We start from the raw sequence: 72,089 nt of genomic DNA on the forward strand, positions 1-72,089 counted from the left end.
GTGCCCTGCAAGATGAATTATAGTACATAAAAATGAACTAATACAGGAAAACACATACAGATATACATTACGATTTAGATTGCAAAGATCAGAAAATACCACAGAGCTTGCAGCCCTTTGGTCTTTTTGTTAGGTTGAGTATCTATACTCGCGTCCAGTTCACTTGAACTACTGACCTCTTTAATTCATTGTTTTTTTATAAGCTCTCTTTTGGATGTTTGGTCAATGTCTGCCATTTCTATATGCACTATCAGTATTTGAACTAGTTGATCATACATTTGAGTGGTTAAGTATATCTAGTGATCCATATTATAAACCGTTTTTTCGACTTTAATTTCTTATGAAGTTTGTGTATTCACAAATTATATATAAAAATGGCGCCGCCCTTTATGATCTCCATTCGATTTTACTGTTTACATAATCAAGTTTGAAGTTAATACATGTCATGGTAAAAATGTTCATAAATAGTGAGAGAAAAACTCAAAAGATGAAATAGTTAAAAGGATAATGCAGCCCTATAACTGTTTGCTTTAAATCGGGCAGGGTGAAATGTTGCCAGGGAGTGATGTGTGGAAGAAGGAGGGCTTATATTGGTAGTCAGAGAAGTTGGCGTAATGATAAGGGTTGCATAACTCTCGTTAACCTATGGTACTAGGGCCTTGGACATATGATAAGAGATAAATTTCAACTAGGTTTATGGTATATCTTATAAAACATAATTAGCCAACAGTTTAGTTTGTGACGTTCAAGGGAACGCATGTCCAGTTCTTCAAGTTTTCCGTGACTCTCGAATAAGGGGACCTTCCCCTTTCCACCATCGTATTGTACGCATTTTCACCATCTCTTCTTGTTTTATATTGCCATTAATATACACAGAGACCAGGTAGTTGATGCACATACCACATGTGGCCAACCAGGGACTTAATTGTATGCTAGTGCTTTAATTTTCTCATTTTTTTGTAATTACATCCCGTTTGAAAAAGCCATGGAATCTTTTTGCATCGAAGTTATTCTAGATACATGTGTATTAAATTTATGATCAGCAGACAGATGTAGGCGTAAGAGTCCGATGGCCTTGGAGCACATATTTGTGTTTTATTATAGTTTTTTTGGTATATCACAGAGATATTTTCTTATCGAGATATATGAATATATGAAAAACTTAATATGATTACCCAGACTTTTCACCATTTTGGGAATTCCACCAACACCGTTAGAACTTTCGAAAGTACGTCATAAAATGTTCTGAGCAGAGAGTCATAAATAGAAACTACTGAACACGCTATGAACAATACAATGTAGTTTCTATTTATTGTCCTTGCTACCATATTTTCTTGTAAAAGTAACATCACAGCTAGGATTCTTTTTTGAAAAGAAAATAAACAAAATGCAAGCTAAGGGATTGAAAAGTGTCTGTTTCTCAATTGGAAAAACGCCAGATTTTATGCACTAGCAATGGCTCCGTTTACCGATTAGAAAAATACCTGTAGTGAACATGTCAAGCATCTCTTATAACTGCAAGGTGTTGAAAAAGTATGCTTGATTAATTATTATAGATGACATGAAATCGTATTTGAAATTGTGAAGGCATATCCATATTGGGGTAGAGGTTGAGCATATGACTCTTAATTAAAAAGGCTATGAGTTTTGCTTTTACAGTCACCACTTATGCGCAAATACTGGTTGCAGCAGTCAGTAAAAAGTCATTCGGCGTGATATCAATATTGGTTTGCAACAGTGTATGTGTAAATAACGACAAATACATCCAATGTCTGTATAAGAAACGACAAATGAACTAAATTTCTGTGTGAGTAGCAACTTATGCATCAAATGTTTGTGAGTAACGATAAATGAACCAAAAGTATTGTGAGCAATGAAAAATGAACTAAATGTATTGTGAGTAACGGCAAATGAACTAAATGTCTGTGTGAATAACAGCGAATGAACCAACTGTTTAAATGAGTAACGTCAAATGAACCAAAGGTAGATATGCGTAATGGCAAATGAACCAAATGTATTTATGTATTGTCCAGGTCAAGCAAATAAAACTGGCAAGACGAACTTGTTTGGTATGAGATAAAACACAACACTTAGGTTGAATGAAATAGGGCATTTATTAAATGCCATAAATGACAAATGTTACATAATAACAAACATGGCATATACATATTTGTATTGAAATAACCAAACTGGGAGGTTAAAACCGCCACAAAGGGAACCTTCCGCCAATCATTCCTCGCCGAAATTATTTCTTTGTGATAGATCTAATGTAATCATTGGTTAATTAAGATCACATGATTTAGGACTTGATATCGATTGGCTAAGACGTATTTGGCTAAGACCCGACCCGTAACGGGTAATCTTCTATACAGTAATGAGAATAGGGACGGACCAATGACATAAATTATTTCATGTGGGCATAAAATCTTATATATATATATATATATATATAAGTTACGGCAAATGGATCAATTGTCTGTTTGAGTAACGGCAAATGAATAAAATGTCTGTGTGAGAAACGGCAAATGGATCAAATGTATATATAAGTAACTGCAAATGAACCAAGTGTCTGTGTGAGTAACAGTAAATGAACCAAATGTATATATAAGTAACAGCAAATAAATCAAATGTCTGTGTGAGTAACAATGAACCAAATGTATATATGAGTAACGGCAAATGAATCAAATTTCTGTGCGAGTAACGCCAAATGAATCAAATATCTGTGTGAGTAACGGCTTATGAAATAAATGTATATATGAGTAACTGCAAATGAATCATATGTCTGTGTGAGTAACAACAAATGAGCCAAATGTCTGTTATTTTGTTCCCCTAATGATATCTCTGCGTGTGTGTAGATACGAACATGTCATTTTTTGTTTTTGTTTGAAAACATAGTCGGTACCTGTTTAATAGTTCTAATCAGTATTTAAATTAAAAAAAAAAACAAAAAAAAAACAACAACAACAACAAAAACTTTATTTACCTGTCTGACAATTAAGTAAAAATCCAGCATGAGTTGTCAGTACTTGCATTTATGACCTACTTTTGTTGTTTGTTTTTTTCTTCCTCTAAGCAGTGAAGAACTACTTTCGTTAAAATCACAATGACTGACTAGAAAATTCATTGTAACACTGCGTTATAGTGCGAATGCACGATTTTCACGAGCTCTTACTTTTATTTTAGATTTACTACTCAGAATGCAGCGGCGTACCTTGTTTTGTTTTTACTCTACCAGTGATGGTAAACAATATAATTATATGCATGTGAGAATGTTTTAAAAAGGAATGCTGGTAAGGAGCTATAAAATACTCATCAGTTGTTAAAATTAAACCTTAATATATTTGAAGGGGACTATCACCCTTTATTTGAGCTAAACTCTGATGATACACCATTTAATTGCTTTCATAATTCCATATAACCGGATATTTTTATTATCGCTTTTCTTGTCAACGGTTTAAGCACAAGTCGGAACTTAGCACTTTATTACAATACCGGTATGTTATAATCATATGGCTCGTGGTCAGTCACAATCAAAACTTATGTGCATTTCACTTTTTTTATTGCTTTTTTTTCTCTCGAGGGGTAAATTTTGATTTTGTTGTGTTGAATGTTATGATAGTTTGCACCTACCAGTACCGTCCACGAACAAGCTCAATCAAACCCAGCCTGCAACATTTTGTCGCTCTGGACGTTCTTTAAGGATTTTGGTTTTCTCTATTTTACATATTCGCGTGTAGCTACTAATGTTACTTTCAGTTGCCTTATGTACATTATTAAAAACATGTGAAAGTTGAATTGTAGTACATGTATATACTTCAAACATTGTAAATTTATAGCTAAGGGGTGATATTTTATTGCATTCGAAATATAGGCACGGTAAGGCACTGATAAACTGTTGCAGCCGATATAAATTACATGTAAATCATAACAAGGTTTTATAAGAATTGTTGTTGCCTAAAAAGTTCTTTAGGATATGACCTTAATGATGCATGTTTAATCACAAATAGTTGTTAATTATTTGGGCGAAAAACCTATCTCGAGTTATGTCACAAAATTTATATTACCCAAAGAAAAATAACTCACAATTTAGACATGTTAAAAAATATTTATTCATCTGCGCTTTCCAAAAGACATTGTACCATTCGTTTGACCAAAGTTATTCAAAGTATTTGGATTGAAACTTCCAGATGTACCGCCTCCATTAATGAACTGGTTTGGATCGAAAGTGCCACTTCCACTGGTCCCAGTACTTCCTGTGCCAGTACTTCCCGTGCCAGTACTTCCTGTGCCTGTACTGCCTGTTCCCGTGCCCCCTGTGCCGAATCCCCTAAAATCATTAAAGATTCAACTTACATAAATATTCTTATGTAAATTGATTAATATTTTGATCAATTTTTATTCAATGTCAAACCGAGGGAGTTAATAAAATCGCCTAGTGCAAATAATAAACCCCAACTTACCCTGTACCACCAGTTCCAAAGCCAGATCCTGTTCCGAAACCTGACCCAAAGTTACTAGTAGTGTTCGATCCAGTGTTCATCATACCGAATCCGGAGTTAGCACCATTAGGATCAAAATGCCCAGTTGAGTTTGCTGTACCAGTACCCGTGTTACCAAATCCCCCGCTGCCAAAGTTTTGATTCAATGCATTTGGATCGACTGTCGCACAAAATATGAAAACATGACGTAGAACGTTTTAAAATTGTTTACTCATTATCATCAATTTATGTATCTAAATAAAAAATGCTCTTTGAAATCAATTACACTTTCAATTACGATATTGCTGTTTACTTTAGTATTTCTTTTTAATTGTGCTGATATTTGAATATGGAATGAAATTAGATATATATTGGTTTCAAAATTTCTTTAAATATTGACAAGAATGCAATACCATAAATTTATGTGTCCAAAAATTGCATTCTGATCAGTTTTAAAAGAAGTATTTATATTCATACAATGAAAATAAAATGTAATAATAACACGGCATACATTATGAATACAACTAAACTTACTTAAAATACTTACATTGTGCTAAACAGATCGGCAGCCAGAACAGTAGCGCAAGTTTCGACGTCATTGTATACAAATATCCGGCCTAAGGACAGGATTTATACTCGCTGACATGGCCTTATATACCGAGAGACATATCGCTATCATTCCGGTCAGCAATATCTTACGGTTTAACCGGACAGTTAGATATTGTATCTGACTTTTGTCAAAGGCCATACACAGGTGGTGATACCATGGAACTAAATATAGCTGTATACGTGGTGAAACTGTATCTAAATTAATACACTTCGTCATTAAAGCTGCATGCCTCCAGATGACCCAAAATATTTCAAGAACATTAAACTTGGAAAAACCATACTAAAATTTTGAGAAAAGTGATCAAATTAAAGATTCAAGTGATAATTTATATCTTATGTGCAATTAATGACTGTATTTTGTCGTATTTATCACCATATTTCTACTACGTTACTAACGCAGTAAGGGCTATTTATGCATATTTTGACTTCTTTTTTGGTAATTTACGTGGATTTAAAGTGCCGATTGTAATGTGTCAAGTACTGTCTTTGTTCATTTCACAATATTTACATTTAAATACATTTCAAAATTTTCATGCAAATTAGGATAAATCCGGAGGCGTGCTGCTTTAATAATAAAAGTTGAAGGTGAAATTGTAGAATAAACATGTACACACATTTCTCAGAGTGATATTTCCAAGTTTCCTATATCATCATATTAAAAAAGCATTAAGTAAACGAAAGAGTAAATACAGTACCTGTTACAAGTACATTATGCATATAGTGTAGCTGGAATGCATATATATCATTACATTTTTTTTTCTGATTGAATCTCTTTTCAGTATAATATACACTTAACAAGTTTTATAAGTGTGCATGTGTTGCAGGGTAAATTATTTTTACACTGGAAAGAAACAAACTTTGGGCGTAGGTTTGATGTATTTATCATTTTAAGTAAAAATGGTTTCTAAAAATATAATAAAATAATTATAATAAAATAATTATACATTTTACAAATACAATACATATAAAATATGATAAACAAGATCGACAAGGAAAGGCGGCATTCAATGAACGCAGCCCCCACCCGACCCAGCAACAAGCGCCAGCGACAAGGAGCCCAGGAGGACCCCAAAGAAAAACAGGACAGGGCAAACAAAATACAATTAAATAACAATATATACACAATTGACGCAAAATAAGAAAATACAAAAAGATATACAATTAATACTTTAATATTAATGATATTATTTTTTACCACAGCGTTTGTATGAAGATATTTACTTATATAAACTATTTTAATATAAATTGAAATAAAGTATATGTAGATTTATTGAATGATAGCAAACGAATTAACTATACGTTTGACTTGTGAGAGATGACTGTAAAAAGTGAGCGGGACAGAAAAAGCAAACAGTGCGCAGAAAGTAAGAATATTTAGAAGAACCAATGGATATTTTTTACATAGAAACATATACAACAAACAAAACAATTGGACAAGTACACCAAAGAACGAGTGGCCAGTGTTTACGATATTGCACGGGTGAGATTGACAATGTACATTCTCCAATTTAGATTTTTTTTAGACTTTTGATATGTTATACAATATAGGTCTGGGGTGTCAAAACACTCGAAATGTTTTCTGTTGCAATTTGTTTGAGGTTTGGCTCTATTTTGAGCTAGAATGACTGGACTAATTATTGACGGAAATTGTTGAGTTTTACCGATTTAATACCGGAAGTTAAACATATACAGTAAAACCTAAACGCAACCGAATAAAAACGCGCGTGCACGATGTTTTTGCTTAAATATATGTATGGAAAGCCACAACTGGCATTAACATATAATTTTAATTTGTGACACATGTATAAATGGTCTAATGTGTGTATCAATATTTGCCCGATCATGTTGAAATTTTCAATAATAAAGAAAAGTGACACATTCTCATTTTTATTTGTTTTGCTTTTCATTCAAGATACAAGTTAAAGTTTTTTTTTCTAAATGATGGGAGTGCCTGTCGAAAGTCGATGAACAGAATGATGTCCTAATACCGCGTGTGCCCACCCTGACTGTTTATTACAGCCTGGCAGCGTCGTCGTATCGGTGTTACATACCGTCGTTGATAATTTGGGGTATATTTGCCTACTCTTAAATGACTTTTGCACGTAACTCGGCGATAGTTTGTGGCACTGCACTGGTCCTTCGTACGCGGCGATTCAGTTCATCACATACATTTTCTATTACATTTGGAGACTATGGTGGTATCTCCATCACGTTGATTTTTGTTTGCATTTAGAAAGACTGTTGTTGCTCTTGTCGTGTAGGCTGGTGTGCTATCTTGCAACATCTGTAACCATCTGTTGTTTCTAAACAGGGGCAATACGTCAGTTTGGAGAACTTCGTGTTGATACCGAGCGGCGGTAAGATTGCCGTTAATGAACACCATATTAGTTTTTTGTGATGTAGAGAGAAACTTCCCGAAACTACTACAGACCCACCCCCACATCTATCAGATTCGATGATGCAGTTGTCGGTTAATCGTTCTCTCGTTGTAGATATACCCTTGAACGACAGCCATTTTCTCGTAGGCAGAATTTCTTAACATCTGTAAAGAGAACATGTATTCATTCTGCTTGTGTGGTTCTAATATGACGTCGAGCCCATCGATATCGCTGTCTTCGATGCCTCTGAGTCAATACAAGACCGTTAAAGGACCGTCTTCATCGCATATCGGCAAGCGATCGAAGGCGCTTTCTAACGGTATGTGCAGAGATGTTTTGTCCGTGTGTCCCGAGGGTTTGTTTGACCGTAATGACAGCTGTACGTCTTCTCTGCTGATGATGTAGTTGTACGATGTGATTATCTTGCGCTGTGATTATCTTGTGCGGCTGTTGTACATCGTTCAGGTGGTCGGCGAAAGGTCATCAACGCAGCCAGTTGCTCTGTACTTAATGATTAACTTTCTTATGTTATTGCGGTGTACACCCATGCGTTGAGCAACCTACAAATGATACAGATATGTAATTAGTAAATAAATATATGCATTTATGTTCGTTTTTGATAGAAATTGGTCTTAAAGGATTTTCTGCTTTTACAATTAAAAGGAATTAAAAGAAATATTTAAACAAATTAATTTTGTTACCAACCTCTGTTTGTTGTACTTTAGCGTTGACCAATCCCAGGGCTGTATAGATAATCAACCCATATTATGTTTTTCTGATATGTGGATCTCTGTCGTATCCAAGAATATCATGTGTAATTTTATTTCACCCATTCTCACATTTTTTTCGTGCATTGAATGAATTTCGTTTGTTCATAGTTGAAGGCGCGCCGCATAATTAAAACTGACAAGCTTCAGCACGGGAAAGTGTGGAAATGCAATAGCCAGAGCACAAAATTTTGTAAAAAATATTGATGAACAAAAAGATATAAAGACATAAAAGGTGCACATTTTGAAAATTTAATATGAAAAAGGCAAAGCCTCAAAGCGAGCTCGATGTACTTTTTAAGTGAAATAGAATGAAATAATCGCTCATTTTTATTTCAAATGCAGTAACATGGCTCCGCCCCTGTCGTGAAATGAATAACGAGTTTTGAAAACGTTGATAAAACTTTGTTTATTTTATTTCACTCTATAATTTTTCAAGCGAAATAGAGATCTAAAGATTATTTAAAGTGAAATAAAATGTAAAACGTTTGCGACATTAAAATAGCGTACTTGATTTGTTTGTTTTGCACGTGCTGTTTGGCGCTACATTGTGACGTCACGTAAACAATACTTTAAACGTCTGTACAGCGTTAACGACTGAATAAAAGATATTGGTGTTCGGATTCATTTTCTTAGTTAGACCATTTTCTTTCATTCTAGATAGTTTTCACAACAAAATTCGACAAAAAATTGTTTTTATTTATCAGATTTCAAACAAAATGGCGCCTTCGATTTTCATTTTTTATACACAGCTTCCGTTATTCTGGTTCCCTGTCTAATTATGGTTCCCATAAACGTGCGCGGGTGACCAGTCTACACATCCGTTTTCAGTCAGAATTCCTCAGTTTTTATCGTTATCTTTAAATTCGAAAGGTTGCGATGTGTCCAATTCGGTACTTTGGACGAAAGTTTTCAAAACCATCACTTAGCAGGTATTCGCGTTACCGTAAAGCTCGCTTTGCGAGCAGGCCCTTCGGGCCAGCTCGTCGAGCTCGCTAATATGAAAAAGGCAAAGCCTCAAAGCGAGCTCGATGTACTTTTAACGTGAAATAGTATGAAATAATATGAAATTAGGCAAAGCCTATGAACGGGGAAGTCGTTAGAAATTCCTTTCATTCTTTCCGTCTTAAAGGCGTTATTCGTGCACCGCTTCTGTTTTCACTCGGAACACTCGACGATTATCATTTATCCGAAAAGTTGAGATTTGTTCCGTAATCGGAATACCCCGCCTATTATCATTGAGTTACATTGTAAATGGCGGCGCCCGACTAGAACTGACACTGAAAATTTCGTTGATAGGTATAGAATTTTATATATTTTTTAATTGTTTTTTATTTGATTTTCTTTTAAATATACACGTGTAGTCTATAGCCGGGCAAGCCAAAGCCTTTGACTTCCCCGTAATAGCTCATTTTTATTTCAAATGCAGTGACGAGTGCGTGTGACGTCACACGTACTGTGTTAAAAATGGCTCCGCCCATGTCGTTAGATAAATAACGAGTTTTGAAAACGTTTATAAAACTTTGTTTATTTTATTTCTCTCTTTAATTTTTCAAGCGAAATAAAGATTAATATGAAAAAGGCAAAGCCTAAAAGCGAGCTCGATGTACTTATTTATGTGAAATAGTATGAAATAATCTCAAATGCAGTGACGATCGAGTGCGTGTGACGTCACACGTACTGTGTTAAATATGGCCCCGTCCCTGTCGTGAAATGAATAACGAGTTTTGAAAACGTTGATAAAACTTTGTTTATTTTATTTCACTCTATAATTTTTCAAGCGAAATAGAGATCTAAAGATTATTTAAAGTGAAATAAATGTAAAACGTTTGCGACATTAAAATAGCGTACTTGATTTGTTTGTTTTGCACGTGCTGTTTGGCGCTACATTGTGACGTCACGTAAACAATACTTTAAACGTCTGTACAGCGTTAACGACTGAATAAAAGATATTGGTGTTCGGATTCATTTTCTTAGTTAGACCATTTTCTTTCATTCTAGATAGTTTTCACAACAAAATTCGACAAAAAATTGTTTTTATTTATCAGATTTCAAACAAAATGGCGCCTTCTATTTTCATTTTTTATACACAGCTTCCGTTATTCTGGTTCCTTGTCCAATTATGGTTCCCATATACGTGCGCAGGTGACCAGTCTACACATCCGTTTTCAGTCAGAATTCCTCAGTTTTTACCGTTATCTTTAAATTCGAAAGGTTGCGATGTGTCCAATTTGGTACTTTGGACGAAAGTTTTCAAAACCATCACTTAGCAGGTACTCGCGTTACCGTAAAGCTCGCTTTGCGAGCAGGCCCTTCGGGCCAGCTCGTCGAGCTCGCTATTAAAAGTGAAATAAAACGTTTGCGACATTAAAATAGCGTAATTGATTTGTTTGTTTTGCACGTGCTGTTTGGCGCTACATTGTGACGTCACGTAAACAATGCTTTAAACGTCTGTACAGCGTTAACGACTGAATAAAAGATATTGGTGTTCGGATTCATTTTCTTAGTTAGACCATTTACTTTCATTCTAGATAGTTTTCACAACAAAATTCGACAAAAAATTGTTTATTTTTTATCAGATTTTTCAAACAAAATGGCGCCTTCAATTTACAATTTTATACACAGCTTCCGTTATTCTGGTTCCCTGTCCAATTATGGTTCCCATAGACGTGCGCGGTGACCAGTCTACACATCCGTTTTCAGTCAGAATTCCTCAGTTTTTATCGTTATCTTTAAATTCGAAAGGTTGCGATGTGTCCAATTCGGTACTTTGGACGAAAGTTTTCAAAACCATCACTTAGCTGGTACTCGCGTTACCGTAAAGCTCGCTTTGCGAGCAGGCCCTTCGGGCCAGCTCGACGAGCTCGCTATTAAGTGTATATACCGTGATAATTTGACATTTGAACTTTTTTACAGTACTATTTGTTGTTGTTGTTGTATGATGAAATAGGTCCCCGGAATAGCATGAAGCAAAACCAACACAATTTATCAGAATATGTCTTACGTATAAGTAATAAGTTAATCAATAAAATACAATTTTAAGCAGAAAAATAATAAATCAACCAATGAAATTTTGAAAATGTATCTTAAGGTAAATTTATCGCCATAAATAAACAATTAAAAATATATAATTTTGAAAGTGCCAAAACCATGCGACATGTATATCTTTTTATAGTTTAGTGAGATATGTGAAAGGTAGGCGGATATCTAAGGGGTCATGATAGAATGACCTCATGTACACACTGCTGATATATTCAGACATATTCAACAAACTACATATTCAGTTCTTTGTATGTTTACTGTGTCAAAAGTTTGCATTACTTATAAAATACCTTCAGCAAAGAGTAAAAGTGGCACAAATCAAAGGACTCTTGATTTCTAAAACAGTTGTTTTAAGACCTAGATATCTCTAAATATATTACTTTTGATGTTAAAATATTGACCAGTGTTGGCTATTTGTTTTTCCAAGTAAATGAATCGCCTATGAATGACCTATTTCTATATTATATACTATTTATCAATGAATTTCCCGATATTTACGCATTTCAGAGCTTATTTCATTTTTTACAGATCTTCAGTTCAGTTATTATTCATAACAAGTCTGAAACGTTTCATTTCATTAGTCTCAATGAATGTAGGGGCTTTCAAATTTGAAAGACACCGCTAATGGATATTACTTTTTCAAAACAGAGCGTTTTACATTTCTAAACCTGCTGACACATATTTTTCTGTAACGAAACATGTACATATTTGTTGCATATATAATGTATTTTAATTAGTACATTTTATTGAAAGTTTGCAAGCACGTTGATTGTTGTGTGTGAAATGTATTGACCACTGAAACACATTGAATTTTGGGTTCGGTAGTTCCTAATCTTTGGGTTTAAAAAATCTGCACTATTTTATTTGCACGTCGTAATATTTGTTAAATTGTTGGATTTTTTCCGGATTAAGAGTTTGTCATAAGGTTACATGTGGGAAAACAATATGTAGATAGTTGGTAAGTCGATTACTTGTTTTAAATATGAGTATATCATTGTAAATCAGACCCAACATTAGGAAGATATATATGTCACCAAATTTATATAACATGCCGTACTTTTTCCGTTGGAGATGTTTAAAAACTGTATCTCCCGTAACTAATGGGGAGGCATATATCGACTAAGGAGTTAATTTAATATCAAAATGTACATATTTTTAGGCAGTATCTGTTTTAGTGAAGAAAATGATGTGAATAATCCATAGCTCGCTTTAACATGTTTAAATACAACCGTAGATAGCAAATGGACAAACTATTTTATTCGTCTTTCATGCCAGTATAGTCCCAACTAATTGTACTGCGCGATATTGTGCTGTTTTTGTGTCTGGGCAATTCTTGCCTCTACAAAGCGAAATTCTGCCCCAGAACGAAAATATCTCAGAATCAAGCTGTGGCACGTCAATATATTTTGACTAAATGCCAGTATATCTATCCACTTTAATTTAAGATTATGTGCTGATTTCCTAATTTTTTATGTAGTGTAGAGCTGTTTCAGTTTACTATTAGTTAAGATGTCTAAATATTTTTCAACGCAAAAATCAACTTTAAATTTTTTGTAGTATTCAACAACGTAAACTGACACTAAAACTACCGAGTAACGTTTTAATTTCATTTAACCAAGAACTAGCGTTTTGAAAATTACATTGCTCTCTATATATTCTATTCATAGGGGCATTGTGTTGATTACTCATTAATTTTATCAGGGTCTTTCAAATAGAATGGTCTGGAGTCGGACCAATTCTACGAAAAAGATGTCTCGGTTGAGTCACGTAATTATGTTACTTACCGACTGCGTGATCTGGCAAAGTACGTCACCATTAAAAAGTCAAATAAGGTAATGCTTTGTTAAATCGATCAAACAATTACTGGAAACTAATCCTGGCAACATTGCATAATTAGTTTTTACTTTAAAAAGTAACAATTTTATAGATTTTCAATGAAATTAGGAATTTTTCGTTCCGGACCATTCTATTTGAAAGACCCTGATTTTATCAATCAAGACTCTTTCATTAAGACTGACATTACTACATGTAGATTAATCCAGATTCTTTGTCCATGTGGCTATTTTCTGTACGAAATCTGCTGTGGTCATAATATTATTTTTACAATAGCTTTAGCTCTTACATTTGGTTTGCTATTGCTGATCATGGTCATGCAACTACATAGTTAGATAAAGAAGCAGACGCTTGTTTTGGTTGAGTCTATTATGTTTTGTTTAGGGGGTGAGTTGTCATACACAAATTTACAATTTATATGCATTTATTTTTTTCTAATGATTGTTATTATCTTAAATGCTTCTGGGATTGTTGTTTTATCTATTCATTTGTAAATATGATTGTTATATGTTTATTAACGGAATAATTTTAATGAACACGACATTAGTTCACACCTTTATCTGTGACTATGACTTACAATGAAATTCTACCTTTAGTGTATTAAAAAGGTTTTTCATTTCCTGTAATTTTATTCTGTGATTTTGCTTCAAAGCAGTCAATTGACCGTGAATTTTCTTTTCATATTTTGATTTCTTTGAAATCATTTTTCTCATCTGAAAGCATGCAACTTTAATATGATGATACATTAATTACTTTCCATGAAAATGTTTAAAGATATAAAATATCTCATGACATGTTTGTTCATTTTACATTACACCTTTAATGCAGCAAACATAAAAAGTCGTCACAAAAAGTAGTATGCAATCGTACCTATATTACATACGAATGTATGTAATATTTTTCTTGTTAGAACAGGTCTCTATCAGTTACGTCTCAGATCGTTGGCTATTCGCCGAATACCGCCAAATTTGAAGATTGAAATCGAATCCCAAGAATATGTATATAAAATGTTAGATGTAGTTTATCAATTATATTAAATTCATAAACGCTCCAAAAGGTCAGTGCAAGTTAGAGCACTCAGCAATGCACACTACTTGTTTCTATTATCTTTGCCGATGTATAGCACTAAACAATGTGGTTAAGGTGTCATTCCTTTTTTAAAGATCTCTGTATAGTTACTAGAATTTTTATCAGACAATGCTACAACTTAGTTTTAGGAGTAAGGTATGTATTCAATCAAGTGTTGTGTTTGGTGTTTATAAATGTATTTTATGAAACATATATATTTCAGGGCTGTTTGTCGATAGATAGGAAGTTTGAAAATCTGAAGGTTGTGTCTCATTTTCAACTTGGTGCCTAATCAGAACGGAAAAGCTGCAATATTAGTACTTATTTATAAAGGCCAGGTAAAATTACATTTATTTGATAATCTTGACTGAATTTGAAATAGTACAATTAAAAAATGTTTTTAGCATGTGTTTTGTATTTCATGAGTGTACCTAGTGCATACATTGCCGGTTGTTACAAACTCATAATCATAGATAAAATACAGATAATTATGGTTAAATGAGTGCATCTCATATTTTTATCTAAACATTGCATAAAACATGTAACAAGAATGATTATGTTAAATTGAAATATAATGTAAACAAACAAAATATAGTTGCACTTGACCGTATTACTTACAAATGCACTAGAAATGCCCAACATATTTTTTATTCAGATGTCTGAAGCGCTTGAAAATTTGCAGAAAGGAGACGAGATTCCTGCATTTGATGATGATGATGAATATGAAAAAGAGCTTTGGTTACAACATCCAGAAGACCTTGACATTGACAAATTTAACAGAGGGCGAAATTTTTTCAAGAAGAATATCAGCAAGTGTCTAATCGCAATGATGATGTCATTAATTTGCGGACTAAGCATAAATAGGTTTTTGAAAGTTCTTGTGTGCACTGGAATGACATCATCACCATTTTCCTCCTTTAAACGCTACATGGGTACAACGATGCACGTCTTGAAATGGCATTATGGGAATGTATGGGATCCGCTATCCTCTGCTTCTAAGTCCATCCGCTCGGTGCGGAAACTGCACTCAGACGCGAGAACTCTTATGCAAGAAAATGACCATTCTTCAGATGAAGTAAATAATTGTACCTTTGCTAGAAAGGAAGATAAAAGTGATCATCATATTTACATTTCACAATATGAGATGGGGTTAGTCCAAAGTGGTTTCATGGGTAGTATTATAATGTATCCGGATAAGTTTGGAATCCGTTGTTCTAACGGCGATCTTGACGATTATGTTTACTTTTGGCGATGGATTGGATATCTGTTAGGGATAGACAATAAGTATAATATATGCATTGATGGTTATGAGAAAGCCAACATGATATGTCACGCTATTGAACAGAATATTCTTATTCCTTCCCTTTACAATCCACCAGTGCACTTTTATCCAATGGCTGATGCGTTTGTAAGTGGATTTAAATTCTACCCGTTGGCGAGTACTAAAAGTATTATTGCTACAGGGTTTCGCTTAGTCAATTATAAATGTCCTTTTCCAATTAATTATGCAGATACATTAAGAATTTATTTCGCGCGAAGTATTTTAGTACTCCTGTACTATTTTCCGTCATTTACTCGCTGTCTTAATAGAGGTATAGAAAAGATGTATAAATGTGATCGAATCACGTAGGTGTTTCCTTCACATATCATATGGTTTATTCTCTTCTAATTTTATTTATTTAATTAAAACAGATGTGATATGCGAATTTTTGTTCTTAAATATCCAACATACTGTCCCACATGAGAATACTTAAAAAAGTACTAAGGTAAACACTGAAGTTTGAACACAAAATGTCTTCAAGAAGTTGTTGATAAAATAAAATTAAAACTCTTTAAAAGACATTTGATCACGTAAAGAAAGGAAATCATAAACTTACTCAAGCATGATTGTCTATAAGCAGATGTAATAGTAAGTTTTAGATCTATACCCATATGTAGATCTATCAAGTTCTGAAAAAGTCATCTTTAAGGAGGAACTTACACTTAAAAAGGGTGATGACACCTTATCATTGTCATGACAACCGGGCTGACCATAAAAAATCAGATTATGTGGACCTTATATACAAATGAGTGAACATTACCATTATGTACTAAAATTTGAAATGTTTATTTATTACTGTAACATAGTGACTAAAATTATTGTAATTGTGTTGTTTCTAGAATATTTGTAATTGAGTTGTTTCTAGAATATTTGGAAATGCGTTGTTTCTAGAGTAATTATAAATGCGTTGTTTCTAGAATATTTGTAATTGCGTTGTTTCTAGAGTAAATATAAATGCGTTGTTTCCAGAATATTTGTAAATGAGTTGTTTGTTGTGTTGCCCCTGATGGTACTTTTTGTTTCTCACCAAAAGTTAACGTGAAAACATTTTTCATAAGGATAATATTGTAGAATAATTAAAGGTTCCTTATTTCTGAAAAAGGGCCTTTATAACATCCCAGAAAAGTGGCCATAACTCTATTTCCGTACGGTAAAGTTTGTTTAATTTTTGCATACATGTGTCCTTTAAGATATATATCTGACCTATGTGGTCAATTTTCCAGTTCCTTATAGTGCCCGTTAGGGTGATCATACCTTTATTTGTATCAATCATATGTCTGAATATTGTATGTGAACCAAACTTACGCTGCTTTTAGCCTGTGCAGAGCTTTGAACAAGATTAAAAGTGCCTTTTTAGTTTTATATGCTGATAAAACATTTGCGCGCCATTTTTAATTTTCTGAAATGAAATATACATTTGAATTAAGACTGGAGTTTAAACTATTCAAGATGAAACTATCGATAGCTTCTTTAGTCTATAATCGAGCGAACAACTTGCTCGAGTGTGACATTTCTTGCATATGCCGGTTAATAAAGTTAATACATATAGTGTAGTTTAATACTTTTTACTGTTAGTAATTATCTTAATTTTAGAAACGATGGTTTTCAAATATGGATAACAAAAAAGAAAATGTTGAAATTCTGGTGGTTTTGTGCTTGACTGATCTATATTTGAGCAAATGACGAGTGATTTCCGGTTAACATATAATAATCACATGAAGTTTGATTATACGACCTATTACATAACAATGTATATTGGAAACTTAACATCGTGTAAGATGTATATATTAACTCGTGCTGAATAGCGTGTACATTATACATGGCACGTGTCGGATATGCACATAAAATTTTGCATGGTGACCTCGTGCGTGACCTTTTCTATTTATTGACACAATGATCGTTTTCATCGAAGTCATGGCATTGTCTGCAAACCCTTGTATCTTATCACGAATCTTTAAACGTTCCCTAATTGATGAACTTATATGCTTATCTTCAATTAAGTTTTATCATTCAACGAGGACATATGTAACGAGGGCAGGAGTATCTCTAACAATGCCAAAAAAGCTCGGTAATGTAGGTCCATTCTGGTACTGTATAAATACAGTTCACAAGAACAAGAAAAGTAAGTACGCAATTTGATCAGCATCAGAAAATAATGAAATAAGCTTCTAGTTTAATACATTTTAAATATTTGGTTATGGTGACACGGTATGTCATTTGTATTCCTATACTAACAAGCATCACAATATAAAGTGAAGTCGAACAAGAAATGTATGATTTTAATGGTTTAATTGACTGAACAATCAAACAGAAGTGATCTAATTATTGTCACAAATTCTCTGATATGAATTAATATGCAATGCAGTGAAAAGGGTTTTAAGATAAGTCACAATAGACAATTATACACTATATAATTAAACAATTCAATTTGTAACAAAAGCACATAGCTACGGAAGCACAGAGTGGTCTTCTTTTATATTATCTCTTAGCTAAGAGAAAAACTCGAAACACATTTTGCTATCTCGCCATTTTGAATATCTATGGTTATACCGGTATTTAAAGGACATCTATTTATACAGAAAACGTATAGTGCGCCAAGTTTTGTTCGAGAGTACTGAAGCATGTGTTTATAACTGCATTTTGTAAATCATAACCATATAGAATCTCTATCTCTGTCAAACCGCCATCATCAAATAGTTCTTCTTCGATGCCGAATTGGACACACTAAAATTACCCACTCTTAATATCTCCACACGAATGACAATGCTCCTTTCTGTGTAGCTTGTAATGAAAATTTTACTGTCAAACATTTTTTTCTTTTTCACAGGCCCGTAATAGATTTTATCATGTAAACTCATTCAAAGAATTCTTTAACACAATTCCATCAAAAACATCATTGATTATTTAAAAGAGATAAACTTGTACTCTAAGATCTAATTGGCTTATTTTTATTGTCATTTACAAAACATTACATAACATTGTAAGCATATTATAGCATTCGGCACGATATGGCCAGTTATATGTTGACATGCCGTAAAAATCCAAACAAACAAAACCAAAGAGGAATATATCATTTATATATAGATAGAGCTAAGCATTATCGCGGTCTGTTGTAAGAAACTGAATAGAACATTTCCACATCGGATCAGGTTACGAGAAAAAACATTTTTCATTCATTTTTATGGTATCAAAAATGTTATCTATTTAAAGAAATTGTAAAAGAATTGTAAAACAACAGATTGTACAATGCTTCAAGATGTATGCTTTTGTAAAAATGCTTTGATTCTTGTTCCGTTAGTATATAATTTTACTGCTCCAGTTCCATTTAAACGAAACGTACTGTACATAATCAAATACTTCTTTTTAAAAGAGACAAGCAAAATATGTACTTGCATTTAAATAAGAACATGTCGGTGACAATTTAAAAAGAAATAAAAGCTATGTGTAAGATAAACAATTAATTCACCTGCTGTGGCTGAGGGATTGCCTTTTAAGCAGCACGCCTCCAGATTAAGCTTATTTTTTCAGAACTATTTGAAAATGAAAATAAATGTATCAATTATTGCCAGAGTAAAACCACAAAAAAGGAATTTACCACCATTATCAATGGATGTTACAACCCACCCGTTTAATTACCATAAAAGATCAAAATGTTGCCAAGTAAATTAAGTTCTTTACTGCGTATTTAGAAAACGCTGTACAGTAAAATATTATGTTTACATCCCATTAAAGTTGAAAACTCACTATTAATCGCTCATAACATGTAAATTATTAGTTGACTCTTGAATCTTGTTACTTTTCCTAAAATCTTAGTACATTTTTCTCAAGTTTAATTTATTGAAATAATTTCGCTCAACTGGAGGCATGCTGCTTTAAGGATTGATCTGAGGCATAAGAATAACAGTCACCGTTTATCCCTGTGTGATTGTAGTGAGACTAATGGGTGTCAAGTGCTGTGTGGCAGCTGTAAAAAGTTGCCCCATACTTCACTTCAGTGTTGTTATATTTTTCTGGTCCTTCGGGATCATTGATGCCAGCACTATTAAGTGTTGAGAATTGAGTACCGCTCAAGCCGGTGCTAGGGGGCGTGAGGGATGTTGCACTTATTCATTATCCCTCATGTACAGACTCAATCAAACCGAGTCTGCAATTCTCTTGTAATTTTGTTGTGATTAATGCTTCCGAAGGATCACTTTGTTTCCAGATTTTTTTTCCTCCAATAACTGGAGTCTATATACATCTCTTAGCTCCAGCAGGAGGGGTTGGTGTTGCTTTGAAATTTGTAACACCCGAGGTTAGCCGAAATCATCTTTCCTATATGACCTACCAGTATACTGTGTTTGATCGCACTAAGTGTATTGTTTGTTTTATTTTCTTGTTTTTTTTTTATTCAAAAGTTTGATATGGCAATGTTAAAGTGAAAAATTACATCTGACAGTTCACTGTGAATTGAAGCAATAAAAAGTCATAGATTTACATGTCGCTGTTCGCTATCAGTTTCTCTACTTGTAATAGGGTTTGTAAGCGAACAGCATGGATCCTGATCAGACTGCGCGGATGCGCAGGCTGGTCTGGACCCATGCTGGTCGCAAACGCATTATGTTGGTTTTGTCGTGACGCGGCTCATATATGTGGTTATACGACACCTTTCACGAACATGTGCCTAGAAAACTGTTTGAAGTTCCTCCATAAAGAACTATTTAAGATTATTCTGTTAAAATGTTGAGAGACCCTTACATTTAAAATCTCAAAAATGTTGTAGGTAGATTCAATTAAACGTTTTTTTTATAATAAACAAAACGTTATTTGGTTTTAGATGCAGTCGTTTCGTCTTCAATCATCATCGTCAGTTTAATTGTTACATATGGAACACATGATCTAGTTCATCACGAACCACTCAGTACATTTCCCAGGCTGATATTCTCACCCAGCGTCCAACTGGAAGAACGCGAAACAAATACGTCATATCTGTGCTACACAAATGACGTCAACATATCTCAACGACTTGGACGACGCTTGAACATTTTCAAAGGTAAAATATCGGACAATGAATTCGTTTTCTTATCCGTTGGGATTGATATTAGACACATTTTAAATATAAACCATTTAAAGGAAGATTCGTGTTTTTCTGTGGAAAATACATTCCTTTATCATTGCTGCGGATATTCGCCATATCTTAAAGATTCGGAGAAGAACTTTCGTTTGCAAGAGACAAACTTTGAGTTTGAAAGACGTGTCGTAACAGACAACTATTTTCGCGTTGAAGACATTTTCACTGGTAAACCAGTAGTGGTAGACTTAACGATAAAGTTTCGTTCAGGAATGTTAAACCATAGAATAGCTGAAGTCATTTCCAGACATCGATGTCGCGGAGACGTCAAAGTTGATCACTACCCAGAAGTACACATTGAAGTTAATATAAATGACCATAATAAGCTTTCAAACCAAGAATTTCATTGGTATTTGTAATGCAAGTCAGTATAACTTTTGGCAGCAATGTTGAAATTAGTTTGTGCACTTCATGGTGTCCCGTTATCTTTTACGCTTCTAAAACACCAAGGTTTATTATATGAACTAAATGTGACGTGACGTTTGTTACCACGTAGGCTGATTATGATGTTACGTTGTAAAACACAATGTGGTGTTACGTTTCAAACGTATATAAACTCAATGTGATATTACGTTTGTTTAACACTAAGGTAAACCATGATGCAATGTTGTAAAGCACCAATATCGTTTATATGAACTTAATGTGATGTTACGTTGTGAGCACTATAAGGTTGTTGTAAAACGCCAAGGATAGGCTATGAAACGCAATGACTTGTTATATGAATTAAATGTGATGTTACGTTTCTAAAGCACCAATTAAAGATGATTATATGAACTGATTGTGGTGTTACGTTGTAAAACATCAAGGTTGATAATGACACCGTGGTTGGTTATGTTATTCTAGTTCAAATGTTGAAAGTACACGTGTTAACTGGTGACATATGTAGCTGGCCATGAATATGCTAAACAGATGGGGGCATAATTATCTGCCCTTGAGGTTGTTTTTTTTACTTTCGCTGTGAATTTAAGGTCATATCAAAGACTGAATGAAAATCTGAATGGATAAGGCTTTTTGCTAGATTGTGAATAATTTGCCCTAGAAAGAAGGGGGAAAAATCCTTGAGCAGAGAACTTGAAAACGAGATAATGACCTCCAATATCTTTTAAGTTAAAAATGTTTCTGTTTCCATATTCTCAGATCATGCAAAGTTTAAATAATTTCTAATATACAGTTTTAAATTTGCCTATATTTTTATATAACAGTAACTGTAATATACACCTTTAAATAATGCCGACCTCAAGGACATCTGAAAATTGTCACAAACGAGACATAGGGAAATAACAAGTATCTTATCATGTAGGCACTGATAGGCTGTGATAGCGATGGTCGCTATTTGATTGTATTTAATATATGTACAAAGTAAAGCTGACTTTGTGGAGGAATAACTGAAATGTTCCCCCGTGCATTATTTCATGCACGAGGCAGCACCAGAGTAGAAACACCGATCTCGGACAGCTTCCTGACAAAACAAAAAGTACGGAGTCCATGACGAGATTCGGCCATAACCACTCGGCCACGGAGGCAGTAGAAGTCAATGCTAAATGTTAGGATTTTAAATCAAAATTGTTGGCATAAACCTTTCATCTTTGTGAGAGATAAGTGAAATGTGGATTTTGCAGTATCTAAGCGGTTAGAGAGATATACAAAATCAAGAGGACACAAATCGTTACCATGAGAAAATGACCTTAAAGCTGCACGCCTGCAGATGAGCAAAAATATTTCTATGAAATCGAAACTGAGAAAAATGTACTAAGATTTTGGGAAAAGTATAAAATTTCAAAATTCTAGTAAAAATTTACATGTTATGTGTGATTAATTACCGAATTTTTCAGTGTTTATATTTTTTACTGCGTTACTAACGCAGTAAGGTTTTTTTGTGCATATTTTGACCATAGGCTGTAAGTGCCATTATGTGTAAATTGCATTATTTTGGTAATTTTCAAATTTTCATGAAAATAAGCATGAATCTGGGAGTCTGTGATGCTTTGTCTAACAGAACATTTCTTTTGTTTTTTTCTCTCAAAAGGTTAGATACGTTAGACATAAGACAACATTGGGAATAGCATTAAACTTCCCTTTCAGAACTGCATCTCTAGCAGAAATGTATCAACAGTTAATATCACCCATAATATTGTGATGATCCGAGACTTTTTGTAATCCGAGGTACGTGATGAGAGTAAAATACATTTGTATCTTTACTTACAACATTCAAACCACATATATTAAGTGTCAAGCATAGGTTAATATTTAATATTCTTCAATGATTTTTTTTCTAGAAAATTGGGTATATGAACGGACAGACGGACAACAACCCCTCACAATAATAATGGTGAAAATTGGTACTAGTATTATTTATAACAAAACACTGACTGATCCCTTAGTATTTAATGCATTTATCAAGCACTTACAAACAAAAATAATTATGCAACATAATTAATACAGTAGGAAAATTTATATCATGATTCATATATCTTAACTTACATCTCATTAATACATCAATTAATTAAATATCAATTTACAAAATCAGTATTTCATTCACTTAAATTCAAGTTTTTTCTCTCTCACATGTTTACATAAACACAGATAACAGGATTAAAACTTGCTTCCATGTATAAATCTAGGAAATATAGACTAGTTAACCACAGGTTATTATAGTATTAAGGACAATATCTATAAATATCTATTTATAGCCTAGTTGATATGTAACGTTTTATTTAATGTGCCTTCAAACATTTACATTTTTTTATTTGACAACTTGATGGCCAGGCTTAATCAATTCATTTCACAATATCTTGAACAGTGGTGTCATTATTCATGGTAATTTTACAATATTTCAACAAAAATTTCAGAATTCAGGATAATTTTACAATAGATCACAGATCCTCCATTCAATCCTTCACATTCAAAACAATGTAAATCAATAAAAAAAAACATTTATTACTACTTCACTGGTAATCTAAATCACATGCACACTTAAAAAACATGGGTATTTCTCTAACTTTCCAATCATCAGGGAAAAACTTTGGTAGGTTAAATAGGTTGAGATACAAATATTGCACTGACTTCTAGAAATATTTTAATCAATTTTTGATTCATTACTGGGTATATAAAATCATTTATACATAGATACTGCAAGAAGTTCTCTTACATTGAAAGAAAACTATAAAATTATTTCTGACTTAATCTTTAACCTGCTAATTGGTTAGCCCCCCCCCCAACATATATATACAGGCAGATCAATTTGACCAGGCCCTATACTGTTGGTAGCTTAATTTGGTATTATTTATAATCCTAATGGATTGTTTGCAATTCAAAACAGGGCAAATCAAAAATACAAATTCAGCAGGTAAGAGATTAAAAGGAATGATATTTTTGTCAGTGACAGACTGTGAGAGAAGACAGAGTTAGCCTTTTATACTACATGTAGCTTATTATATCAAAATAATGATTGTGATAATGAAAATATATATGACTGTACATTCATTAACGAATCGCAATAATCCCTGCTTCTAGAAGTTTTTCTATTTTTGACGCTACATCTGGGTTCTTCAAGTGCCTGCAAACAAATATAGAAGAAATTATAAAATGTGTTTTATTGAACCCCAAAAAATCCATCTTAAAACCGAATTTTCATATGTATGTTAATTGTTACACAATTTAAAGCTGCAGGCCTCCAGACGAGGCAAAATATTTCAAGAAAATTAAAATTGAGAAAAATATGTTAAAATTTTAAGAAATGTTAATTTTTTCAAGATTTAAGTAATGATTTACATATTTTATGCGATTATGGGCTGATTTTGCAGTATTTATCACAAAATTCTACTGCATTACTAACCCAGTAAGGGATAATTTTGCTTATTTTGTCCTCTTTTTTTGTAATTTATGTGGATTGCAAGAGCTGTCTGCAATGTGTTTTTTTTTCTTTGTTCACTTCACAATATTTTACTTTTTAATACATTTTTAAAAGTTTCATTAAAATTAGCATGAATCTAATGGCATGCTGCTTTAATGATATCAATCAAATCTTATATTGTAAACACTGTTCAAGAGCCACAAGTCCAAAGTACATATATCTATGAAACAAGTTTGTATAATTCCATAAGAGCCCATTAGCATGCACATAATCATTGCTAAAATAGCGCCATAAATTTTTGTTCTGGAACATTTTATCTTTTTTCATACAATATTTATGTGTGTTAAACAACAGAGACATTCTATGTTACAACTCTTAAGAATCAAACACAAGTTTGGAAAAAACATAATTTTACCATTTATAATTTAAAAAAAATATTTCAGTAGATAAAGCTTAATACCCTTGAAGCCCTTTTCTGAATCAAATTACTTACTCTCTTAAAGCATTTGGATCTTTCTGCATTTGTTCAAGTATAAGTCTCATAGCTGGATCAGACAATATTTCCTGTATTTCTGGGTTCTCCATGGCTCGTTTTCTCACCGCCTCTGGGTCACTATTCTCCTGTACAACTGAGCTTCTGTATCCCTGCTGTGCCTCCTGTAATACAATATAACTGTATTATGTCATAATATATTGCTTCATTTGATTGGCCTGTCAATTATGAATACATTATAGCCCTTATTTGAGTCTTTGATCCAGCTTGGGTTATACCAAGTAATTTACGAAACTTAATAATCTGGAATCTCAGCATTTCTAAACCAGAACTTTACAATACTAATCTTACGTAAAACAAGTTCACTTTATACAGTATACCATAGCATTACAGGTTTGTTGCCTAAAACTTTATATTTTTTACATTACTTAAGTAATTTCCAAAAGAAAAAAATATTAATATGACGATATCTAGATTATACAATGAATATTTACAAATACCGTTTACATTGAACAAGAGGGCCATGATGGCCCTGAAGTCACTCACCTGTACATAGGCGCCCGGAGCAAGGCCAGTTTAAAGCCCGGGGCTTTTATTTGAACAAACTTTGTAGACAACCATTAGAAGATGTTTCATGCTAAACATCTAAGGTCTAGCTCATTGGGATTTTTAAAAGAAGATTTTTTAAAGTTTTTTCTTTACACATATAGTTAAAAACAATGACACACCTGGGGCAGGGCCAGTTTTGAACCCAGGGCTTTTATTTGAACAATCTTTGTAGACACTTACTAGAAAATGTTTCATGCTTAATATCTAAACTCTAGCTATTCGGGTTCTTTAAAAGAAGATTTTTAAGTTTTTGCTATACTTGTATAAGGAAAATCAATGTCCCCGGGGCGCGGGCCAATTTTGACTCCAGGACTTTCTATTTGAACAAACTTTGAAGACACTCACTAGAAGATGCTTCATGATTAATATCTAAAATCTTGCTATTTGAGTTTTTTCAAAGAAGATTTTTCAATTTTTGCTATAGTTTTACACATATAGGGAAAATGAATGACCTCCGGGGCAGGGCCAATTTTGACCCCAGGGCTTTTATTTGAACAAACTTGGTACACATCCATTAGAAGATGTTTCACGCTAAATATCTTAGCTCTAGCTCTTTTGGTTCTTTAAAAGAAGATTTTTTAAGTTTTTACTATATGCATATAGGGAAAATCAATGACCCCTGGGGCGGGGCCAATTTTGACCCAGGGCTTTTATTTGAACAAACTTGGTAGACACCCATTAGAAGATGTTTCATGCTAAATATCTTAGCTCTAGCTCTTTGGGTTCTTTAAAAGAAGATTTTTTAAGTTTTTTACTATATGTATATAGGGAAATCAATGACCCCCTGGGGCGGGGCCAATTTTGACCCCAGGGTTTTTTATTTGAACAAACTTGGTAGACATCCATTAGAAGATGTTTCATGCTAAATATCTTAGCTCTAGCTCTTTTGGTTCTTTAAAAGAAGAATTTTTAAGTTTTTACTATATGCATATAGGGAAAATCAATGACCCCCTGGGGCAGGACCAATTTTGACCCTAGGGCTTTTATTTGAACAAACTTGCTAGACACCCATGAGAAGATGTTTCATGCTAAATATCTAAGCTCTAGCTCTTTGGGTTCTTTAAAAGAAGATTTTTTAAGTTTTTACTATATGCATATAGGGAAAATCAATGACCCCCTGGGGCGGGGCCAATTTTGACCCAAGGGCTTTTATTTGAACAAACTTGGTAGACACTCACCAGAAGATGTTTCATGCCAAAAATCTAAGCTCTAGCTCTTTGGGTTTTTTAGAAGAAGATATTTTAAGTTTTTTCTTTTGGTTGCCATGGCAACAAGAGTTCTGCATGGAATTAAATTCTTTGAACAATTTTTAAAGGTGACCACCAAAGGAACATTTCTGTGAAGTTTGGATGAAATTGGCTTAGTGGTTCATGAGGAGATGTCATTTAAAGTAAAAGTTTACGGACGCTGGACGGACGCCTGACGAAAAGCGATCACAAAAGCTCACCCTGTCACTTTGTGACAGGTGAGCTAAAAAACCCAAGCTGTATGGTTAAAACATAAGTTGCTGAAGGTTGACATAAAAAAATTATTATAAGAAGGAGGTATTGCGACTAGAGTATATACATACAGCACAGTTGGGATCTAATTCCAGAGCTTTCTGATAGGCTTGTGCTGCTTTAGAGTTCTCCTTCATCGCAGTAAAAATGGCACCTTTACGTAAATAACCCTTTACTGAAAAACATAAAAGTATTGTGATGAAACGTTAAAGTCACAGATAGTCAATTCTCACTTGCATAAATGTATTAACCATAATAAAACAAAACACTACTGAGTTACACTTCTGAGCAATCATAGTGAGGACATTCAAGGAAACATTAGTCAGTGCTGGACGCTTATGTAAATAAAGTGCAAATATGTTTGAAAATATGTTTACACATACTGTTTACTCTTAGTAACTCAGTCGCTTCACTTTAGTGTAAGAATTTTTAAAGTCTGATCAAAGTTCCTTTTTTTATATATTACTTACTGAGACTCTAAATGTATTGAAACACACCAATTAAATTCAAGCATATTTTCATGTCAAAAGTCTAAGTGTGAAAACAGGCATCTGATCAAAGGTATACTACATTAAGGTAATATGTAGTCATACTGGTACCCACATTTCATGATTGTTGTAATTACCGGTCATCATGTGTAATTGATAAACTGTTAAAATTGCTTTGCTACTTTCACTTAATTGGTTTTAAGAGATGTATAAATTATCTTAAAATGGAGAAAAATACCAAAATAATGAAAATTATCCTTACTAAATTTTGGATCCAATTTAATACATTCATCACAGTCTCGGAGGGCGAGGTTAAATTCCATCAGTTTAGTATAACATGCTGCTCTGTTGCTGTAGATTTTAGCGTCACCAGGGTTACGTTTGATAGCTTCAGCATAATGTTTTAATGCTTCAGGATATTTACCTAAACATACCAAAATAAATATATAATGCATTAAGTAAATTTTTCATCAACAACTAATATAAAGGTATCAATCTTACATAACCATGTAAAAGCAAGGGACAGAAATTGTCATAAAACCAGGTTATTCCGTTAATCCCTTCAGAAATTAAAAAACCAGGTTATTCCGTTAATCCTTTCAGAAATTAAGAGTAAGGTCAGGGGCCCCGTTTGCTGTTTTTTTGGGTTTGTTTTTTTTATTTTAGGGTTTTTTTCCAACATTTATTTCAGTCATATAGGGGGGGTAGTTTTTTTTAAACCCAAATTTGTTCCTGGGGGAGTTCCCCCAGTACAGACTACCCCTTTCCTCCGTGTTTAAAACTCCCAAAAAAGCATCTGGGGGATCAAACCCCAACGCCAGAGGGGTAATGGATTGAAGTCATCTACCCCCTAACCCCTCGACCACGGAGGGGGGCCTTTTTTGCAAATCAAAAGTATTTCCTCCCCCAAATGGGATATTTTTGAAAATACCACAAAAAAGGGCCTATTAATTTCATAAGGGGGCACTTAAAATTCAGTCCCAGACTCAACCTTCTTTTTTTTTCAAAAAGGACAAACATAAAAGGGGAAAAGCACATTTTTACAAAATTTTTGAAAGTAGCTTAAATCATAGGTAAAGGTCATATTAAAAATTTTTCCCAACCATTTTGGTGATTTTTTAAGTTAGTTGAATAAAAAAAAAGGGAGCACCTTTTTGTGGTTTAAATATAACATGTTTTTAATTACCTTGTTGATAAAATTTTCTTTTCCCTTTTGGTTTTTTTCTTGTTTTGGGATAATCGGGGTTTTGGGGGGTAGGGCAATTTCCTTTCCCTTTCCCTTCCCTTTCTTCTGTTTCCCCCAAATCTGAAAATTAAATTTGTTAATTATCTTTGGAAATATAAAATACTTTTTAAACCCCAATTTACTCAAAGGAGTTCATAAGGGCCCCCTAAAAACGCTTACTCTGAGGATAGGGGGTTTACATAAACCCAAAATTTCTATTTTTAGGCCATTTTTATCATTTTTTATAAAAATTTTATTAAAAAGTTTAAAGGGGAAAGGATTTTCATTTAAGCCCAAATTTTTTCATATTATTCGGGAAAAGGGCATGCCATCTTATTCTTTCAAACTGAAACCCACTTTAATAAAAAAATATTTAAGCCCAGATACATTTGAGCACTTCAATAGAGGACCATCCAAATTTCCCTTTTAACTGATGTTTTAACATTCTTTACTTCCCAAAAGAGGAAAAGGATTTGGGAACTTAATAAATAAAATTTTAATTATGGCAAGCAAAGACACGGGTTTTGGTCAAAAATAATTTAAAACCTTGGGGGGGATTTTTGGTTCTGAGGGAGTAAAAAAAAGCCAGAAATGTTTTTTTTTTCGCCCTGAAAGGTTTTGATTTTCATTATTTCGGCCAAAGGCCCAAAGAAAAAATTCAGGTTTGACGATTTTTAGGTAAAACCCAAATTATACATTATAAAATTTTTCCGGGGACTAGGGATGAGTTTCGGAGAAAAGGAAGGTATTTGATTTTGGATCAAATTTTCCAAAGCAAAAGGGATTTTAAACCCTGTATCTTAAAGTGGTTTTTTTTAAAATTAAAAACCCTTACAGTTTACCATTATACTCTGAAAAAGATTTTTAATTAAAAACCCTTAACTTAAAATTTGTTAACTTATTTTCAGTATTTGTTTAGCATTTTTCGGGTGTTCTATTTTTTCGGGAACAAGTTTTTTTTTTCAAATATTTTTTTTTGGGCATTTTCTTTCAATTCTTTTTTTAAGAAGGGCTTTTCCTGTTCTTGCTAAAGCCCTGCAATGATAAATATAAAATAACAATCCTTTAAAGTTTGTTTAAACCTGAAATGTAATTGGTGCTGTCAGTCGAAAAACACAGTTCAGGAATCCATGTTTTGGTAGATGACCCACAATTATTAGCAAGAAAACATTTGTGTGAAATCTTTTTATTCTAGAAGCTTTGAAAATGACAACTACATTTAAAATCATGAAATAGAAATTGTCTAAGTTTAGAAATAGTGAAGTACTAAATGTTATGAGTCATGGATGTAGTACAGTATTCTATATAACTTTGAATAGTTCCCCAAAAGCTAAAAACCAAAATGTATGTGAATTCCTAATAATCCCTGCAAAATAACTTATTTTTAGATCATAGGCCATTTTGGCCTTCAACCCAGGCAGAAGTATAGGCCCAACAATATATCACAGCGACCAAAACATTTATTGTGGGCAAAATAAAGACAACAGTTTATATCATGTTTTATTCACATCATTAAAGTTTCAATTTATGCACGGAAAATCTGTCAGCCATTTTTCAATAAAATTTTCTCATTTTCTGTTCTTATATACTCAGATGCTTCACTTCAGATGTTTAATTTAGCCGATTCATGTTTTGTTGTTCACAAATTTTTTTAAATGGGTCAAATCTAAAAAAAAAAGGTATTCTTAAACAGAAAATTTACGATTACTTGTTCTTTAACAAGCAAACTTTTATGATTATAATCGAGCATTGTCCGTATATTTCCACTAACCATAAGGTGAATAATATAGATTATGCATAAATGATTGGCATACATGCATTACGCAAATCTTACTGGAAGTACATATACTGATGACATACTACACAATTATTTCGGGAAAATATTGAAACTAGTTTTATACGAAAACACATTCTGAATTCAAACGCCCGTCAGGCTTACTACCTTTGGAGTTTTGCAGGCCCGAATTAGATTTTACAAGCCTCAGGCCTGTGCCTAATTTCGCAGACTGAATAATACCTACATTGCTTGTAAATTCGATTGTTTACCTTCAGGTCAACAAGATATATTAAATACTTTGACCAAGCATTACACCAAGGCTACTCATAGTGGAGTCAAAAAAACAACTATGTAAAGACAATGCAAAATTGCGAAACACTAGTTCTTTTTTAATTATGTTTTGAACAGGATTTTGTTGTTTACGGATAGATAACTCAAGTTTACTTGTATTTATATGTGCTAGAAATAAAGATTTCAGACACTAACGATAATTTATCCTATCCAAAACAAGCATCAACTTTTATGGAATGGAATTTCAAAACAAAGATTTTGTGAGAAATAAAGAATCCAAAACTGACTACATATATCAGAATATTTGTAGATACCAACTGGCCTGCAAAATTTAACCAAAGAGAGATGGAGATACTAATGCCCATGTGATTACAATAGCTCTCCTTATACTTTGAAAAGTTTAAAAAACTAAAAATGAAATGGGCCTTGTATGAAATAACCAAAAAAAAAAAAAAAAAAAGATTTTGTGACAAATAATGAATACAGAAACTGATTACATGTAAAGGTTGGGACTGATTTTATCATGCGGGGCTTACTTTGGCTATTGCTGGATTAGTCATCTGCGCGTGGTGTTTTGGTCGGCCAACATCAACTGCGCCTTTCCCACATGTTTGATATACAAACTCATCAGTTACTTTTTTCTGTTCAAAGTAAACAGCTGTAATACAAAAATAAAACAGAATATAGTTCAATAACTTATAGTAATGGAGCTATATGTATAAAATATTCTCGTCATCACATTGACATAGCAACAACAGTTAATATTCAAAATAAATAGACTTGCTTATACTTTAATACTAACATTTGATGTCACAAAAATAAAAATTTTACAGTTTTGCCATTTTAGTTTTTTTTATAACAAATTTCCAAAAAACGGGTTTTTAACTCCCACAAAAAAGTAAATTAAAATTGGGGAAAAACCAAAGATAAAAAATATAAACTGTGATTTTAAGATTTTTCTAAAGGGCTTTCCAGAATCCCAAAGCTTTTGCCCCAAATAGTACATAAATTTTTTTTATTTTGTTTTTTATAAATTTTAAAATAAATTACCAAAGCTTTGTTTTTTTAAGGGTTAGGTCATCCCCCTGTGGGGGCCCAAAAATTTAACGCTTCCCTCATAATTTTTGGTTAAAGTTTTCATCAAACTCCCTTCGTTTTTATTTTGCTGCTTTCCCCCTTTTTTCCTTGCTTCCTTCGCCTGAATAGTCAACATTAAAACCTTTACAGTACTATACTAGTAGGTGAAGTACTTAACAGTGTAAGTATTTTATAACAAGTTGTGCTGCAGGAAAAAAATACCATAACAAATAAAGTTAAATGACAGAAAATCAGAACAGTGCACAAAAAAAAACACACACACATCCATGCATGACATTAATAAAGTAAAATAAAAGAAAAGGCAGATGAAAAAGAAACTAATGCATGAGTAAAATGTCAACTACGCAAGTAAAACTACCATAATACACACATTGCTCACAATGTCAGTAACACAAAGTGTAATAGAAATCTTAATCTTAAACTACAGAAACACTTGTAAGACATGTATAATCCCCGGGTATGACTGTACTGTACTGAACAACAAAAATTCAGGTAAGCACCTTTGTTAAGTTGGACCAGTGTTTTATCACCTTTTTTCTGTTCATCTGATTCCTGAGCTTTCTTTTTGTTTTATTTTGACCTGAGTTATGAGGTTGGGGGGAGCTAGATTGGAGTTAGGCCTGAATGGGCTGAGGGCTTTGAGGTAGTTGACTGAGGCTCTGACGGGCGCAGTCCCGTCTAGGAAAAATCTTCAGGATCTTCCATTAGTTTGTAGATTAATACAAGTAGAACTCCCAAACAGTAAATCATACGCGTATCATTTATATTTCTGGAAAAAAATAAAGAAAAAGTACATTTGAGCCGCGTCATGACAAAACCAACATAATGGGTTTGCGACCAGCATGGATTCAGACCAGCCTGCGCATCCGCGCACTCTGATCAGGATCCATGCTGTTCACTTACAAACCCTATTACAAGTAGAGAAACTGATAGCGAACAGCATGGATCCTGATCAGACTGCGCAGTCTGGTCTGGATCCGCGCTTGTCGCAAACGCACTATGTTGGTTTTGTCGTGACGCGGCTCTTTTGATTAATTATTCAATACTTTATTGTTGCAGGTAGAACAAAGAAAAAACTCTGATTAGTATTATATACAAGTGTAGACTGTGTAACTGAGGTGAATAAATGATCTTTACAGGCCATCTAAATAGCTTTCTTATACAATAGAAGTTATACGGTATGTTTGAAAGAAACTAGCCATTCTTTAATTTATGGTTAATAAAAATCATATGTGGTAAACATACTATTTTAGATCATAAACATATCGTGCTATTAGCACAAGTGTAACTAATAAAATAAATATTTGTGTCAATACATCTTTAACTCTTATGTAAAATGGGGACTAATTTAGAATTAAAATAGTACATACTGCATGCTACCACTTAGTCTCATCATATCTATTTGTTGTCTAAACATTGGGTCCTTTAAATATTCTCTACTTTTGGGATCAGCTTCCAGTTTCTTCATGGCATCAGGTTGAGTAAACGGGTTACCTATAGCAGAGCTACCACCAGGACCTGAAACATCCCTTTTATTAATATATTTATCCCAAAAAATTTTAAAATTACATTTGTTGAACCCGTTGCACATAAGTTGTTGGGTTATATTTTTTGGCCCCACGACATAAACACTTTTCTTTAAAACATCAAGAAACCTTTAAAAAAAAATGTTTCCCAAGGTTTTTTTTTCTTCTCCCCCAAAAAAAACAGCAAACAAATTAAAATTTTTACACCAAATTTAAAAAATTAGGTAACCCGTTTCTTTTAAACAGGGTTTTTAACCCGATCCAGTATCAAAATTCAAGGGGGCTTTTTTTAAACCCGTTTTTTTAAACATGTTTTTCCATTTTTTTAAAACAATTTTTTTTTTGGGGGTCTATATTTCCTACACAATGTTTAACCAATATTAATTTTATAAGTTTCCATTTCTAGTTGAAAATACATTTTTCTGGCTTTCAGTTTCTATAGAATAACAACAAAGATAGCAACAAATACAAACTTAACTGGGCCACCCTGTTGTATGGCCCCCTGTTAAACCCTAACTTCAATATATCATAAACAAGATCGGTTTTTTTTTTTGTTTCGTTTTTTTATTTGTTGATTTTTACCAACACTAGTTCTGTCATTCAATTATTTTAAAGCACATTTGTAGCGAATTTAAGCACTTTTTAAGCACTTTTCAAGAGAGTTATCAAATTCAAGGACTTTTAAGCACTTTTTATCATTTTAAAGCACTTTTTAAGAAAGGGACTGAAATTTAAGCACTTTTTAAGACTGTACGAACCCTGTTAATTGAGGCTTGAACAGGGCTTTAAGCAAGATTTTTACATATACGAGGGTTGTCCTAATATTTTCTGACAAGATTTTTTTTAAAGCTAAAAAAAAACAGGTACGGAATTTTTATATTTTTAAATTTTTATAAACCCCTATAATTTTAAAATTTTTTACCCAAATTTTTATTTGATAAATATCAACAAACAAACCCAAAAAAAAATTTCCATAAACCCCCATTTGGGAACTTTAAATGAATACGGCGCACGTCCAACGTCCAAAGACAGGTTAAATGTATTATAAGGGCCTTTTTTAAAAAAACTCTCAAGGGTTTTTAAAAGCCCAATTTAATTTGGGACCCCTAAATTTGTCAATTTTTTGACTTAAATCTTTTTTGTTGTTTTTGGTCTGTTAATGTTGGATTGGGGATTTAAATTTAATTTTTTTCTATACGCGAACTTTCCGGTCTCGTTCACCTGGGTTTTTTGACCCGTAGGAAAAAGGCAAAAAAGATCGGTTTTCCTTTTCCATGTTTTCCTTATTTTTTGCCTTTTTTTCCCCCACAAATTCTTTTAAAAGTCCCATTTTTTAAATTTTTCCCATTTTTTTTATGATATATTTTTTATTTAAATTTGTAAACTTTTTTTGTTTCCCTTTAAATTTAAATTTTAAAATAAAATTTTCAGAGATGATTTTAAACCCTAGCCCGAGGAATCAACTTTACATTTTGCGACACAAACATCAGATATTTGGGGAAAAATACTAATTTAAATTTTAGCCCATTCATTTAAAAAGATTTAAAATTTTTGAAAGTGCGCCCCCGGGAACCCCAAAAAACCCAAAGTCGTTAATTTCTGAAAATTTCTAAGTAAAATAGGGGTTAAATTTTTTTGTTAAAAATTTTTTTTGTTTAATGGTTTAAAATAATAAAAATTTTAAAAGTTTTATGTTTTGGGGAAATTTTTTTTAAATTTGGGGGTTTTAAAAAAGAACCCGGGTAAAAAATTTTTTTTCATGCTTTTGGGACCCAAACCCCCCCGTAATTTTATGTTTTCTGCAGTTTTTTTATACCAAAAAAAAAAAATAGGAATATCCTTATTTTTTTTTGGTTTTTTGATATACTGACTTTTTTGGGGCAACAGAAATTTTTCTTAAGGGTTGTCAACCAAAATTCTGACAGAAAAAATTTTAAAACCTTTTATCAAAACTTTCAAACAAACAGACTAAATGTTTAAGCAAAAATGGGGCCCTGTGTTTATTTCAGAAGCAAAAAAAAACCTTATATGGGTATTTTTGCCAAATAAAATACCTCTTCATACAATTTCTGAAAACCCGTCTTTACTGAAAGCAAACCCCAAAAATTAAGGTGGAGTTTGTTTAAAATTGAAAGGAAAAAAGGTTTTAAAACCCCAAACCCGTTTAAAATTTGACTCCCGCCTCCCGCTAAGCCCCCCTTTTAAAATGTTGATTTCCGGCTCAATTTCAGACCTTCTTTTAAAGGGGTTTTTTTAGCCTCTTCAATCTCTTTAAATAACCCCAGATTGGGTTTCCCTTTTTGTTCCAACCCTTTAACATTTTTATATGATGATTTTACATTTAATACTTTGAAATTTTAAAAAATATGATTTATATTTAGTTTAAAAAAACTTTTTTTTAAAAACCCTTTAATAAAAAAACTGTTTTCATGATAAAACTAAGGATTCCCCAATTTTTTTTTTAAATATTTAAAGAGTTTTGGCTTTTTAAAGATATCTGAATAAAGCTTTTACTGTTTCTCTTTCTAAAATTTACTCCTAATTTTAAAAATTGGGGCATATTCCCAAAACCTTTTTATCCAATCTGGCCTCATCTCTAAAAGGGCCCTTTTTTGCCTTTATCAAGTGTTGTTTTTTAATTTCCTTTCCCCTTAAAATATGGGGCTGCTGATCTGTTATTTTTACAAATCTCATTGTTATCTGTGTCAGGCCTCTGTAAAACAGCCTCAAAGCCTCCTCATTTAAATTTCTCTCAGCTAATGCTTTTTTCCCCCTCTACTTTCAACGTTTCTGGGGCCTTTCATAGGGGGTCAATAAAAAAACAGGGGGCAGGGATAAAACATAGCCCAGGCCCTGTCTTTAGCTAGGTTTTTTTGGGTCTGAACTTTTTAAAAATCCCCAAGATATTACAAAAAATTTTTAATCCTTCCCCCCAAAAAAAGGTTAAAAATGAATGGTAAAAAAAAAACAAGCCCAAAAAAAGGGAAATTGGCATACAAAAATAGGATTGGATTTGCCCTTTTTCCAAAAGAAAGGTAAATAGTATAAGGACTTTTGTCACACCCACAAAGGGTCAGACCAATAATATAAATCCCCAAAATTTTTCACATTTTGGAATGATATTATTTTACAATTTTGTTTTCTTCAGTTTACCTTTTTACTTTCATTTTAAATCATATTTTACCAGAAAAAAAGGGGAAAAGGAAATGATTTTATTCTTTAAAGTGCATAAAAGGGAAAGACAGGCTTTTGAGATTCTATTTGTGGGGACAAAAGCCCAAAAGGAAATGGAGAAAATTAAATAATGTGAGGGAATACTGATTTTGACATCAAGGAAGCCCGTTATTTGGCACAACTTAGGCTTTTTGGTTTACCGAAATTTGGGATTGGGGCATTTTTACGACTAGAGAACATTTAAATTTTTTTTTTATTTTTTAAAAATTATTTACAACCCGGGAAAAATGATTTAATTTTATTTTAGGGAAAAGTTCTAAAGAAAAAATTAAATTTCCCATTTTACTTTGGGCCCCTGGGGGGTAACAGCTGTTTTGTAGTTTTTATTTTAAACCCTCAACAAAGTCTAATATTGCACCCTTTAATTTTTTTTTTTAATACCACCAGAACTCAAGGGTAAGTTTTCAAAAAAAATTGGGTTAAAACCCCACTCCCCCCGGGGATTTATTTTAAACTTTAAAAATTTTTAAATTTAGGATTATTGCAATTTTTACACAATCTTTAAAAATTTTTAAATTGGGGGGAATAAAAATCTGATTTCGGGAATTTTATTTTTTCTTTCATTCAATTTCTACAGTTCAAAAATTAATTTATTTATACTATTTTAACTATCTTCCAAAAATGTCAAACAAATTCAATTACAACATTCTTTGCAAAAAGTTTTTTTTAAAATCCAAGCCCAAAATTTATATTTTTAGGAGCCCCCAAAATGGCCTTTTGTGGTTGGCGGTAGGAGATAAATTGTTTAACTTTTTTGACATCTTACAAAATAAGGTTGCCATTCCCCTTCCAGATTATCTAAAAATTGTTTAAGGACCAACTCATAACTCCCATTCCCATGCTTTCACAGTCAATGAATTTAAGACTTTGAATTTACTAGCCCAAATTCCAGTTTTGAATATTTAACTAAATTTTCTTAAAATTTTCACTGGCCCGAACTAATTTTCACTGGCCACGGGCCAGTGCTAAATTCTATGACTGTATCAATGTATTTTGCAATGTCACAAGAATGGCTTGGTATAAATTTTCATTACCAAAATTATTGAAAACTCTTTCATTACTATTACGTGCAAGATGTAAATAGGATAGGAAACCAAAACCAGCAACAAGCTCTTTTAAACTTATCTAAACGATTTTTTTACAGGAAACAAATCAAACAATTAAAAAGAAGTTAAGTCAACAGTACCATTCAAATTAAAAAGTCCAAAATGTCACTCAGAATTAAAAATGCAAGTCCACAAATATATTCTAATCCAAGAAAATAAAATTAATTTTTGAGTCTAAATCCAAGAATGATTATCACAAAGTAATTTTTAGTTTAAATTAAAGCACAAAAGTTTTTAAGTAATAAATCCAAAGATGCCCCCATGAAAAAACACAGCGTCTTAAAAAACTTTTCTAGGAAAGTTCCCGAATAATCCAAAATAAATATTAAAAGGGCTTTACCAGGGAAGTAAATTTAAATGGATATCATTTTTCCTTTTAAAATAAACAGTAAGTTCCAGAATTTTTTTAAAATAAAAATATTTAAGTTTTTTCCCCAAGTTTCTTCCCCCCTTTTTTTTGGGAAAATTCTGAAAACACTAAGTTTAAAAAACTTGTTAATAATGAGTTTTAATTAAAAACCCAAACCAGTTTATTCATAAATTGGGGGAAAATGCGACAGTTTGGGCTTTGTGTCGATCGGAAATAAAGGGCCCAGCTGGGCTTGGGGGGGCCGAGCTGACCCTGATTAGTTGATGGGCTAGCGCAACCATAAATCGAACGGTCGAGCTTTAAACGATTATTCCCGGCTGATAAAAGTGGAGATAAAAATATAAATGAAAACACTTTAAATTAATATTACCTGTTGTTTCTTTGTATCTGCCATGTTTTTCAGGAAAATTCTAGAATATGATAAGAGTAACTTCCCTTTACCGGTTCAGGTCAACCTCCAAAAAGATTAAAAATAAACCGGTACGTTACGATACCGAAATCAACTTGATTTCGGTAAAGTTACCGAAATCAACTTTTCATTACCGAAATCAACTTATAAAGTCACAATTAAGCGTTTTAATATATTTTTTCATTATAATCTATTACAATAGGTTAAGTTTGACTTTCATGCAAAAAATCAGTTCGAAATATTTAATAATTATGAAATTAGAAACAAATAACTAGATTTAAATATCAAGATTACTTCCCTGATTTGTCACTAACAGAAATATATGTTACCATACCGAAATCGGCTTGTAAAATCACAATTAAGCGTTTTATTATGTTTTTTTTTTCATTATAATTTATTACAATAGGTTTAGTTTGACTTTCATGCAAAAAATTAGTTCGAAATTTTAATAATTATGAAATTAGAAACAAATATGAGTGGAGTGCGCATGCGCGCGAAGAAGTCGTGTTTTTCACGAGGGGAATAAAAAATCCTCTTATTTAATTAACTTCTTGACTACAAGTGACTTTTAAATACACCAATTACTTGCTAAATATCCCTTTTAATATAAGAAACATGTTTTTTGTGCTCACGTAAGTCAGGTATCACCATGTGAACGTTAAAACCCCACGAGGCTGTGCACCATACCCCACCCACCTGCCCACAACGCTACAAGATGGCGCCGACTCTATCGCCAGTTTTCGTTTCCTTTTTACTGTTGGTATTTCTTGAGAAAACCATTAACTACAGCCAACAACAGACCCCAAGAAACATTATATCAAACATGGGATGTGTGAAATGTGTCTTAAACACAATGAGAATTTTCCACCATAGAAATAGGCCCTTCCTAGACCCGAGGAAGACTTTACCTGTCTTTATTCTATTACTGGCTGGAGACATTGAACAGAACCCTGGCCCAGGTGATAAAAGTACTTGGCCATGTGCATTGTGTGACATGCCGGTCACATGGACCCAGCAAGGAGTAGAATGTTTTGATTGTGATATCTGGTACCATCAGTCCTGTCTATCTATGTGTAGTGGTGACCGAAAAAACCTAGACAGACCTAGCGTAGTATGGAAATGTTGTAAATGTGACAGTTTAAATTGTGATAGTTTCACTTTCCACAGTTATGAACTACAGTTATCCAATAATTTTGAGCCAATCTCAATGCTAGATTGTACTCTTGACTCAGTAAACAATGAAGTCTTCTCCCCTCTCCACACCAGCAGTCCTAAGCAGCCAAACACCAGTAACAGTATACCCATAAGCTCGTTACACAGAACCAGGTCTAAAAAATCAACTCTACATGAGGACCCATATAACTTACCAAAGAAACAGAACCTTCGTATCCTTAACGTTAATTGCAGGAGTATTCGTGATAAAACCTCGGAATTTAAAGCTGCTGTGAACTATATAAAACCAGATGTAATCTGTGGAACAGAGTCTTGGCTCCATGGAGTAAAACCAGGCAAAAACCCAACACTAAATGCAATTAAATCATCAGAAATATTCCCTGAAAACTACGTTATCTATAGAAATGACAGAGAAACTAAAGGAGGTGGTGTTTTTATAGCCATACATACTGACTTATCTTCCACAGAATGTGTTGAATTTGTGACGGATTGTGAACTTTCAGTGGCAAAAATATGTGTAAAATCCTTAAAAACTATATACGTTAGCACCTTCTATATGCCTAAAAGGAACATTAAAGACATAAATAACCTGAAAAAATCACTCGACTTGATAAATGAAGGTAAACCAAAAGAAATTATACTATGTGGTGACTTTAACTGCCCAGATATTGAATGGGATAGGCTGTGGGTTAATACCAAAGATGCCCAAGACAGAACTGTACAGCAACAATTGATTGATATAACATCAGAACACAATCTCACACAGATCCACAGAGAACCAACAAGACAAGGAAACCTATTAGATCTGACTTTTACTACAAATACATCGCTTGTGAAAGCATCCTCTAACGTACCTGGCATATCAGACCACGACATGGTAGTCATTGACACTGAAATCAAACCCACGTATATAAAAAAGAAACCTAGGAAAATTTACAAATATAATAAAGCTGACTGGGAAACCATAAAAAAAGACTGCCTCGAGCTGTCCGAGGAGATACAGACTATGTCTCATACAGGAAAAACAGAATTGAAGGACATTGTTCAAAAACCGAATTCATTCTAGTATTGAAAAGAATGTACCATCGAAAATTCAAAGACACATCAACAAACTACCTTGGCTCAACCATAACCTTAAAAAATCTAAAGAAAAAAGGTAGGCTTTATAAACAAGCAAAGAAAACAGGATCATGGACTAAATTCAAACAATTCCAAAAAGAATGCAAGAGGGATATGCGCAGGGCTGAATGGGACCACGTAAACAGGATCATCACTGAGGGTATGGAAAAGAAAAACTCTAAACCATTTTGGAACTACATCAAGTCGAAAAAACAGGACAACATTGGGATTGCTCCCCTAAAGAAGAAAGGAAATCTCTTCTCGGACTCTAAAAGCAAAGCAGAAATACTACTAGAACAATTTAAATCAGTATTCACCAAAGACAACAGTAATTATCTACCTGAGATGAAAGAGAAAAACAAATACCCTACTATAAGTAAACTTACTATAAAACCAGATGGTGTGCTGAAACTACTTAAAGACATAAACATTAACAAAGCAAATGGCCCAGACAACCTACCAAACATAATTCTCAAAAACTGTGCAAATGAACTAGCGAATGGCCTAAGTTGCATTTTCCAGCTCTCTATTGACACGGGTGAACTCCCAAGGGATTGGAGGGATGCAAACGTTACCCCAGTCTTCAAGAAAGGCGACAGGCACTCAGCTGAAAACTATCGACCAGTGAGTCTTACATCAGTTCCAAGTAAGATCTTAGAACACATCATATGCAGCCACTTACTTAAACACCTGGAAAAACATCGTATATTAACGTCACTTAACCACGGTTTTCGCTCTGGTTTTTCAACAGAAACACAACTACTAGTAACCATGCATGACCTACTTTCATCTTTCGAAAGAAAACAGCAAGTAGACGTCGCCATTCTGGACTTCTCCAAGGCGTTTGATACCGTCCCCCACGATCGTCTGCTTTGGAAAATAGAGAACTATGGAATAAAAGGAGAACTACTAACCTGGCTGTCGTCCTTCTTGAAAGAGAGAACAATGAATATAGTAGTCGAGGGAGAACATTCCAAGAGCACCCATGTTGAATCGGGCGTGCCCCAAGGTACTGTACTAGGACCACTGATGTTCCTTTGTCACATAAATGACTTACCATTAAGCGTTAAATCACAAGTCAGACTGTTCGCAGACGATTGCCTCCTCTATAGAGAAATTGAAAACCACAAAGATCACATAACTTTACAAAAAGACCTTAAAAGCCTTGAGAACTGGGCGTCAGAGTGGGGAATGAGGTTCAACGCTGGTAAATGCTATATACTGAGCATCAAAAACAAGACATCACACTTCTATGAACTCAATAATACTATCTTAAAACACGTGGACTCAAATCCTTATCTTGGTGTACTTATCTCCAACGATCTGACATGGACCAACCATATTACAAATATATGTAAAAAAGCAAGTTCAACCTTGGGCTTTCTTAGAAGAAATTTGAAACATTGCCCTCTAGATTGTAGAAAAACAGCCTTTATAGCCCTTGTACGTTCGAAAATAGAATACGCTTCAATCATCTGGGACCCGTTCTTGAAAAAAGATATTGATAAACTGGAAAATATACAAAGATTAGGAGCAAGATTCATTATGAATGACTACAAGTCAAGAAAACCAGGATGTGTTACAGATATGCTGACCAGCTTGAAACTCGACTCACTACAAGACCGTAGGACCTACAACCGCCTTGTAATGCTCTACAAGATAGCAGGGGGTATGGTGCCAGCAGTGGACCCTGATAAATACCTGACTCAGAAAGTTGAAGGACGCTTAATTAAACCAAAGAGATTCAGTGACTGTGAAACCACAAACATTATAAGAGTAGCCAATAACACTAGATCATTTAAAACTATAAACGCACAAACAAATCAATTTAAAAACTCCTTCTTTGTGAAAACACTTGAGGATTGGAACCATCTGGAAGATTCAGTTGTGCATGCAGTTACAATAGGGGGCTTCAAATCAGCCCTTCAGAAACTCGACTAGAGTTCCTCCACTCCCCCGTAGGACATATACCAGAAGTGGTCCTCCTACGTATTCACACAGATACAGATACAGATATCTAAATATCAAGATTATATACTAAACGAACCGAAATATATGTTACCATACCGAAATCGGCTTGTAAAAGTTAAAATAAACATGTTAATAGATCTTATTTAATTAATTAATATAATATCATTCAAACTGAACCATAAACAAAGGAAAATAATATTTAATTATAAAAAATGATGATGTTATAGCGGATATGTAAATTATATCATGATTACTTCCCTTGTTATTAATGTGTTGCATTAATTTACCGAAATCAAATCAGATTTCATTACAAAGATGAGAACAACCCCTAAATAATTTGCATGAATTTCAGAAGTCTATGAAAAAAAAAGATATTTGAGTGAGTTTTAAATTTTTAATTCATATTGTATATTTTCAATGTTTAAATTTTCCCTTGAGTTAGATAACATAGCAGCGATGTCCGATCATAGATTTTGAAAAATACGATTTTATTAGTAAATTGTTATGCACGACAATCACGTGCAGATATATAAAATGCTTGTGCTAATGTCTTGTAATAAATGGTTGATGTACATACATAATTTGTGTACCAAATATCTCTAAACCTGCAATATATTTTATTGCTAAAAAAAGAAAAGAAAAAGAAAAGAAAAAAGATGGGCCATGAAGAGCGCGCACCCCCGTGGTGTGGCCTGGATGCACTGAACAGCTAGATATTACACGCGATATCTATTCAGTTGCAGCTGAACGCTCTCATCAATGCAGTCGGGTTCTCTTTAATTTCAAAAACATAAATTATCTTAAATAATCACTATATATGTATCAAACATGTATTTTATATATATAATTTAAACTTTAAAGATAGTTATTCTTCTTATTCACTGCAGAATAATGCCAAATTTTGTAATGTTCACAGTTCTTATTCTTGTTTGACTAGTGAGGGTATTTCTTTAACTAATGAATGTATAAAAGATGTGACCATGCTTATTGTTTTCTTTTTGATACTAATAACATCTAAATGATACTGCTTAACAATCAATTCTGATTATAAATAGCAAATCAAAGTTGTTTTTATAAATGTATGTGGATTAAGCATGAAATTGAGAAACCCGGACTTCATGAGTTTTATTTATATGTATGACATCTTATGTGTCGCAGAAACAAAACTTGATCAATTTGATGAAATTGATATTAATGCTTACTCTTGTAAGGGTATAAACAGATCTGGTGCTAAGCGTAAATCTGGGGTCGTCGGCGTTGTTTTAAAAAATTCTATACTGATTCTATTTGCTTTCTTGATTTGAGTTGTGAAAACTTTCTTTGGTTTAAATAAAAAAAACAACGACTATAATTGTATTTTGGAATTGTGTATATTCCCCCAGATCGGCCACGTTATAGTACGCTTGAAATTTTCTATTCTTTAGAAAATTCTATTGTAGAAATTACTTTTTTTATATGATAACGCATCTTTTTGTATTGTTAGTGATTTTAATGCCAGAAGTGACATTTTGTCTGATTTTACTGATTTTGAGAATTACACCGTAAAAGACAACTTTAGAGATGATATAACTGATGCATTAAATCGTAACAATTTACTTGACCTGGGTTTTCCAGCATATCTGGCAATGTTATCGATTATGTTTTATTTTCGGGTGAAAATTTTCCAAGAGTAAAGCACTTTGATATTTTGAATTATGATCCTCTATATTCAGATGTACATCGCCCTACTGAATTTTGTATTGACTCGTCTAATTCTATTTCATGTTTGTCAAATGTTACAGATAAAGATATTGAAATAGTTGATGAGGATCAATGTGTTAAACCAATGTGGGTCAATGAAGAAGCTCCACAATTTATGAAAGAATTTGATAATGATGTCATAGATGATATTCATGTGCAACTGTCTGACTTGCATGTTAATAAAAATTATAGTGAAGTTATTGTTAATGACTTAACTGAAAAATGTTCAAGAATCATTCCGGATGCTGCTGATAAATGTGGTTTTCTAAAGCAAAAACTGTCTAGTAAAAAGGGTATGACAAGTAATGTGTTTGTTAATCATAGCAAACCCTGGTTTGATAAGTTGTAGAATGTATTGCAAACAGTATTTGCATGCAAAGGGTTAATATAGAAGGTTTCACTTCACTACAAACTATGGAACTTTGATAACAAGTTGTAAACGTTACAAAAAGGAAGTCCATGTTAAGTTTAGGTCAATTCATGCTGAGGTTCACAAAAAGTTAAAGGTTTACAAAACTCGGATCCTAAATCTTACTGAGCTCTTTTAGACAAATATTCAAGCGAAAGGAAAACTGTTTTGAATAAAATTTCTAGTGAGGTATTTTATAAGCATTTTAGTAAGCATAATCAGAATGTAAATGATGTTGGCTTAGGGTTTCTAGGGACAGGAATGGTATGGAAGATGCATCTCAATTTTCTTTTAATAATGAGAACTTAGAATTAGTACATGATTTTTTTTATCATGAAAACTGGTAAATTTGCTAAACTAAAAAAACGTCTAATTGATCATGTTCTGTCTGATAAAAAAGCTAGAAAATTGTTAATATCGGTAGATCTACAGATCCACTTGTATAATACAATGATTGTTTTGATCATTTGCCATGGCTCTGAAGTCTGGGGAATAGAAAATTTAAAATGTATTGATCAGTTTCAGCTTTAATTTTGCAAAATGATACTTAACCTCAAGCAAAGTACTCCCAATTGTTTGTTATATGGTGACCTTGAAGTAACTCCGATATCTTTACAAATAAAAAGTAGAATTATTTACTTCTGGCGTAAGCTTTTGAATAGTAAAGATAATAAGATTTGTAATAGTTCATATAAGACTGCACACTCTGTATATGTTATATGTATGTTTATATAAATCAGAGTTTGTATTCGAAGATTATTCTAACATACTACTTGGCAACTGTCTTCAGCTTTGTTAAAATTTAGATGTATGAATCATAAAATGAAAATTAAGAAAGGTAGATTCCTAAAAATAGAAAGAAATTTACGTTTATGTACTTTATGTAATCAAGCCAACTGGATGACGAATTTCACTATCTCTTTTATTGTTCACACTTTGGTAATAGTACACGTAGATTTATTGAACCGTATTATTATAGATATCCTAATGTATTGAAATTTGAAGAGCTTATGAATAGTGACATCAAATCACATTAAAGAAATTGCTTTATTTTGTAAAGAAATAATTACAACATGCAAATAATAAGTGTAATGCTGTAAATTAGTCTACTAGAAATCTTGTTAATGAAGCATAATATTTGGTTATTATTTAGAACAAACTCATATCTGTATTTTATGGGTACAATGTTATTGTCGCTCATTCTCATGTTTTTATGTATGTTTTTTTATGTATATTTTTCTGTGTTCCGGTTGTTAGAATGTTCACAATTTTGTATTTTATGTCACATATTCTTATGCACCATGACGGTATTGACTAAATCTTCAATTCTCGCAGTGGTTACTTCCCTCGACCAGGACAATAAAAAACAAATAAACTACAATAAGGGATCACCTTCCCTGGGTCAATCAATATGAGACTGAGCAGAAAAAGAAAAACGGGGCTTTAAAAAGGTTAAAAAAATCAGGACCATGTTCTGATATTAAAAAGTTTCCTGATATAAAACATCTAGTGCGGAAAAGGTTAAAGAGGTTTATAACCAGTATCTCGAAAACATTCCTAAATTAGAGTTACATTGATGCCTAAAATGGTAACAAACCTATTACTTAAAAGCTGTACTTATTTATTTAACATTTAAAACAAGAAATATTTGCTGTTCCCCCCATTAAAGTACAAAAATTTCAGTCAGTTTTTAGCCTCAAATCTCCCTAATCCCTTGCGTCCTTCAATAAAATAAACCATGAGAATGGTCAATCTGTCCCTTCTATGCCAGATATCCAAACAGGAGCAAAAGGGATGGAGAAACTGCAATAACCTAAACCCCATAAAGCCTGATAAAATATAACGAAAAATTCTCAACTCTTTCTAAAGCGTTCTCTCCAATCCTAGAGGTTATTTTGCAAAATCCATCGATCAAGGCTTCTTGCCTTCCAAATGGAAATGGAATCTTCTAGAAAGGCGTTAGGTAAATCCCTGCCAATTATAGGCCACTTTTCTTAATATATGTAAGGTTATGAAACACATAATTTCCTCTTCTATCATGAAACATTTGACCAGCCACAACATCATTTACCACCTACGACATGGTTTCAGGGAAAATATCATGTATTTAGCAACTTGTTTTGTTTGTAAATGACCAGGTCACCACAGTCTATGAGAAAATGCAAGTAGATCTGATAAAGTTATGAGAAAGAACTGCTAAAATGATTATGGAATCACAGATCAAACTTTAAGATGTGTCAAAGATTTTGTAGATAACAGACAGTTGTGATTAATGGCTGCAGCTAAAACCCGATCGCAGTATCCTCATGCGTCCAAGGCTAAGATTTTGGACCCCTTCTGTTTCTTGCATTTATAAATGACCTCCCACAAAACATAATTCCCAGATACGCTTGTTTGCAGACGATATTGCAATATACATTGCTTTGACATCTGCATACCAATCAGTCACCCCAAAAATGACCTAAATCGGTAAAAAAATGGGAGTTGGAGTGGGATATGGAATTTTACCCCTCCATGTGTCAAGTTATCCACGTCACAAAAAGGAACACACCCTGTCCCAACACAATACTACCTTCATGGAGTCCAATTCGAATCGGTTACCTCAGGTAAATACCTCGGCGTTGATATATCAAAAAAAAACCTTACACGGGATGTAAACAGGAAATTAAAGAAAGCAAATCAAACTTTAGGATACCTACGCACAATCATAAAGATTAAACCCCAGTCCGTTATCTCCGTTGCTTACCACACGTTAGTCAGACCCAAGCTTGAATATGGTTCTAAAGTATGGTCTACCGACACCAAAATAAAAATACATGTATATTAAATTGAAAATATACAAAGAAAAGCAGCTCGATGGATGAAGCTAGATTATTGTCATATTATAAATTCTACTTCTTTTCTAGGACTTTACACCATTTGAACTACCTACCCCATGCAGTTGCCTTACTCCCTACCTAGGAGAAGTCCAGTGCAGCCATAGCTAGCAATTAACATGTCTCACCCTAGTTTTCCGCAACCCCCTTATTGATGTTCATGCAACGTTCTCTTATTCCATTATAAAGTGGGCAAATGAAAAAGAAAAGGTGTGTAGTTTCAGTAAGACAACAGCTCCATAGTTCTGACTGAGAAATGTTTTTAATCCTGAAAAGATGATGACTACATGCTGTTCTTCTAGAATCATGGCTACGTTCATTTATGATACGTTATGGATATGCATTATTCTTATGCAAACACTTTTATTATTTTTAAGGGCACTACCTCTAATTAATGAATACATGTATATATGGAAAGAAGAAAGTCATCAGTGGGAAATTATAAACAAAAACATCACACTAAAAATTCTGCACACCACACCCGCGGAATTGCCTGTCCAGTATGCTAACCATTACACCACATCATCCTTCTGCCGGAAGTATAAGTTCCTAAGTAAGTTTTAACTTCCATGTTCTTTCATATGAGTTCCGATCTAACGTTAGGCGACAATAATGCTAACCCATTAGCGCCGGTGTATTTTTCAATAAAAGAGTGTGTAATGAACAAAATAAATAATTAGTTTAAAAATGAATAACGATGATGGCGAACAATTAAATCGGATATATAAATAACATTTTACATCATTCATTTACTATAAGAGAATGAATTATTTATTTCCAGTCAAATTTTATTTGACTTGTTTATATAAGCCATACCCCTCAGGTGAATTATGTCAAAACCAAAAAAAGGCAATTTCAAATAATAATAATACAATTTATTAGAGCTAGCAGACACGTAAACAACGATAAGTCAAATACAAATTACAAATTGAAATTATGTATCAGTGTTATGCAGGACTACACATAAACACTTTACAACATCAATGAAAGTAAATGTTATTTAATCAAAGATAGAATGATCTATTCATTAAAAAAACACAGAATGAATAGGAACAAAACCGCTTTAACAAATGTTATAGAATATATAAGCGGAAATAATTAAAAATGAAACATAAACAAATTAAAAACATGCAATACAGAACTAAACAAGCTAAACAATAAAGAACACAAAAAGGGCGGGAGGGAGTGGCAAATTTGAAGAAAACAACCGACTAAATACGTGTCTTGACAAAAACTGTAATTAAAAGGCGCCAAAACCGAACTTAAATACAGTTTGGCGTAATGATACAAAAGTGACCCTTGACCTAACTGATGAAATAACCAATCAAAAAGGTTGTTTATTAATATACAACAAATGGAATGGAGTAATAGTACAAAAATGACCTCTGACCTATATAAAAAACAACCAATGAGAAAGGCTGTTTTATCCATAATTAAAAGATTTTATTGTAAACAAAATGCTTCAAATGAGATGGACACTCCGATCTATAACAAACAAACTAATATCCTCTAATCACTTACTTTTAATCATGTTTAACTTTATTCTTCAACCAAAATATCGATTATCTTATTATAAAACGAATTTTACATAACAAATTCTCATTATACTTAATGTATATAGACTCATCGTCTATGATAAAATACAGTTGTGCATTAAATGAAGGAAAACATTTAGTGTTTTTATACCTGTTGCGAATGTAAACAATATGGCGGACACCATCACGCAAAACATTTTGTGCAAAATTTGTGGTGAAACTAAAAACCTTAAACGATGTGGGACGTGTAAACGAGTTTACTATTGCTCACGGGAACACCAGTTAAAAGACTGGAAAGGACATAAAGAAACTTGCAAAGAATTAAAATCCAGTCAATACGAAGAACAAACAGGTACTAATGGTATGGTGTACAGTAAGGGTAATAAATGCGGTATCGGCGAAGGAAAGAGTAATATATGCGGAATCAGCGAGGAAAATTTGAATATAGGTAAAGTTGATGAAAACCAACGTTCTGGTAATGGTAGTTGTTTAAGTAAAGAGGTCATGGTCGTAGAGTCTGATTCTAATGATTTGGTACCTTTTGACAATAGGCCATTTAGATACGAAGAATTTACAAGCATGCCGTCAAACACTTCTGAAATTGACATCGCCAAATTCGCCGTTAATACGTTGAACGAAAAAGGATTCTGTGTAATAGATGGTTTATTTACAAAAAGTCAGTATCAGAAATGCTTTAAAAGATATAAAAATTTGCGCAGACGATGAGAAATTTAGCAGCGGAAAAGTGGGTGGTGCAGGACAAGTAGAGAGCAAGAAAAACAAGAAGTGATAGCCGATATTAGCCAGGGGGTCGAAACGTATAGCAGTGCGATACTCCTTAAGTCGAGGTGAATTCATGCGATACGCCCTAATTGCGGACGGGAGCGAAAAACGAAAGTGGGTATGAGCATAGTTTTTTTTCCAAATATTTGTTGTCTATTGTATTTTTTGAAAAATAGCATTGTGCTTGCTGATCAGAACTTATAATTGTGCATGATTGTGAAAATAAATACTAAATTTTATTGAATTGAGGAAGTTATTGAGGTATTTGTATGCTGCTGCAAATTCAACCCGTCAACCTGATATGCACATGCAAACGAATAATGTATCAGTCGTTTTAAAACGAGATATTCGATTAGTTTAAGTCCCAACATGTTTATTTTTGAAAAACAAAACGATATACAAGAGTAGTTTTCCATATCTATCCGAAAATATATAAAATATTTCCAGTTTCTTACTGTACGCCTAGTATTTGGTCGATAAACCAAACTGTACGCACAAATGTTGGTATGTTTTACTGTAGCAACTTCCTTATTACAGTACATTCTTATTCAATTTTGATGAAATATCAAGTTTTGAGTTTGTATGTTAATCATATGTAAAACTACAGTGTCAATTAAAACAACAGTGTCAATTAATGTATTATACTATTAATAAAGTTTAATTTAAATATTCTTTTCTCACAAAGGTTAATCATTAAAATGAGATAAGTTATGCACAGAAACTTGAAATTCTTACTATCAAATAATCAATAGTCACGATAATATTCGTTTTGTTTCTTCATTTTTTTTTTTTTTGCAATGGAACTTGAAATTTATTTTTAAAAAATACTGTTTCATTTCCTCTATGGATTGGGTGTTATATATTATATACAGAGCACATCATTGTATTTCAGTAATTCTGATGTTTGTCATTAGCTCTGTCGCTGGAATATATAACTATACTACTCCATAACCAGTGTATACCAAACAGCTTTTGTGTATTTGCTTATGAAAGCAGTCATACTTTTAGTGATTTAACATATCTGCCAGTAGTTTTACTTTTAAAACTAGGCTTTCTCTGCAACATTTAATGTATAGCATTTACCCCTCACTTTTTTGTAAATACTTTATTTAGTCGCACCAATTTTGTGTGTATTTTTGTGTATATAAAATGTACACATGTATATTACTTTTAACATACCTTCTTATATGTCTGCGACATTTTGGTTGTTAATGCATATTCAACAACCATCACATATTGACTTCTGACAGGTCACTGGATAGAATTATGCTAATTAAAATATGCAGCCCTAAATATAATTATTATTGGACATATTTATAACGTTTATTGTCTAATTTAATTTATTTTATCAGCAGTAGTAGGCCGTACCTATGATAATCAGAAGAAGTGCTGTTTTGTTAAGCACCTCCTGTAAGTAAATTGATCTATAACGAAAGGTCTGTAATACAATTAATAATTATGTCGGTGTTATTTGTATATCAGACATAAAAGAAACATATATATGTCATAATATATTTATTTTTCATTTTCTTTACTTAATTTTTTATAACATCCAAGGGTGATATGTAGCAAATAATAAATTCTAATATCTTAAACTTTAATTTTAGTAAGAGGAACCGTACTATAAGCCGATATACCAGAGGGATTACTTACGATAAATCGTGCATTATTAAACTTTATTATATGATCTTAATATAGCTGCAGTCTCATTGGTCCAAAAGTAGTTGACAAAACCTTTTATCGAATCATAATCACTGGGTGTAGTGTAATATTCACTGGCTGAATTGGATTTTCCCAGTCTAAAAATAGATTGAGAATGATTCAATGACCATATATCGTAGACTGTTAATTACGCGTGCTTTTAAAAAAGAAATGTTGCGTTTTGTTCTTTATGGTAATTTTCTTGATTAAAATATCATTACTTTACTATTATTCATGAAGTTAAAAGATTCACCGCAATGATGAGTATAAACATGAATTAGTTTTGTATGCTCAGCATTCGCATAGTAATTGCACGCCTTACATGTGTGTCTTTTTTCCCTCGCTTCAACGAAACAGGCAAAAGTTGTACATATGATAAGGTTGTAATTTCTCTGATTTCTTTAATATTCATGTTCTTATATTCACATAATAAAACAATTATTGACTAGTGTGCTATCGCATCGATCTATATGCCATCTGCCGGTGAATATCACATCATATTCAATGGCACACTAATCACTTATCGTATAATGTCACAAAAAAATTTTATTTCTATTTATCATTCTTAGAAAAAGACAATTGATACAAATATGTTTAAATACAATAAGCATAAAAGTGTTGTTTTTCCCTGAGTCTATATGTGTATTAATAATTTTTTGCTTGTAAATATTCCTTTTTGTCTTATAAATATCAAACATAATGCACTTCACTGTCTGTTTGATAAGTGTGTTTGAAATCACAATAGTGTAGCCAAAAGCTACTTAATTCTAAGATAATTTTGTTTGTGCAGCTTTAGCGTAGCCGTTGAACGTTGAACGTCACAATTAAAAAAAAATGTTAATGAACTGAAACCATTTTAGCTTTTAGCTTTTCGGAACTTTTTGTTGGTGTGTGTTTTAGTTACTGTGGTGCTATAGATTAACAAAACAATGACATTGGATACACTGATGAAATGTTCCTCGCTTAATATATTGTTACTATATTTTTACAAAATATCGTGATCTTTAAAATGTTAAATGGCAAATATGACATATTTTCACGGTCATTGAAAGTCATGCGTTATCATTTCCTAAATCCTCAATGTTTCTTCCTTAAGTAAATTAGATATTTTCATTGATAGAACATATAACTTATAGTTTTTCGTCATGTTTGTGATAGTTATAATTACTATGTACAATACTGAATTATGCAGTATGGGTACAAAGCTGTCAAATCTATAATAGGCGAGGTGCTAGTTTTACGTCTATAACTCAGACTTGGCACTAAATAAGAGGTTTTCAACTTTATGAAAATAGTTAAGGCGTAGCATTACCGCTCGCCTTTTAATGATTACACAAACAATCTCAATTATGCCTCACTTTGATTCTCTTCTTTACCTTGAATATTTTACAGTAAAAGAAGAAAAATAATTTGGCAAAAAAGCCTGGTTTGGAACATTATGGGAGTAGAGCTCGTGTCTCCAATTTTGTCGTACGCACATTGAAACATTTTTAAGGACAAGTAATCCTTTACCTTGATCAAGTGACATCCTGTATTTTGAGAATATCATGTACTCGTGCATGTATCAATGTTTGGACAGCATCATAATTTGGGAAAGTTTTACGGACTCTTCGGAACTAAAATTTAACGCCCTCGCAATATGTTTTATAACGCTTTTTCCATTAAGTTAATGTACATATTTACGAGATACAACGTTTCACTTTGCTCTATCAAGATAAAATAATCTGATTTAACCTGATTTCATGACTCATTATAAGAGTGTTCAAAATTAAAAGATATTCTATCATACCATATTCATACAAGTAAAATTGAAACTTACTTAAAATGATATCAGGAAACGAAAAAAAAAAACATTAATTTTATCACCGAGGTAAGAGCTATTTTGAACAGCGTTTAGAAAAATAAAATCTAAGACTAATTTCAAACAAAACGCATGCAAAAAACAGGATCACAATCTTCATTTTGGAAAATTGAAAAGGCATGTAAAATTAATTCAGTAAATTAAGTTTCATAGGTACCTTAATTATGTAGCATCGAGTTTTATTTTGCGTGATCATTCAATTGACTACTGACGTTGTAAACCAAAACATGTACCGATTGTGCAGTGAAACTTTTTGTCCAACCAAATCAGTTGATCTGTTATCTAATGATTAAAAAGAAATTCATATGACATATATTTTCCTCACTAATTTTCAGTACTTGATTGATCGTTACATAGGTTATTATTCATTGCGCTTATCTTGATTTCCTGAACGACTTTTGAAAATATTTTAACTAAAGGAATGTTTTAAAGTTTAGTTTAAATTAAGTAACTGTAAGTTTTACATGTTATTATACATTTTCAAAATAATTATAATGTTTAATGTATATAATTAACTTAACGTTTTATTTTGCCGTCTAAAGCTATTCCAATTAACGGAACGCGTCAATAAGTGTTTAAGATTTTAATACTTTGTTGTTTAACGTTTGATGATTAATTCTAACGCGACCCGCATTTTTCCCTGTTGAACATAGAAGAACAGAAAGTGTGTGTTATTTTGCAACAGATGCACAGTTTGACGTTCTATATTTAGAGACGTGACGTAATCATTATACACGTGACGTAACCACTTAAAATCCGACTCGCTGAAAATAAGTACGGAAACAAATCAGTCGCAAATTTGCTTAACTATCAAGTACGGCAACATTTATTTGTTGATGTCGTGTTAGAATCGAAATAATATTTCCAAATCAGTGATTGTATCGCTTGATAACATCACTGTTTGTCGTTCGGATGCGCATCATTATATCACTCGGGCTACGCCCTCGTGATATAATTCCTCGCATCCGAACTCCAAACAGTGATGTTATTGAGCGATAAAATTACTGTTAGGGATATATTATTTCTTAAATAAAGTATGAATAAAAATGCACAAATATTTTGTAACTTTGAAATCAAAAAGGCATTAATATTTAAAAATATTCATATCTTTATGGTCGAAAAAAGCTATTGTTTTTTAAATGTGACTTTTCATTTATATTAAAACAAATACGTTTCGAAAGTTGTGAAATTATTAGGATAGACTGTAAGGTATAAACTATGGTAAAATGAGGTTCAAAATGGCTTTGTGATAGCAAAACGAGATATTGCCACAGTTAACGCAATTATAGTAAATCACCAGAGGGTCATTTGCGAAAAAGAAATCACAAGTATACATATTATAAAAGATTTTTTATAAGATATAGCTATATACACATACAATAAAACAGTCATCAATTTTAAAACTTGAGGAATGTTCAAATCAAGGTTCACAAAAGATAAAATATGTTTCTTTCTTCACATTTAATAGATCTTATCGTTTTTAAGAGTAACAACCGCGAGTGTAGGATATTTTAATATTTAGACAACTACTCGCGTAGGATCGTTGTTTTGTTATATTGTTTCGTGTATAACATACAATATAATGGTTGATACAGTGCATAAAGCCTTTTTGTAAGAAAAACTATCGGCAAAGCTTCTTTGTACATGCTGTTCGTTATTAAAATGGAGTAATGAATAAAAATGCATAGTATTAAAGGTAAAACTTCTTTTGCCACAGAGAGAAATGATGGACAGTTTCTTTTAATTCAAAATCGGCAGAAGTTTACAAGTCTGCATTGAGTGAATCTTTCAAGAGATTGAACTTATGACACTGTGACCTGTAATTAACTGCGTAACCAACGAGTTTGAGAGATGTCAGGTAATTAAGATCAAATTGATATGAAACTGGAATGGATCATTAATTAATGTGGCAGCCTGATATTGAATGACATGTACTGAAATAAAATGTTGAGAATAAGCAAGTACTATTGGTAACTGAAAGACTTTGCCAAACGCGTGATGTGTAACAATATCGATAAACACTTTTTTTATAAATACAAACTTTTCTGTACATGCTATAATTTTCAACAGTGTATAATTAAGTTGCTTATGTTGCTTTATCCGCAAGTATTCACAACTTACAGATCATCTTGAAAGCAAGTTGAACATAAATCTTACCAGACGATGAGTATGATTTTAAAACATACGCGTGAAAGCATATACAACATATACATTTCAATGTGTGAAACTTGTAAACTGCAGCGTGTAATAACGTGACACAATATTTAAATTCATATGATATAAATATATCTTTTGTGGTACAATAGTAGAAGAAACTTAAAAATATATTAGGCACACGCTGTATAAATGTCTCGTTATTCAGCTTCAAATTTATAACTGTAGCTTAAAATCGTCAATAATTGGAAGAGGCTCATACACGGTTGATAATGGTCCCCCCCCCCCAAAAAAAAGAACACTTTATATATACAGTATATGTATAATGGTCATATTTTAGTTTCAGTTTTCCTTGAAACAAACTAAAAAACTTGATGACGTGTGAACAAGTTTTATTTCAGATAGTCAAGATGTATGCTAGTTATCTTATATTATCGTGACTGTTATTTCCTGTCACTGTTAACATATCAAACTGACCACACTTTCAATCTTTTGGACCAATTCAAATTTCAATGTAATGATATTTTTATTACAAATGTAACTGATTGCCAAATCCTGAAATGATATTTATTAGACATACAATGTATATGTTATTTACATTTCCTGTTTTACAGAACCTCTAACAGGTCATAATTATGAATTCAAATGTTTTACAGTATTTTTGTGCTCCTTGAAAAATCTATGTCTTCTGCCTATAGATATTTTGTATGTGCTAACAACATATATTGTATGTTTAACGCAATAAAATTATTTGAGTTGAGAGTTGAAATTTACATTTCCTGTTACTTTCTACTTCTCTTGGCAGAATATTAAAACCTCATATGTGCGATTATGTCTGTGTTTATTCCGGGGTGTGTATTTAAAATAAAACAAAAATATGTTACAAATATTAAGAGGGTATTTTTTTTTCGTTTGAGTGAAATATGGAATATATTTGCACGAAACATGATAAAATGCCACATATTTTCACGAGCCGGGACGGCCCAGTTTCATATTTATATTTTATTTTTATTTTTAAAAAATATGAAATATATTTGATTGATATAGCACCATATTTCATGGATAAAATTAAAACAAAATATTATATTGATTAAGGGATCAAACAACGTGCAACAAAGGCATACAATGTGAATTTAATATTCGATTGATTTCTACACAATTATTCTGTAAATGTATGAAGTTAAAATTGTATTGTTTGTATGCATCCAATCACAACATTTTCATATTTGATGACTCAGTCACATTTTTATGGCAATTAGTACAATTAATGTCTTGATTTTCTGTAAAAACGATAATCATGGAATGTTCTTAGATAGAGTGGAGTGTAATTAACGTATTCTTATACTAGTGTATATCTGTTGTAGACCGTTGGTTATTTAGCTGTCACAATATTTCGCTCCGTTTTGTAGATGCCCATTCCGTCCGATTTCAGCCTGTTTCCTTTTAAACAAATAACAGTTAAATGTTACGTTTATTGTAGCCCGTCTTTCTCATTTCGTATTGTTAGTTTACTGTAAGAAGATCATCCTTTGTGTTTTACAGAATATTTTATCTTTTTAAAGTGGTATAAAAATACCAAAGAACTGAAAACATAACAATTGCATGTTTTGGAATGGATAGATCCCTCAAAAGCACACAATTGTAAAAAAGTGAAACTCGCAGACTATGTGAATTAAGTCTATTCTAATTTAAACTAGCACAGGCATATAGTTTTAATCTACATGAATATCCCCAAATTTAGCCATAAGAACATGTACTTGTAAAGGGCAAAAAAATAACTTACTCGGCCGAAACTTTCAAATGTGCTTTTCATGTCGCTGATTAGATAATCAAGCACGTTACCTTAATCGAATGAAAATACAAAACTTATAAACTTTAAACTATACTTAATGCTATTTTCGTTGAGAAATGTTGGTATAAGAATAGCAGCTTTAAAGGAAATATAAGCATTTTTACGAACACATTAACTGATATCCTAATTATCAAATTGCCTAAAGCAACATTTTTTTAACATTCCCGTCAATTATTATTGGCGATTACATATAAATAAATATAATGTGTCATAATTTAATCGATAAACAATATATTATCATGAAATAATGTGGTCTTACATATGTTTTGTATGCTTTGTAAGATTGTAAGATAGAAACGTCCAACGTCAATAATGCCACTTTACGTTTTACAATATAATCGATATGATCATAAAATGGATAAATGTAAACATGACTAGTTGTACTAGTTTACCTGTAGATCGAAATGTTTTAATGGCAAAGACATATTTCTTATCAGTTTATAATGTAATAACCGCCGGATAGCCTTCCATTTAAACATTTTATTTTCTCAGGTAATATTGTCTACCAAATGTGTTCGCCTAATGATACAGAGAAACAGGAATGCACGTGTTAACTCGTAGTCAAAAGAAAGTTCTGACAAATAGTTTATTTTACAATCCTCCATCGGCAACTTCGCAACATTAAGTTTGACTAGTAAATAAGAATAATTTTATAAAGTCGACGCTCGTTTTTTTCAGAGTCGCTAGGAATACCGAGAAAAATGTCGAGATACCGATATGTTAAGACAACCATCATTTATATAGTTTTAGATCATAAGAATTCTACTTTGCTGTGATCTAGACAAACTAACTGAACATGATGATAATTGTCTTTTATAAGGTTATGATCTGATTTTTTTTCCAAATATATTCATCGTGCAACAAAATCTGTACATGTATGTACACAGGAAAAAGGCAGTCTTTTCAATGTGTATTAGAATTACACACAGTGATACACAATCCATCTATAAGTTCTACTCGTTTAAACAAAATAACGTTACTTATTTTACAAAATAAAACAAATTAAATTTGTTTCAAAAATGATGGGTATAATATCGTGCGAATCATTTTAATTACTGTACTTTTAACAAACACCTATTAAAAACAACACGTTATACGATACATATAATGTAAGGTAATTGCAAACAATTTGAGTGACAACCGTCGCCATTGTGTCTATATTCCATCTGCCCCTGTGGAAAGCAGTTATTACCTTGAAACGAAGTATAAGTGATTATGTAGGTAGTTGTAATTTTAAGTATTTAAATGATGTCATTATCATAACCAAGCAGATCTTATTCTGAGTTTGATAAACAAAGTAAAACGTGTGCTTAAAGTAGCAGTTTGTTTAAACATGAACTATATATAAGAGTTATGAAAACAAACTGATAAAAATTTTATCAATTTACATTTCTTGCTCTTTTTTTAACATTTGGTTCAACCGTTTACACACACTTTGTCTCTTTACGTTGGTTTGATAGTTTAGTGACCAGCGACAAAGGTACAATTAATATGCCTTAAATTTTCGAAAGGATCAATATATTAATCGTTACCTATATCACGTTTGTACATAATTTAAAAGTAACGGAATGACTTTATGATTGTTTGGTCATATTTATTCATGTGTATAATACGTGTAAACATATTTACCATAAACATAAATAGGAATATAGAAATATATTGTGAACTATATTGGACTGTGGTAACAGCGAAAACTTTAAGACTTCCCATAATAATTGACTATTGACATTGAATAATGGATATTACAGTATCAATGGAATCTTACTATTGCCTGTGAATTGCAGTGATATACCCGATAGTTGCCTCCATCACCGGTAATATCGCTATTTAATCAATTTTGGAGTACCCTATATTTCAAATGACTGCGGTAGTGAAAAAAATTGTGTTACTTTCAATGATTCTTTCTCACATTTTATTTATAAAAATCACTACTGATGTAGTATCTGTTTTCATGGACTAACGGCGAACGGAGAAACTTTTAATGTGTCAAGAGCAATTTCAACCCACAGAGATGATACAAGGAGACATAATCATAATCTAAAAGAAAGTATGTGTATTAAGTGAAATATAATCCCATTTAAAGTGTTTTGTGAGTCACATCATCTAGTTTATATCAATGTCATCCTGTTGCTAAAATCAAATTTTTGTGTCACTTTCATAGACGGACGAGCTGATTGACCGTCTGACTGTGTGCCTTGCTAGCTTGGGGACCTTTCTGTCAACGTCAATGCTAATTACAGTGTATTTGTCGTTATGTTCCGTAATACGTATTAACTAATATCTTTATTAAATTTGATACTTTCAGGAAAAAAGAAGTCCATGATTATATCGTTATCAAAATTATCACAAATTCGATTTCAATACAACCATTATCTTTACTTAATTGCTACTGTGACCTGTGAACATTAACAAACATTGCACACTTGGATGAATGTGATAACTTCTCCTATTTACACAATGTAAGTGATATAAAGACCGTATAACACTTAGTACAACATAATTAAAGATAAGTAAATAGTATGACTGTGTTATAGTTATAAAATGGTTTATTATATACCTATAAATTTTCTCCCTAAAATACACGCAAATATTGAAGCGCAAATACGCTTCAACGGATAGAAATTTCCGTATTATGTTAGTGACAAATACGGTACCATATATGGAAGTGCCGGACTATTTTTGACGTTGGTTCCGATCTTAGCTTTGTATAACGTTGCATTTGGAAACGGGAACCAAAATTATTAAAGGCGTGGCCAGTTTTCAAGAATTACGTATTCATCCGTCAGTCATAAATTTATTTCTTGACAACTACATTTCATTTTCTGAATAAAACGAAATGGTATATAATAAAAGGAAAATTATGTTGTAGTAGCTTTCTGAGACTATGTATTTTTCTATTCGCAACGTTGGAAAATTGATATCTCGCTCGACCTACGGTCTCGCGAGATATCAATTTTCCATCGCTGCTCGTAGCAAAATACAGAGCCTCAGAAAGCTACTACAACATAATATTCCGTATTTATTACTCTAATATTCTTAAATATTAATAAGTTTACTAAAATTACATAATTCAATTATAAATTATATAAAATTATTCTGATACAATGTAGTAACAATTATTAACGATGATAATACAAAACAATGTGTTTATACTGTAGCAAAATTAATAGGTTGTAACACATGCTTAATTTGACATTTCTATAGGAAAGCAGTATATTACAACTAAAATAAAGAATATCAGAAAACAATTCTTAAAATGTTATATGGAATGTGATGGAAACTACACATAGCATTTAGTATTCCAAGGAAAACAAACTGTTATTCATTGTTTTTGTTTCTCAAATTTGCATGGAATATAATGCAGCTAATAATAAAATATATTGAAAGGCGTTTTTAACATCATAATTTACTATGTGCATATTATTCTCAATATGCAGCACAGAACGTCAAAGGTGAACATAATAGAGAACACAGATCAACGACACAAAACGCAGTTTACGCACTATTAATATATTTGTTATCATGATTTCATACCAATAATTCTTCAACAAAACCATCGGAGACATATCTTATATTCCCTTTCCCATTTCATCTGTGTTTTAATGTTCACGGCGTATTGGATTTTCGTTGGCCATTGAAAATAGCGACTACATCTACGGTGATGGATACAATTAATAACATTAAATTTAATATGGTAAGATGTTCAGTAAAAATCAGAGATGTGTAATAAAGGATACTTGAACAGTTATTTAAAAGACATTCGTTCGGTAATACACCAATTAAGTATATATTTGTCATTAAATTGCGACATCAATATAGAATAACAGCGTGTCATCTATTCTCAAGCATTATAGAATATCATCCTAAATTTCAGAAAACTGGATAATTTATGTTTTGTTGCTCTGACCAAATTTAACAAATTAATAGCCTAGGTCAAGTAGATAGTTAACAAAATGATAATGACTTTAGGAAAATATGATTGAATATGTTACCACAATTACGTCAATATATTGAAAGCGACACAACTTCGTTCCAATTTTATTTTGTTAACAATTACTGATGTTTATTTTTATTATTTTATAAAGGAAAATTAGTGTTTATTTTTACAACACATATTTGTATTTATTTTATATGTAATTATATAAAAACATATACACTTCAATTATTGATTGAAGAGCACATCATAGCTAAATTAAGTATTTTTATGTTGTTTCAAGTGAACAATCTCACAGTTCATTTTGATTTTGTTTTAATGTTGCTACATTATTCGTTTTGATATTTATTTTCAGCTTAATTGAAATGTAAAAAGTATATTACAAATATTTGTTGTTTGTTTACGATTTCGATAATTTTTTGGTAAAAACAGAAAAACAGATTTTCAACAGTATTTCACCCCCCCCCTTAACAATGAGTACAAACAACTCCATAAACAGTCTAAATATCTGTATTGACTGTCAGTACATGCTCAATGTTCTATAATTGATGTACACAATTGGCAGCCACTAACATACTTTAAGAGGGAAACAGCCCAAAAACTACATTAACGTCGACTTTTTAAAAGAGCGGACCGGTGTTGAATGTGTTTTTTACAAGGAAGTCGGTGATTAAATAAATTATACATTCACCAATATTTTATATTACCAATCATCGACCTAATGCATGCGTAATCAATTTGTATTTTGAATTTTATACATATTGTTAATTGAACATTATTTTAAAGTGTATTTCTATGTAGCCTTTGTTTGGTAAAAATGATATACGTTAGGGATTTCTACATTTTATTAATTTTGCTTAATATAAATTTAAAGCAGCACTCCTCCAGATTTATGCTAATTTTTATAAAAAAATTGAAAATGAAATTAAATGTATAATATTGTATAGTAACCGAAAGGAAGCAATTTACACCAGGTCAATTGTACTTACAACCTATGCTAATTACGAAAAGAGGTCAACATATGCAAACAATGCCCATTACTGCAATAGTAACGCAGTAGAAATATAGTTACACATAATGAAAATTCAACCATTAATTCCTCATAACATGTAAAATATTGAATCTTGAGAATCTTTCTGCCTTTCCTAAAATCTTAGTACATTTTCACAAATTTGATTTATTTAAATAGCTTCGCTCATCTGGAGGCATGCTGCTTTAAGTACAGTAAAATATTTTATTACTTTCTTAAATTCCTGAAGTTAATACGAATATTTGAAAGGTGAATAGTGATTTAACATATTTTCGAATATTATACTATCATGAATTCAATCTGTAAATAATGTTGAATATATATATTTTATCTACTAGACCGATCATATAATGATGTTTTTACACTGTCAGAAGGTCAGTATTTTTTTCTAATTCCTTTTTAAGATTGATGGTGATAACCTGTTATTTAGGAGAAAAAATGACTCGCTATCAAGGAAATGAGAATAGTAGTGACAAACACAGTTATTACATTATTTATATTATCACTTTTAAATTACAGTTTACTGCTCGTGACTGAGATTTAGTGAAAACCTGTATCACCGTTAATCATTTCATCTCAAAATGAGCCATTTCAATATTACATCGATTCATTATCTAGTTGAATGGTCGATGGTGTAGTGGGCATAGGGTATGTTGTAAAAATATAATAGAAAGATATACCAATGTATCCTACTAAAAGTTATGTTAAATATTTTTACAAGATCAGTTGTTGTAATATATCTATTATGAGGCTCTAATAACGACGCTCAGTTATGTTATATATGTATTACCCTATAATTTTCCGTGTTGACTGTCTATACGATTAATTTATAAATATAGAAAAAGAATCGATACCAAAGTGTACATCTAAGTTTCAAAAATATGAAAAATTGATATGTTAGTGTAATAATTTACTTCATACTAAATACATTTGTTCATCGATTTCGGTAAACCATAATTACTCTCAAGGAAAAATTTGTTCATGAAATCCGATTTGTCACTTTGATATACACTTAGGTTGTATATCCCATTTTCAAATAAATCATATTCATTCGTGCTCATTTAGTCAAATTAAAACTGAAAAACATGTAGTGTATTTAAATGTACCATGTCCCGTGCAACACGGCTTTCAAATGTACTTGTTGTTCCATCAGTTAAAAAATAAAAATTCCATGCATCAACACTGTTACTTTACTGACTTATCATTGTTTTTTCGCTGGCTGCTGGCACCTGAAACACAGTTACCAAATTTAAGATTCTAATGTATTTATATGCACCTTTTTAATTCATTTGAATAAGCGAAGGTTATTTTCAATTCTAAACAAATTTCGTTATGTAAGTTATTTTAAGCACGCCTTTTGCAGTATGTTGTTGTTGTAAATGAGCAACAGTTAAAGCACAAATTGTCCCTTAATGTCCAAAACTGCTCGGTTACTTCTACAAAATTAAGCATATATATTGCATGACAAAATATAGCATGATATTTACACATGCTTTTATGGTGTTTATATTTTATAATTTATTTTTATTGTTGGAATGATGTTGCTGCAATGCAAAGTACCAGATTCCGCTTTTTTCTGTCGTATACCATTGTAATGGCTTATAATAAAATCTACAAAATCTAAACAATACCACATGAACTATTTAAATATTTTTTTTAATGTATTACCCATATTTTATGTCAATAATATTATCATACAGTAGCCACTGACTTAACGATATAATGTTAATGATGGGCATCAAATGAGAATAAGTAAATATCAAAAGGGTGGAATAGAAAGGGGAACAGAGGACCAGAGCAAAACGGAAATGTAACAATGTATGTATGATCACAACTAGTGTAGCCATTTATGTTAAGGCATTTGCAATACATGAACATGAACAATACAAAACGACATTAATAATAATAACAATAATAATAATAATAATAATACTCTTAATACAATATTATTATATGGTAAGTCTGGGTGATATGTGAGCACAAATGGAATTTATTTTTGTGTAGAACCACCAGAGTGATGTTTGTACTCTAGTAGTTCCTTCCTGTGCTTGCTGTCTGCATTTGCAATGTCTTCTTCCCTGTATCCTCGCTTCCTAAGATGGTCGGACAGTTATTTTGCTCTGATATAGAACGTGTTGGGACTTACCAAACACTAGAGCCATCATTGACACACATTGGCCAATTATTGAGTCTTCACAGAAACTTAACAAGATGTTCCATTGCATATAGGAGACCTAAAAACCTCAGGGACATACTTGTACGAGCCCAACTGAGACCAATAATGACATATAAAGAAGGTCAGTCTGGACCATGTGGTACATCAAGATGCCAAACCTGTGCTGTCATGCTCCTTACAAAAACATTCTCCTCAAAATAGGGGCCAAAAACATCTCTCAAATACATAATGAATTGTAAAACGGCAAACGTTATTTATCTTATTTCTTGCAAAGTTTGTAACAAACAATATGTCGGTGAAACTAAACTTCCATTTAATAAACGAATGAACTTCCACCGCTCTGACTGGAAAACACGAAAATTTAACAGATCCCCAGTTGCTGAACATTTTCACTTTGAGGGACACAGTTTTAAAGACGTGTCCCTCTGTTGTATTGAACATAACACAAAGTGGTCAGATGTAACACGGAAATAACACGCGAGCAGGATTCGCCGACTGAATACGCTAGAGCCATCAGACATCAATAAAGGAGACTAATTTTAACACTTTTTCTCGCCCATTCTGGACCAACTGTTTTAAACCTAACTTTAGTTATCAGGCGGTACCGGGGAGGGCTCTTTTTCCCTGGCCTGAGAGCATCTCTATTACTTTCACCTTATCGTAAATTTACACTTCATATAATATCACACTGTTTGTAACTTGCATTTTCTTACATTATACTTTTAGTAATAAAAACAAAAAACGCCCTTATATGTGAAGTTTTATTTATTTAATATATATTTTTTATACATAGTTTTATAGATATATTTAACCGAGTTTATGCGATATTGACCGCAGGCTATATTTTCTTTTGTAAAGTACAACACAATGACATTCAATAACGGTCTATTCATAATCGATTTAATTCTATCACCTTTCTAGCGACTGTGTTTCAGTACTATCCAGTACAAACGTATTGAGATTTTGTGCTCTTGTGTGTGCACATTATACATGTAATACGCCCCTGATGAAGGCATAATACGCCGAAAGTACTTGGGTATTTATACTTTAGCACTGAATGAACACTGATTCAGTGTTTTTGAAAGGTATTTTGTAGATGCAAATATTTTTCACAAACCTATATATATATATATATACAGTAGGGTGAACGTTTCAGTTTACACGCAAAACGCACGCTCTGGAAAAAACGCACACACGTTACACGCTATACGAACGAACGTTATACGCACGCTATACGAAACGAAATACGCAGACGCACGCAAAACGATATACGCTAAACGAAATACGCTAAACGATATACGCACTCTAAAACGCACGCAAAATGAAAACGTTTCTAAACCTTTATTAAAATATCGTAATCATATTAAGTTTTTAACAACTTTATAGCTACATGTAGATCGTTTAGTGATTAATTTTGATTAAATGAAATGTATTTTAAACAACTTTATGTTAGAGCTGAAATGCGCTCAACCTAGCACCAAAATTAATTTTTGTCACAGCCTCAACAAATGATTTTTAAAAATATATGCTATCATGCGCTGATATCGAAACGTGTTCCTTTTATGCGCAATCGGATAAAGAACTATCCATTGCATTCACTCCGTAACCTATACGTAATAGTCCAACATGGCCGACATGGAAAAGTGCATTGTAAATTATCATAAATATACAGTGTTAACAATTAAATTCAGATGGATTTATGAGGCAAATCTATATATTAAGTGAGGCTGCATCTTAAACAATCGAACATTAAACTCTTGAGTGTAAAATAAAGGAATTAACTATTTTGACAGAAGTCACGAAAACAGATTAAACACACAGGATTCTACCACGGATAACATTAAGGGAAAAGCTTTCAGAATCAGGAAGGATTAAATTGCTGTCACAATACGTATATTTAAGTTGATGTCCTGTATGTTTCATTAGGACACCGCGTGATTTACTGTGTTGTCGCCAGTAAAAGCTTCTCAAAACGAAAGTGAAAGTAGAAATAAACAATACTGAAATCCAGTGAAATCACAAAAAGGTAAAATTTCTAGGGCATTACAGTATATGAGTCTATATAAATATTATGAATGCACTTTTATTTGGGTCTGAAACTGTAACCGAGAGGAAAAAATGAGGAAAATAAGGAAACAAGTCAACCTCATGCACCTCCATTAATTAGTGCAAGATGGGGAGGAGTCAAGTATGGGACTCCAAGAATTTGTGAATCATGTGTAAAATGTAAAGTTATTGGATTTGCAACGACAGCGTGACAGAAAATATTTTTCATATCATTTAAAATTGAAATTTATTGACATGCGCTTAATATGTATTAATATGCTGTATTATTACTAAGCAACATTAAATGCCGAGTACCTTACTTTTTATGTTACTGTCACAAGTTTAAAAAATATGCTGCCTTACCGAGACTTGCACGTCGGACCCTCGGAAACTATTCATCAGCTCAACCAACTGAACTTTCAGGTTGCTTACATATCACCTCGCTAAATAGTGGACAGTTTGTCCTTGAATAGGTACAATGTGAATAGGACTTTTATACCATCGTTTTATACCATCACAGTCCCCTGTGGAATAGGTGATAGTATGAAACTCCAAGTAAATTTCACATTGTTGTTTTAAATGTTAAAGTCTTATAAAATATAAAATCACATTACTAGACAATAATTAAATATTTCACAATATTGACGTAAGACATAATCATTAATAAATGCAGACAAGCAAATAATTAGCTGGAAATACTTATTAATCACAGAGTAAGAAAAATATGCAGCCTGACTGAGACTCAAAACAAAGACCCGCAGAATATCATGCCTCACCAGCACCACTGTGCGAACCCAGAACCCTTTGAATACCATACTGTTGCTCTACCACATTAACATTGTTCTCTTAATATGCGATCCGCGCTTATAATACATGAACATAGTCCCCCACTTTATTGAAATATCTCCTTAAATAATTGATGAACTGACATAATGAGATGTCTGTTTATACAGTCTTGGCCCTATGTTGGTTCCCGAAAGTAACTGGGCAGCCTGACTGGGGCTCAAACCTGAGAGGCTTGCATGGACACTTTGAATACCATTCCGTAGCTCTACCAACTGAGCTATAAGGTTTCTTCAATATCCCCTTCCCTAATCATTGGACTGTTAATACTGTAACATCCCTGCCATATTGAACTCCACAATTTTTTCATGAGTATAGAGAATACGTCTCAGCTATATACCACCATGGCTCTACATTTTGCCCCGATATCAAACCCCGGACAATCAGAATACAATATGGGGCTGTACTGACTAAGCTATCTCAGGCCATCTCACATTCCTACCCCCTCCACAATAAGTACAGAAAAAAAAGACTTATTAGCTCAAATATACATTTAAAACCCATAATGGTAAGTGCAGAACTCCTGGATTAAAGATGAGAGTGCATCATAATTTTGTTAACCTATCTAGCTCCAGTGAAGCAAGGGCACTCCCCAATTTTTGGCCGGGTTATAGTATGGTGAATGTTGGGCGGCGGGCGGGCAAAAAAAAATTTCGTAACAGTTTTCTCAGCAACTACTTATCACAGCCTCTTGATATTTTGGCATGCGGCCATCTAACACATGGTCCCACAGCCTCTTGATATTTGGCATGCATTTCAGCCCTTATTTGGCATTAATTATCTTTTCTATATTTTATTCCTTTATATCTCCTACATCATAATTGTATTACTTTTGGTCCATACCGTGCTATCTCAAGATTATTATATGCTAAAAAATATTTTTATTTCTCTATCCATCATTTATCTTACTCATCTGCTATACTTTACTCATTATCATGAAATTGTGTTTTCAATTCTCTATTAACATTATATTATTTTATTAATTATTATATACAAATTATTTATTAATTTTCATTTTAAATTATTCATCGATCGTTATTTGCTATTCTGTCACTCATTCCTTATAATCATCCTTTATATCATTACTTTTCCTGATTTTCAGGTTGCCCGACTTAGTTAAATTTTCTACATTAATGGTCAATGATAGGAAATTTTCGTAACAGTTTTCTTGGCAATTTCTTATCACAGCCTTTTGATATTTGATATACAACATTAACACATGGCCCCATACCGTGGGATTCGATTTCAGGTCTGTCGCTCATCCACTTCCTGTTTGCCGACTTAGTTAAATTTTGACATTAATGGTTAATTGTTGGAAATTTTCGTAACAGTTTACGCAGCAACTTCTTATCACAGCTTTTTGATATTTGGTATACAGCATAAACACATTGTCCCATACTGTGGGATTTGATTTCAGGTCTGTCGCTTATCCACATCCTGTTTGCCGACTTAGTTAAATTTTGACATAATTAATGATCAATAGATAGTAGGAAATTTTTGTAACAGTTTTCTCAGCAACTAACTTACCACAGCCTTTTGATATGTGGTTCACAGCATTGACATGTTGTCCCATATTGTGGGATTCCATTTCAGGTCTGATGCTCATTCTTTTCTGGTTTACCAACTAAGTTAAATTTTCAACATCAACGGTCAGACAGTGGTAGAAAATTTAAGTAACATCACAGCCTCATGATATTTTGTATACATATGCAACCCGGCCTTTTCTGTCTTTGACCCATTTTAAAAAAAAATATCCCTAGAAATATTTCAATCTCCCTATATTAAGTTATTCAAATTAATACAGTAAATACTAGACAGCTCATTGAGTTCAAGCATGTTATATGCATGTATTTAAGGGGAAGCAACTCATGTTTACCAAATTGTTTGTCCTTATCTGTCTATCTCAGACAGACTATTCTAGCTGTTTATAAACAATTAGGTTATTGGCAGTGTACTTATCAGGCTATACAGGAACTTTCTTATTATTTTTTATTATAAAAAGAATGAATTAATGGATATTTTGTGTGACTGGCTGTATAATTTACTTTAGAGTTGATTTCAATTAGTCCATACCTAAAGGTATCCTGCAACAGGATTCATCCAATAATATATATATTTTTTTTGATATTCAGATTGTAAATAAAATAGCTTTAGTGATAGACTGTGGCGTCGCTACCTCATGCTGATATCAGGCAATTTAAAAAAGTGCTACTTTGGATAACTTTGTTAAGTGAAAACCAAGAATGGCCATTCATAGCTTTTTCTTCTGAGGCGAGCTTTCCTGACTGCCCTCAGCTTCTGTAGGCATTGTATGCACAGTTTTCTCAACTTTCTTCCCCTTTCTTTTCTAATGCAGCCCTCCCTCTTTTTACCAAATGACTGATGTAAATGTTGTCAAGCAGTTTTATTGTGTCGCCTTGAAAAAGGCAACATATAGGGGTTACTTTTGGCGGTGTCGGCGTCGTTGTTGGCGTCCGTGTCTGCGTCGGAGTCCCCTTAAGCTTGTCCGGAGCACAAGTCAGTCATTATAAGTTGGATTGACTTCAAACTTGGTATGCATGCTTCTTATAATGACCCGAAGTGCAGTGTACAAGAACCGGTACTCTGCACTTCTTAATTTTTGAGTTATTGCCCTTTGTTAATTTTCATACTTTATTTTTGTCCGGGCCATTTCTGCTAATGTATAAAAGCTTTGTACTTGAAACTTCATAGGATGATAGATCTCATTAAGAAAAAGTGCAGTGCCTAAGAAACAGTACTCTGCATTTCTTATTTTTTGAGTTATTGCCCTTTGTTAATTTTCATACTTTATTTTTGTCCAGGTCAAAAACAGGTACTCTGCACTTCTTTCTTTTGAGTTATTACCCTTTATTAATTTTCAGGAATGCACCTGGCCTGGGCTTTGTTTGAGATGCGTAAACGCAATTTGATTTTTCAGAAAAAACACCACGGAACACTCCGATTTATCGGTTTAAGACACCGTAGCAATACTGTGGCCATTACCGGGACAGTGTAAATGGAGCTTTAATGGCTTAATTTGACAGCCAAATTATAAGTTTAAACCAAGTCTGAGCTGGCTTATATTTTTATCTATGTATATGTTAGTGTTCATCCGTGCTGTTCTACAGAAATTAGAAACTTCGACGGGAGCGATAGCGACAGGAGAATGTTTCTAATTTCTGTAGAACAGCTATGGATGAATACTAACATATTTAGTGTCAAACTTTATTTGGCCTAATAATCACTCACTTTATTACGTCACTATGCCGTTCTATGAAAGTACTATGAAAAATAGAAGTCGACTATGAACGGAATTCGATATAGTATCGACTTTTGTTCTTCTATGAAAATTAACGCACAGAATTTTTAAGAAATACAGCGTTTTCATTGGATGACAAAGTTGGACACTAATATAGAGCAATGGGAATATTGTTAAGGTTGGCTAAGCCTTTATGTTGTGATTGCATGTCTAACTTTGGGACAGATTTACTTAATGAATTTATTTATATTATGGAGGGACACTGGTGCAAATATTCAGTTCTAGAACAGAATCAATCCCACTAAGTATTTGTTAGTGTTCATCCGTGCTGTTCTACAGAAATTAGAAACTTCGACGGGAGCGATAGCGACAGATGTATGTTTCTAATTTCTGTAGAACAGCTAAGGATGAACACTAACATATTTAGTGTCAAGCTTTATTTGGCCCTTGATTACGTCACTACGTGGTACTATGAATCACTATGAAAAATAGAAGGCGACTATGAACGGATTTCAATATAGTATCGACTTTTTTTCTTCTATGAAAATTAACACACATAATTTTTAAGAAATACAGCGTTTTTATTGGATGACAAATAAAGCTGGACACTAAAGACTTTTAATAGAGTAGGCGTTTGTTACAACCCGTTTTGTAATAAAGTTGCAAATTGTAATAATTATTACAAAACGGGTTGAAAAGTTTATTACAATTTGAAATTTTCCGCACAACCCGTTTTGTAATAAAGTTGCAAATTGTAATAAACTATCAATAGAAGTCAAAAGTCAATTTTACCCACTAATATAAGTTCATCTTCAGAAATATCATATAATTTTAAGTAACACATACATGTGACCTACTTTATTGCAAAAGTTACTATTATTAATATTTCATTAAAATAAGCATTATTTCAGTAAATAATGACAAATATATCATTTCTGATGCAAGTTGTAACATTTATTACAAAACGGGTTGAAAAGTTTATTACAATTTGAAATTTTCCGCACAACCCGTTTTGTAATAAAGTTGCAAATTGTAATAAACTA

At 32.6% G+C, this 72,089-nt stretch overlaps 5 protein-coding genes across 5 annotated transcripts; 3 read left to right on the top strand and 2 right to left on the bottom strand.

Annotated features, from left to right (window-relative positions):
• Positions 1 to 4,085: 4,085 nt before the first annotated feature.
• Positions 4,086 to 5,107, bottom strand: LOC132757932 (uncharacterized). The gene is made up of 3 exons (XM_060749434.1): positions 5,026 to 5,107; positions 4,461 to 4,659; positions 4,086 to 4,327 (listed from the first exon to the last, which is right to left on the bottom strand). Exons 1-3 carry the CDS (start codon positions 5,075 to 5,077, stop codon positions 4,111 to 4,113), a joined length of 468 nt encoding a protein of 155 aa, XP_060605417.1. The 5' UTR covers positions 5,078 to 5,107; the 3' UTR covers positions 4,086 to 4,110.
• A 9,267-nt stretch (positions 5,108 to 14,374) lies between these two features.
• Positions 14,375 to 15,875, top strand: LOC132757933 (uncharacterized). The gene is made up of 2 exons (XM_060749435.1): positions 14,375 to 14,513; positions 14,831 to 15,875. The coding sequence occupies exon 2, from the start codon at positions 14,831 to 14,833 to the stop codon at positions 15,803 to 15,805; it is 975 nt and encodes a 324-aa protein (XP_060605418.1). The 5' UTR covers positions 14,375 to 14,513; the 3' UTR covers positions 15,806 to 15,875.
• A 1,254-nt stretch (positions 15,876 to 17,129) lies between these two features.
• Positions 17,130 to 21,126, top strand: LOC132757934 (uncharacterized). The gene is made up of 2 exons (XM_060749436.1): positions 17,130 to 17,618; positions 20,313 to 21,126. Exons 1-2 carry the CDS (start codon positions 17,390 to 17,392, stop codon positions 20,963 to 20,965), a joined length of 882 nt encoding a protein of 293 aa, XP_060605419.1. The 5' UTR covers positions 17,130 to 17,389; the 3' UTR covers positions 20,966 to 21,126.
• Positions 21,127 to 22,976: 1,850 nt separating this feature from the next.
• Positions 22,977 to 38,569, bottom strand: LOC132757931 (stress-induced-phosphoprotein 1-like). The gene is made up of 10 exons (XM_060749433.1): positions 38,546 to 38,569; positions 33,882 to 33,901; positions 33,310 to 33,468; positions 32,621 to 32,708; positions 31,988 to 32,039; positions 31,378 to 31,499; positions 27,811 to 28,006; positions 27,132 to 27,235; positions 24,953 to 25,116; positions 22,977 to 24,162 (listed from the first exon to the last, which is right to left on the bottom strand). Exons 1-10 carry the CDS (start codon positions 38,567 to 38,569, stop codon positions 24,090 to 24,092), a joined length of 1,002 nt encoding a protein of 333 aa, XP_060605416.1. The 3' UTR covers positions 22,977 to 24,089.
• Positions 38,570 to 49,568: 10,999 nt separating this feature from the next.
• LOC132757936 (rho GTPase-activating protein gacZ-like) lies at positions 49,569 to 50,204 on the top strand. The gene has a single exon (XM_060749437.1). It carries the CDS (start codon positions 49,579 to 49,581, stop codon positions 50,131 to 50,133), a length of 555 nt encoding a protein of 184 aa, XP_060605420.1. The 5' UTR covers positions 49,569 to 49,578; the 3' UTR covers positions 50,134 to 50,204.
• The last annotated feature ends 21,885 nt before the right edge of the window (positions 50,205 to 72,089 follow it).

The sequence above is a fragment of the Ruditapes philippinarum genome, unplaced genomic scaffold (genome assembly GCF_026571515.1).
Source record: "Ruditapes philippinarum isolate M1 unplaced genomic scaffold, ASM2657151v2 ctg730_1_1_1_1, whole genome shotgun sequence".
Lineage (NCBI taxonomy): Eukaryota > Metazoa > Mollusca > Bivalvia > Venerida > Veneridae > Ruditapes > Ruditapes philippinarum.

Excerpts from the sequence above, each read along its gene's own strand:
- LOC132757934 (XM_060749436.1), top strand. The coding sequence starts at position 17,390 with ATGATCGTTTTCATCGAAGTCATGGCATTGTCTGCAAACCCTTGTATC. Across the intron at positions 17,619-20,312 it reads AGTTCACAAGAACAAGAAAA|ATGCAGTCGTTTCGTCTTCA; the intron begins GTAAGTACGCAA and ends ATTTGGTTTTAG.
- LOC132757931 (XM_060749433.1), bottom strand. The coding sequence starts at position 38,569 with ATGGCAGATACAAAGAAACAACAG. Across the intron at positions 33,902-38,545 it reads CAGATACAAAGAAACAACAG|AAACTGAAAGCCAGAAAAAT; the intron begins GTAATATTAATT and ends GTTATTCTATAG. Across the intron at positions 28,007-31,377 it reads CTAATCCAGCAATAGCCAAA|TTAATGCATTATATATTTAT; the intron begins GTAAGCCCCGCA and ends TGAAAAATTTAC.
- LOC132757932 (XM_060749434.1), bottom strand. The coding sequence starts at position 5,077 with ATGACGTCGAAACTTGCGCTACTGTTCTGGCTGCCGATCTGTTTAGCA. Across the intron at positions 4,660-5,025 it reads GCCGATCTGTTTAGCACAAT|TCGATCCAAATGCATTGAAT; the intron begins GTAAGTATTTTA and ends TTTGTGCGACAG. Across the intron at positions 4,328-4,460 it reads TTTGGAACTGGTGGTACAGG|GGGATTCGGCACAGGGGGCA; the intron begins GTAAGTTGGGGT and ends TAATGATTTTAG.
- LOC132757936 (XM_060749437.1), top strand. The coding sequence starts at position 49,579 with ATGGCGGACACCATCACGCAAAACATTTTGTGCAAAATTTGTGGTGAA.
- LOC132757933 (XM_060749435.1), top strand. The coding sequence starts at position 14,831 with ATGTCTGAAGCGCTTGAAAATTTGCAGAAAGGAGACGAGATTCCTGCA.